We start from the raw sequence: 69,773 nt of genomic DNA, 5'->3' as shown, positions 1-69,773 counted from the left end.
TTTCCATTTACAGGACCTAAGATTCATTCAGAGTTCAACAGGTTTGGAATTCCAGAGCTCACTTCTGTTGTGGGGCTCTTTGGATCATATGTTGATTCTTTTTTTCCCCCCCCCCCCCCCCCCCCAGTTTGGTCAATGTTTGTGTTCTGGGCTTCTGTGGACTGTTGTCAGCAAAGGTCGTCACGATTTGAGATACTTTTACTTTGGCGCAATGGCACAAGCATGTACAGGAAACTGATTATACTGATGCACGGCCCTGTTCGCTTCTCTTATAATCCGTCTTTTTTAGCTTGTTTTTTTAGCCGGAATAATATTTTTCTCTCACAACAAATTAGCCGGAACAGTGTTTCGGCTTATTTTTGCAGCGAAGCGAACGGGGCCTATGAGATGCCTAATTTCACTTACATTTGCTTTAATAAATGAGAGTCCAGTTGCAGTTTTTTCCTACTTGTTTTTACCATACCAATACATTTTTAAGGTTTAGACAAACAAAGCTGCAATATTTTTTGGTTTGTTCTTGTCATGAACCTACTCCTCCGTCCCTAAATAATTATCATTTTCATTTCTCGATAAACAACTTTGACTAAATATATATGAAAAATATTAATATTTATGATACAAAATTAATATCATTAGATAATCATTGAATCTATTTTTATAATAATTTATTTAGATATACGAATGTTGCACACAGTTTTCTACAATCCTAGTAAAACCTACGGCACGGAAACTAAAGGCGACAGTTATTTAGGGACGAAGGAAGTAGATCAGAGCTACTGCACGGGTGCGGCGGCGCGCGCAAGGCGAGGATGCGTCGACCTCGTGTGCATGGCCGGTTCACAACAAGATGCTGCTAAGCCCATACGGGCGTTGGGAGTATACCTGCCACTAGCGAGGGTATGGATAAATCCTCGCTTATTCATTTATTTAGAGAACGTGCATAGCACGTGTTTCATTAAGAAGAAATTAGAAGTTTTACATGTCCAACATCACATCACGGCGAGGTGCCATGAGCGATGGTGTTAACACGAACACAAGGCACTGCTAGACAGTGGAACGCTCGCTATTGTAGCTAACTAAGAAACTAAATGTGCAACTGAAGAGCTTGCGACATTGAGCGAACCCTTGCTCAAGATGCCTGCGTCGCCACCCGCCTCCCGTGAGCACCAGCCATGGGGAAGAGCTTCCGCATTGCCGCGCGCTTGGACGACGACAACGGCTCTTGGAACGTCTTGTCCACGCTTATTCATGTTCAAATCCATATCATTATTATTATTCATTTCTCACCCTCTCCAATCTTATCCATACCCATTGGATAATAACCAAGTTTATCCATACTCATTGTTTTGAATTGAACTACTAGTTTGTATTAATATTTACACATATACTTATTATATATACATGTAGACTGCATATCAAAACTGGACCTCGCATTCACACCTTAAAATTTTAATGAAACTAACTGAAACTTGATGAAATAACTCGTTATAGTAGTCTACAACTTTGTGTAGACTGGTACAGCTAGATTTAATTGTGGGCCCCACATTAAAAGTTGGACTCTAAAGTTAAAAGCATCGCGTTCACACCTTAAATTTTTTACGAAATTGACTGAAATTAGTTGGAGATGATTTGCTATAACATGCATCAATTTTGTGTAGATTAATATTGCCCATTATATATGTGAGCCCCACGTCAAAAGTTGGACCCTAAAATTAAAAGTTCGTGTTCACATCTTAAATTTTTTGCGAAATTGACTGAAATTATTTGGGGATGACTCGTTATAGCAGGCAGCAAGCCAGCAACTTTGTGCAGATTAATATTGCCAAGCAAGCCCCACATCAAAAGCTAGACCATAAAATTAAAACCCAACTTAAAATTTTCACGAAATTGATTGGAATTAATTGGAGATGACTCGTTATAGCAAGCAGGAACATTGTGCAGATTATTGCAGTAATATCAACACGTGGGTCCCACATACTTTGTATTATTTAATCGATCAATTTATAGTAATAAATAATTAGTTGAGCTAAAGGCTTATCCATGGATAATCCACTTTCCATACTCTCCCCTCTTCATTTCTATTGGGTAAAAAAATACCCATACCCGGAGCCTGTTCGTTTGGCTGTGGCTTGTCGTAAACGATCGTAAATTTTCAGCCGGAACAGTATTTTTCTCTCACACAAATCAGCCAACAATATTTCTTCACGAACCAGCAACGATACGAACCAGCCAACCGAACAGGTTGAAGATGGGTAAGGGTTTGAATAAGGGTATTGGATACCCACCAACCGGTCTAGTCGAGAGGATTCTTTTAATATATAAGTAAAGAGATTGACAGATGGGTCTCACTAAACAATAGCTAACGGCATCAAATCCATCCGTCATCCTATCCCTATTTATCCCCTTAACCGAATAAAAAACAAAGATCGTCATGTCCCCTTGACCAAACAACAAACAGGAACCGTCCCATTTCTAAAATGTCTTCGACTTATCCCACTACGGCCGTGTTTAGTTGGAGGCCGATTCGGCGCCGCCGGGTTCGGCGGCACTGTTCATGCACTGTATCGTTTTGTTTTTATTTGGTAATAATTGTCCAATCGTTAACTAATTAGGCTCAAAACGTTCGTCTCGTAGAGTACAACCAAACTGTGCAATTAGTTTTTGATTTCGTCAACATTTAGTACTCCATGCATGTACCGCAAGTTTGATGTGACGGGGAATCTTTTTTTTTTTTGCATAGTGCCAAATTCTGGAAAATGGGGAACTAAACATGGCCTACGTCTCTGAACCAAACGCTACCTTGAGAAAGGTGCTGAGGAAGAACCCGGTACTAAGAGACGAACATCAACAATTGCGTTCATATTTTAGTGCGAAAGATTGCAAGTCTAGAGCCACCTCCCGCAAAGCAATAAGTCTCTCGAAAAAGAAGTTTCGGGCTTCAGTTTCAGGTACCACAGATGTGCTAATCTGTCGGGCAAGGGCACCAGTTTCACTCCTTATCGCCTCCACCATCTGATAGAGATGTTTAGGGTCTGCATCTGGGTAATAAGATGACATCATTGGTGCTTGTGAGGCTGCCAGCTGAGGCTTCATCTTCTTTGCGGGTGTACCAAGGCAAGGTGAGTTAGCAACACCAATGGGTTCTTTTCTTGTTTTTTTTTTATATTTTACAGAAGTTGAAGACGATGACTTTGGACCTGTTGCTGATAAAACTTCTCCATGAAGCAAAGACTCCAGCTGTATATCAGGGCCTCGTTTAGATTGCGAAAAAAAGTGAACCCGATGAATAGTACCACTTTCGTCTTATTTGGCAAATATTGTCTAATCATGGACCAACTAGGCTCAAAAGATTCATCTCGTGATTTTCAACTAAACTGTGTAATTAGTTATTTTTTTTACCTACATTTAATACTCCATGCAAGCGGTTAAAAATTGATGTGATGGAGAGAGAGTGAAAAAACTTGGAATTTGGATGGCATCTAAACAAGGCCCAGGTGTGGATGATACAGATTCTGACAATGTCTTCCTGTTTTTGGATAAATACTCAACGGTTTCCAAAGTTGGGACATCCTTTGTCTGATCTATAGCCTTCAGACAATCTAACATGTCCTCCGTTACTTTAGAACAGCCTTCGCAGTCTTGAGACTGCACGATGTGCGATCTCATATGTGAAATGCTGCGTGATCCAGGACAAATCCACCCACAGGCTAGGCACCTAAATGCATGCCGCCTAACCTGTTTATCCAGTTTAGGTAGTTTCATGGCAAACTGCCATAATCCTTCAACTTCGTCATTGTCCAGGCTGCAGGATTAATGTGCACAAACACAGCAATATACATTCAGATCATGAAATTGTCAGTTGTGGAACTAGAAAAACTACATGTGGACAATACACAATACACTGCAATAATTACAAGTAAAATTAATTAGAACATCACTTACCGGATGGCGCTTGGGAAGTATAGATGTATATAGTCTGATATAGAGGTTTCAATACACTCGGCGCTGCGTCTGATGGCAGGCATAGATCTTGTTTTGAGTATTGTGTTAAGATCATCAAGTTTGTGCATAAGGTTTAGAGCTACAAATCTTCTTCCTTGGCATCCTCGAAGTAACTCTACTGATTTCTGACAGAAAGAAGCAGCCTCTTCAAACTTTTGATCGGTTAGCATATCTAACAATCTTTCCTCACGCGGGATGCATCATGGCAACTTCATCAGGGATCTTCTTGAGGATGGTCGCAACCAACTTGCCCAGGTAATCATCCAAACCTTCCCACTCTTGCTTGACAATAAAGGCGTTCACCACTGAGGCATCAAAAGTCAGCAGCCTGCAGGCACAACCACAGTAACAATGTGTGGGTCAGATTTCCACGGTCAGAAAGCATGGCCACATACTCAAATCATACATGAAGTGGAAAACACATGTGACGGGATCTAGGATAGCAAGGTCTGGATCTGGTTTCCAGGATCCCGGTGGGATTGCTGCATACACAAATCATACAAAGAAGAAGAAAAAACAAGCGCGGCAAGGACTGAACCAGGATCCGGTGGGACTGACGCATACACAAATCATACCAGAAGAGGAAAAAAACAAGCGCGGTAGGACTGAACCGAGAACACATAGATCATGTACAGCAAGGAAAATGATTTGAAGACAGAGCGGTTCTTACTTAGGAGAACTGGACGGTGGGTCTGACATTTTCTGATCCATGAGGTTAGCCGCGGTTATCCTGCAAGCTAGCACCACAAAACAAAATGTGAGCACGACTGCAGTAACATTGTCCAGAAGTTATTTCCACAATATTATCGATGGCCACATAAACAAACCATACATGAGGCATGGCCTGAACTAAACACACAAATATCACGTAGAAATTAACGCACAACTGAAACTACAAAGACTACACTCAATATATCAGTCAGAACAGAAGATATGCTGTTTCACAGAACTGCAACGCAAACGGTAGAAATAGCGTGTCCAAGTTCACGTGACAGATATACCCTAAAAACAATCAACTCCGAGGTAACATGTGCGCGTCAGATTTATTGACGTCAACCCCTCCTCATCAACACCACGAACCACACATCTGCCTAACACCGAATCGCAGAAATCGCCCATCTGTCGTCCAACTCTAATCTCACGAATGCGAATGGAGAAGACATGCACAAACGAGCAACACCTCCCGAAGAACCGAGGCAACCGAAACTACGCACAAACCAAAACCAGGAGGCTGGCGCCTGGAACCGACTGGGGAGAGACTAGGGTTTCGACCTGGCACTTACGTTGTTAGACGAGAAGTCGCGAGTGGAGCGAGAGGTTTCAATCCTTTGCTGCGGGCGCAGCCGCGGACGCAGATCGGATCGGTGACGAGTGACGAGCCCGGAAATCTTCGTATGTGCCGTTCCTTCATATCGCGTGGGTTTTGCGTCGCGCGGCCGGCCGTTCCTTCATAGCGCGTGGGCTTTGCGTCCGTGCGCGGTTGGGTCTGCTGGAGCGGAAGGAAAAGTAGTTCGTGGTCCCACGGCGCCACGACGGTGTCTGCCACAACCATATGTGGGTCGGCAACTCGGCATGACCTTTTCTTTTACATTTTCCTTATTCTTTTATTTTTATCGATAATGATTCTACAAGGACGTCTGTCCTCAACTCACGTCAAGACGCGGGCCCTTATCCCATACCGTGACCCCTCCGCTTCCCCGCGCCCCCGGAACGAATGCCGAGCCCGCGCCCAGCCCCGGAATGAACGCCGAGCCCGCGCCCAGCCCACTTGCGCTCTCTCCCTCCCTCCCCCTTCCGCGACCTCCATTACGACCTCGCACTCCCCAGCGATCCGGCTCCCCCCCCCCCCCACCACCGTCGATGAGGACGACGGCGGCGGCTCCGACGAGTTAGGCCGGTCCTCCTCTAGATCTGAGCCCTTCTCCTTCTCCTCTGGATCTGAGGGACGCTACGGTGGCTAGGGTTCCGACGAGCACTGGGGTCATATTCCCTCCTCTCTCCGGCGAGCTCGAAGGTGATGGGTCATAGGCTAGAGCAGCTTGCACCTTCGAACCCATCCGCTTGCTGTTTGTACGCCTTTTTGTTGTTTCTCCGTGTTGCTGGGGAGATTTTTAGAATGGTGCAACAGATGATTATTGAATGTTACAATAGGGGTGATTCATGTCTTGCAGAAAGAAGTTCTAATGTTGGGATTGTTGCATTAGGGGATTTTAATTGTTGAAATTACCTTTTTTCAAATGTTGCAGCACTGAAAGGTGATTTTTGAGTTGTTTCCATTTCCATGTTTCATGGTTGCTTCTACGACATTGTAGTACTATTGTTTGAGATGTTGCAGTACATAATTTTTTATGTTGTAGTACAGAATTTTTTATGTTGCGGTACATAACTTTCGATATTGCACTATATAGTTTACATATTTTTTATGATGTTGCACTTTGAAGTATTTCGTGCTCTTTGGGACAAGGGCGTGGTGGGGGAACGGGGCGCGGTGGGGATCGGGCACAGGGGGCGCGGTGGGGAACGGGGCGCGGTGGGGGACAAGGGGCGTGGCGTGGATGGCGGCGCGGCGGGGGGATGGGCCGCCGCAACTAGCGTGGGCGGACGCTCCTGTCCGGATTAGTTCGTCGCACATATTGCTCCTGTCCGGATTGAATCGAATCATTATGTTGGCTTGGTCGGGCTCGGATGGTTCCTGTTATGACAATCGAGTGGTCCCGAGGTGCGTCCAAACACGCGCTCGCATCCGGGCGCTAGGTACGCCGTATTTTTATTTAATGTTCCTTGTCTATTTACATCATTTTGTATTTCATTTTTCTTCTTATTTTTATTTTTTACTTTTTCTTATTCATTCATTTTATTTTTCTTTTCATTTTTCTTTATTTTATTTTTGAAATTGTTTTTACTTTTATTTTCTTTTTTTTTTCTTATTATTTTCCTTTTCCTTAATATTTTATTCTTTTTTACTCCCATTTATATTTAAATCGTTGTTTACCTTTCATTTTTTTCTTTATTCTTTCCTCTAGTTTTCTCTTTTTACTTATTATTTTGCTTGCTCTCTTCATTACTTTTTATGTAATTTGCGATGTTGATATATAATATATACATGTGATGTTCATGTAGTATAAAGTACTATGATTACATTGTACTTTATGAGATGTTATATGATATATTTTAGGTTGTTCAAGTACTATCCATATGATGTTTTTTATTTTCCTATATTATATGTTTTTTGTTTTTATCATTCGTATTGTGCTTGTTCACGTAGTATACATAGTATAAGGGGATGATCTACAATTATCATTAAATATTCACCGGTACTTGTGACATGTTCTATAGTATATTTTAGGTTATTCTAGTAGCATTCATATTGGTTTATGCTGATGCTTATACTGATTTGTTGTGGAGAGAAAAACACTATTTATTTCGCTGAAAAATATTGCTGAAGTAGTTCAAGCGAACAGGGCAGCAAGTGCTGCCACTGAATAGGATGTGCAAAAAACTTTGGAATAATGAGATATGACTGAGCTGGCGTTAATTGGAGTCTCAAGCTGCAGGGACAAAATTACATAATCTACTACATGCATGGTGTGATCAGCAGGAATGAAGCCGGGGAGGAAAATTCTCAAGAAGGAAACATACATGTGGATCATGTTTCCAATATAAAGCCGGTTGGATGTGTCAAAAGGTACAGTTAACCTCGTAGACGGACCTGTACACAGGTCCAAGACCTGGTGCACCTTTCAAAGGGGGAAAAAGTCTACTTAACCCCCCACCTATCGTACTTGGTCTACTTCACCCCCAACTATGAAACCGTCTGTTTTACCCCCTGAACTATCTAAAACCGTCTGTTTTACCCCCTGGGCGGGTTTTTCAGCGGCGGTTGCTACAGTAACAGCGGTTTTGCTACAACAGCGGTGGGTTGCTAAAGCACACGTGGTTTTGAATTATCCTTTTTATACTGTACACAGGTCAAAGACCTGGTGCACCTTTCAAAGGGTGATTGGCCGATTGTTTTCTCCTCTAGCCAATTGATAATATTCATCTACTATTTTCCAGTCTCATGTTTCTTTCTTTTACTTTTTAGAGCACTAGTACATGTCAAACCTTTTTGCTAGTTTGTCTTAGAAACACTCGCTCGTCGTCGTGAAAGAATGATACTAGTTACTATGGTGTCACGTGATCACTTTTTCTTGGCAGCAACAGGCATCCTTCCAAGCCCACGGCTTTGTTCAGTTGTTCGTTGTGTGACGACTGACGAGTTAAGCTAGTGTAACATATTTGTCAAGAGATCACTGGAGAATAAGACAGAACTAACATCTTGTTTCGATCGGATCTAATCCAAATCCTAGAAAATCTCATGGTAGTAGGCTAGTAGCCTCTCATCCAGCCACGGGGCAAAGACGACATGCATAACCCGTTTTCACAACGCTTTCACTTGTCCATCGCACCGACCCGTTGTTTGTTTCTTGCGTATCCGTAAGGACCTTCGCAGCGTGAGCGGATAGAATAGTAGTCTAGTGTTTCTTCTTTTAGCCCAAAGCTTTGCCCGTTCCTTGCAACGGAGGGCGACCTCGTTAGTTTATTGCTGGTTGCCCATCCTCCAGTTCGTCCTGTGGTCAAGGCAATCTTCACTCAAAAAATGGACTAAACAGAATTATGTTTGTTTTTAAAAGAAAAAAAAAGAATCCTGTTTGTCTGACATAACGTCAATGCTGCTCCAACATTTTTTTTAGTATCACCCGAGGGATTACTCCCCACCTAAATATATATTGATATATAACCCTAAGTCGGATCGTTATATGATTTACAAACGTTGAGGAGGACAAAAAAAAACAACGCCTCATCACCAAGGCGAAAAGTGGCAGGACCACAAAAACAACCAACGAAATGCAAAGACTACCACACCAACGCATAGGAGCCCTTGGACGACGCCTCCAAGGAGGTGAATGCCGTCAGAACGTAATCATCGCCGGCCAAGCAGGAACTTGACAAAGCTTTCGCCTGAGCCTTGTTCCACGTCTAGACGGGGAGAGGGAGAGGGGGTGCTGGCCGTCGTCACACCTGCGCGGAGCCGTTCCCAGACTCGCTCGCGACGGAGGGAGGCGTGCACCGGCAAGCGCCCCGCACCTGGATGGAGGTAGGAGGGGTGCCGGCTGCCCGTCACACCGTGCTGAGCCGTTTCCGAGCTTGCCCGTGATGGAGGGAGGCGTGCACCGGCAAGCACCGGCCCTGGATGGAGATGGGAGGGGGGCCGGCCATCGCCACACCGCGCCATGCGGCTAGCGGCTTCTCTTTTGCTTTGCAAAGCGGCAAAAAGAAGTCGAGCCACAAGTCTACAGCGCTGCGGGATCTAGGGACTGTTGTGGACTACAACCAAACATACGGTTTCTTCTTCGTCGTTCCAAGGGCTTGTTGTTATCAACAAACAACCCTGAATTCTGAAAGCCAAATAAATAGAGGCAGTAGCAGCTACCAGTCACCCGGTACATACATACTAAGAATTCGACGGCCAGATGTCCCTGTGGAAACAGCATCCGTGTCAAACTTTAGCTGGATACCTAACCCTGACGGAAGGAGAGGACAGTGGACCGTGACACCAGCATGCGGCCGAAGGTTGGGTCGCGGTCGCCGGGCAATTCCTTCCACCCCTCGTGTGGCCATACGTACGTAACCACGCCGTTGGGCGGTGCGGGTCGCGCTCGGGTCAAATTCCATGTCCGAGCTGAGATCAAGAGGCACTCGCACGTACGCGCGCGCGCCCTGCTGCCCACAAGTGTTCGACTTCGACTGGCCTGCCGCCACGAGGCACGGACGCACGCGCCGCTTCGCTTCGTTTTGCCTGGTGGGGACAGCTTACCAGGCAGAGACGACGCAGGCAGAGTACCTGCACCTGCCTACCTCGCAAAAGGCACGGGATAAAAAGCAGAGCCCGCCCGCCCGCTCATCCAAAACGCAGGAAATTCTGAGCAGCAGCCGTCGGCGGCGGCCAGGCCAATAAAACTGCCGTAACGAACCAACACACGCAGCTCTGCCTCTGCGCGCGCGCTCTCTTTCTCCATAAACAGCAGCAGCGGCAGCAACGAACAGTTGCAGCCACACCTGACCTGGTCACCGGAGAGGGGAGCGCGCTCGATCATCAGAAGCAGAGGTGGGCAGGGGAAACTGACGGGGAGCGCGTCGGCGGGCGTCGAGGCTGGCCGCCGCGAGGATCCCGGCGCCCGTGCGCGCTGTCATGGCGTGGTGGCGGAAGAAGGTGGTCTCCCCGGCGCGCCGCGCGTGGGCCGCCGTCTCCACCCGCGTCCGCGCGCGCAACACAGGTACGCGCGGCACCGTTCCCCCCTAACGCCCTCGATCAGCTTCATCACGCGCCACGAATGGCTGTTATGAACTTGTGATCGTGTAGCGGTGTAGGTGCCTATAGGCTTGTAGCCGGTGGAGTACTCGCGTTTTGGCTTTCTTTGAGCCCGGGCCACGTCGGTCGCCGTTAGTTTGCACTTTGCAGGCCGTGTTCTTGCGCCGTTGCGCGTTGTGGTGGATCGATCTCCACCGGCTGACTCTGTTCACGGAGGAGTCCTTTCATTTCCTGGAGACACCATCTGAGATCTCGCGTTCGTTCTCGTTTTTCAAGTAGATCATTCACACACATAGCTGGCTGCTTCAGTACTGTCTTCTTGATCATACTAGAGTTCAGTATATGGATACTTCAGTGACTTTGTTGAGCTTTTTTTGTTGTTGAACGCAACACTTCGTTGAACTATAAATCCTGCAACTGCAACGAGGTAGTAGCAAGTAGCAGAGTGTCGGTGAGGTTTGCTGAACATCACTATATATCAGCTACCTAGTTGAAGAACAGAGAACTGTAGTCCAGGGACGCTAGAGCATCCTACATGTCTTCCTTCTGTCTCATTCAGGATTCCAGAAAATTCATCGTCGGTGAAAAAAAAGGCCAGATATACTTGGTCCTCTCATTTTCTCGCCATTTCCTTGGCGTCATACTGAAGAAAAAAAAGAATCGGTCATTCTGAAACTTCGCGATACAAACAATCTTCAGCCTCTAGGAACCATCCGTTCTAAACGTTATTTCATGGCGTCAGTAATTAAAGTCGATCTTGAGCAACTTGGTTGCGTAACCGACCTTTACCTTCCTGCATGAGTTGACTATTCCCCGATTTCATTCCCATCCGGCAAGCACTTATCCATGGTGGAATGTGATTCTTCTCCACCTCCACTAGGGAGACTAGAGTCCTGCTGAGTCAATTAGCTAGACCTTTTAGGTTACCGCTAGAAACAATCTTTCCTTTATCACTTCCACACAGCTCCCACTAACAAAAACGCCCTCTCCAAAGTTATAGTTCCCCTAAACTTTGTCACATGTGGGCCCAAGATCTTTTTAGAGAAAACATAACAGCCTCTACTCTCTAGAGTACTGTACGTATGTATGTGACATTGGTTAGTTGGTGATGCCCAAAAAGATCTTTGGATGTCCGGTCCAGGGTGTATTATTAGGCAGCGGTTTTTCCTCATGGGCAACTCAAATTTCCAATCTGCAGAGGTACACCAAACTTAATGTTGTCAGAGAAAGTCAACCTGGACATGTACGAGCGGACGACAGAGACCTTGCAACAACTTGGAAAAGAATTAGCATCACCAGACGGCGAGATCTTGTGCTACTGTTGGCAGCAGTACCTAGTACTAATACTAGCACAAGTGACAAGTCGTACACGGTACACACCCACCCACCACACGATAGACGCTGCCAAGTGTCACGGGGCAGATGGCGCGCGGTTGGGGCAGTAGGCTCGCCAACCAGTAACCGTCCCAGTACCGTGTACCGCTACTGGTGAGTGGTGACCATCAGTGCGAGCTGCACTGCATATCTCCCTCTGCCAAACCCCAATCATCTAGTAATACCCGTACAGTTAGTTAAGTCCTTATCCCAGATCTGCAGCCCACGTCCCTTTCAGCTCAGCCTCAGCGGCACGCAAATCTGAATCCTCAGTCAGAGAACAACGACAGCCATACCATAAGGCCAAGTGGTATGGGTGAGCGTGCAATACATGAGCTAGCAATAGTAGCCTCTGTGACTGGTGAGCGTGCAGAAACCAAACCGGCCGGTCCCTTCCGGAAAACAGTTCGTTTCACTCTCTCCGATTGGAACGTCACGAGCAGACGCTTCTTTTCGTCTTCGTGGAAGGCTGCTTTTCTTTTCAATCTCGGTTGGATGGAGGCTGAGGCAGCAATGTGACTACTGACTGATCGACAGCAGACGGACGGGTACCAGGCGACGGCCTTTTTGCCGTCGTGGAAGACTGGAAGCGTAGCCGGCTAGCCGCCCCGGGCGCCGTCCGTTGGATTTGCCCTGGGTGCGCGGGCCGTAAAGCCATGCCACTAGGGCGGGTAACCCGTGTGGCCCCGTGTGTGGTGCTCGTTCCCGGTCAGGATTTGACTTGCCGGCTGCCGATCGAAACGGAATAAAGCCAGCGTCTCCATCTCCATGCGGCAGGGACTAGCTGGTAGTGAGAACTCGTACTCCGGAAGGAAAATGTTCTTGGTTCTGGAAAAGTTGAAGGGAGGAACCTTTTCTTCTTCTTTTGCTCAGGTAGTTCCTTTACTTTGTGTCGTTTAGATTGTAGATAAGGATGAACCTTACGCTGCAGCACGAGTTGCTGTCGTGGTAGAATATGCGGGAAAAGACGGTGTCGGTCGATCCTCTTACCGTCCGTTTTGTGCTAGCTTTCTGTTGGAACAGATGCTTACTACCTCATCTTTCTGTTTCTCTTTCTTCGTTTGATTGGACTAGTTTCTTGGTTTCTAGCGCTTTGCCGCAAACCGTTCCAACGTCATTTTCGTTTTAGAGAACCGTACGAACCCTTCGCTTACCTTTTTCTAAAGGGAAGGTACTGCGAGATTCAAAAACAAGGAAGGTACTGCGAACATTTTAGCAAATATGGGCCTCCAGTTCCAGCGAAAGCCCACAGGGTTGGCGTTTTATGCATTTCAATTAGATTGACAAATTCCGGCCCATCCGTATCTAAGGGCCCTCGGTGTAACAGATCACACATGTACTACATGGGCCTATGGGCTTTTTGCATGCAAGCTAGGCCCACGATACTGAGACAACAAACACAAGAGACATTATTCATCCTACCTTCCTCTTCTAAAAAAAAGAGGCATTATTTATTATTGGAATATAAGGTTAAATAAAGCATACAAATTAACATAGTACGATTATTAATGGATTGGTCAAATTCAACGATGCGCTCAGCATGAATACTCCACAATTTTAGCAGCATAAACAGTGTCACAAATATCGTGAGTATCTGTACTTCATTCCTCTCCACCCAAAATCGGGAGGTCAAAAGGCGGCCAGCATTCTACACCCCTTTTCCCTCCACTAGCAAAGTGGACAAAAAAACAGACGCCTCTGGCACAATTCCCTTTGAATCTTTGATCCTCCTCTGTCCTCATCCCTTTTGGGGTGGGGGTGAATGGGTGATCCATGACCATGACAATGACAAGATCCTTATCCCCCCCTGCAGGCAGCGGCGGCAGCATACTGAAGCTTCACGAGGATGTGCAGACCTGTGGCTACAGGGACGTGCAGGTGATGTTCGACATCCTCCTGACCTCGGAGCTGGAGGCGTCCACACACCGCCCCGCCAAGCACCACCACCACCAACGCAAGCGGCCGCCGTCGCCGCCGTGGCCCAGCCACCGGTCATCCTCCATGATCGCGGCCGCGCAATAGAGGACCACGCACGACGACGCTGACTGACGGCGGCGTGGACATGGAGTCGAAAGCTAGCTGCGCGTCCTGGATGATGGCGCCGGTTAATTAATAAGCAAGCAGTTCAGTTAAGAACACCGGGTTAGCACTATACTCTAGTACGTGATGATAGCTATTAGTCCCCCTGCCCGTCTCTCCGGCGAAAGAGCGAAGAAATCCAGCAGCGTCAAGGTAGTAGTGTCATAAGCTGGCTGGTCTGAATGTGTCTGTACATACTGCATAGCACCCGTGCTGATTTTTTCGCAATACTCGGAGAAATAGATGGAGCAAGAGGGGTTTGTTTCCCCCCCACCCCCCTTCAAGTGTCTTATGTCTGGTTCTGTTGCCATTTGTATGGTTCATAAGCCCTTTACCAATTTCTGAAGACTTTTTCTAAGTGAGAGGATGTTGGCAGTAACATGCGAATGTTGGTTCCTTTGTTGATTTTTTATACAGAGACGGCCACGCGAAGGAGCCAATTGATTAGCAACAAAACTATACAGAAACGGCCACGCGAAGTGAGAGTATGTGTTTGGGTCATGTCTTGTTTGTATGGAAACGGTGACAGGTGCAACTTGCTGGGTATCTTTCACGTCAGACGTTGACATTTGACAGAACTGAGCCGCCCCGAAGAAGCAACACGCACGCACTGGCTGTATCGTGGGTCGTGGCGAGTTCCCTTGCCATCAGGTGAGGCGACCTGCTAGCGTATGCGTCCACTACAACTCCACTAGCCCCTCTAATGATGGGATTTTGATCTCAACATACGATGCCATTCAGCACCATGTTACATGTACAAGTACTTCTGCTTCGTCCCCCAATTTGAGGTTCAGAAAATCGTTTCTTTTTTGAACTAAAGGTCTACAAAATTGTTTTTTTTTTCGGCGTGTTCGTTGGTTGGTTTCTAGACTAGTTTGAGTTGGCTGGTGCTGGTTTGTTGTGAGAGAAAAACAATGTTGGCTGTTTGAATAAGTCTGACTAAAACCAACAAATGAATAGGATGATTGAACGAAAGTTACAGAAAACTGTCAAACTGAAGCATTCAGAGCAGTGGTCTCAAATCTGTACTAGTTGACAGATTGTCAGAAAGATAAGCTGAAGCATCCGTACTACCACAGCAAGTTTTCTAGCGTGATTTTTAAGTACTCGGGTCTGACCTAAAATAAGGGATGTTTTTTACTTTCAAACATCTTATTTGATCATTCGTTTTATTTAAATTTTTTTATAAATATTATCTATTTTGTTATAACTTATTTTATCATTAAGTATATTTTAATAATGATTTATTTATTTTATAATTTACACACAAAAAATTGAATAAGACAAACGTTTAAATAAGATGTCTAAAAATTAAAAACGTCATTTATTTTGGGATGGAGGGAGTACGTTTCAGACCGATCTGTATTTTTCGCAACTTCCTGACATTTCACGACGCGAAGCGGCGAAGGTGACACAGCGTGACAGGGATACGAAGCGTATATAAGAGGCGTATCAGTTTGGGCTAATAGCATTTGGTTGCTGCAATCTATCAGCTTACTCCCTCCGTCCAGAAGGGAGTAATAAGTAAGTAGATTCTGTACATCTCGACACGGCGTCAACTTGCACGTTGGGTGAAAGTGAAGTCGTGGCTCTTCAGACTTCAATTCAGGCAACCAGCTAACTGACACCTCTGTTCAAACACTACTACACAAAGCCAGATAAGCAAACAGCATCACCTTCCATTCCCTTCGCTTTCTCCGAAAGAAAACGACTTGTGAGAAGACCATGGGTGCAATGCAACTCATGTCTGTCGTGTTCATAAACCCGGGTCCTTAATGGACCCGCTTCCCTGCAATATTTGGGCAGGCGGCACAACAACAGCGCGTGTCTGAGCCGGCGCAGATACACAATGGCAGGCCGAGACCACGATCCGATCCCCGACCGGCACCTCCGACCGGAAGGCTTGGCCGTGGTGGGACCGCAGTCCGACTCTGATCCCGTTCCTCCGACCGAGGATATGCTGGACCTTTGCTCGCCTCTCTTTTCTGACCGACACGGTCGGGGCCGACTGAGAACGATCGACCAGGACGCCTGCTCGGTGTGGGTTCGGAGAGCAGGCGGGGCGGATAAGGTAAGGCGCTCAAGTCAATCGCAATACCGAGGACTGTACCCTGCCATGCCCTGCGCACCTGTAGAACGGTGCCGTCAGGCCATGTCGGACGGACATTATACAGCCTGCCAGACATGTCAGAGCACAAACAGTATTGTGGACGCCATCGTTTGCCGTCCCAGGCGAACACTGTGCAGCCTGCCATGTACAACAAGCCATGAACAGTAAGGTGGGCGATGACGGCGTAAACAGTATGGCGAGCGATGGCATGTCGTACCCACAGCGTGGACGACAAGACTATGTAGCACCCGTACACTCTCTCTCCATTTCCGTCTTTTACGCTCCAATACTTAGCGCACGTTTCAACATCCGTCACTCTCTTCCACTCGGATCAGAGTCCGACCGGACCGCTAACACCACTGTCTCATTCCTTACTCGTTTGTAACCCCAGAGCAAACTTCGAGCACCTGGACTCAGGAATAAAGTCACCGAACGACTGAAACCGGATGTAGGGCACGTTGCCTGAACCAGTATAAATCCTGTGTCATCGCGTGCTAGGCTATATCCGATCATAGTGCACGACAAAACTATAAATATTTATTTATCGCCCACATTTCGCACCGACGATGTCCATCCACGCAGCACTGGGAAGAATGATTTTGTTTGTGGAGCAGATCAAACCAGAGAACCCAACAAGGAGACATCACGTAGGAGTCTAGGAGAGGGTTATCAGCTTATTAGTGTCTGTCCTGCCCTGCCGTGCCGTGTTGAATTATCACACCAACACAGACACTGAAAGGCACCTGCATTATCAAATCAAACAAACCAAGAAGCATGAAACCTACTCCAAAAATAAATTGCGCTCCTGATTGCGGCATCATGCGATGCAGTTACAGACTACAGAGGGACGAGCACGCAGCTTAGTAGGCCACGGTTGCTGAATTATGGAGTATAAAAAAAACCCTGGACGGCCCTATGTTATGTATATTCATCATGGCAAGGATTGAGTAGAATCACGATAGCATGAAGTTGATACGGCACGAGGAGAATATATAAAGTCCCGAGTGGTCAGAAGACCCGGGGCGGCCATGAGGATTCAAAGGAAAGCAAAGACAAGGCGCTCCGGATGTGTGCGGCCCTGTCTGACGCCGAGCGGCGAGCGCATAAAAAAATGGGGGCTCCGACGAGTTTTATACTTGTATGGACATGATTGTGGGACGGCTTGCTTGGTCGTTTGATTCCCCCTGTAACTGTAATCATGCTGACGACGCAAAGGGGATGCAGCAAAGTGAGGCCTAAGCCTTCAGAGTCATGGCTGCTATGATGCACATGTGCAAGGAGGAGTGCGAGCGAAATTTCCGAAACTTTCAATCTAAATAAACGAAAGAGATAAAATATAGCGAAAATGACCGCCAGTTTACTAATTGAATTGAAACGAAGACCTGCATCAACACGTAGAAGTCGTCAAGGCCAAGTGAAACTTCTCCACCTGTGTCGTCGCAGTTGCAGAAAAGAAGAGGACACGCAGTTCTCCGTTGCGGCTTTGGATCATGCGCGTATCGTATGCATATCAATCAGCATCCGTTGCCGAACTCAACAAATGGAGACGACAAAAGGTCGTTTTGACGGAGCTAACTGCTCTTGGGACTGTTAGAGCCTCAGCCAACGGTGGATACCAAACAAAACTGCATGCCAGTGGCCGTCAGGCCATAACCATACCCCCAAGGGCCTCTTATGGTCATATGGACATGCTGCATAATCCCCATCCTCTCGCCGTATACATTTGGCATCAGTGTGTGTCATGCATGTTCACAAGCACCATGATTGTGTGCTTGTGGCATGTCAACCGGATGCCCAGAAGGCAAGCGGCCGTGCGTTAAATTAGAGTAGCGGCCAGCGACCCCCGTACGTCAACTGCCGGTTGCTTTTGGCCTGCCGCCGCCTGCCTTTCGTGTCGGCCGCCTCCGTCATCCGCCCTGTTCGCTTGTTACTGCTACTGCTAGTGGTAGTGGCGCTGCTACTGCTAGTGGTAGTGGCGCGGTTCAGTCCGTCCAACTCCAACTCCGACTCCGAGCCGACCAGACACGCACATACACACCACTTAGCCATTATTAAGTAACTTGCACCAAACAAAAGATAAAAGTGGAGGATCGGTTTTATGCCGTCGTGATGTGTACTCGCACGCTGAATCGGCTCACGTATTTATGTGTTGACCAGTTCCTGTGTACAGTACTACTACCATTTGTTTGTTCCAAAGAATCTTAAAAAAAAAGAATCTTCAAAAAAGTCGCCAGATCTTGCAATTCACCATAGAAGATCATAACTAACCCGGTTTATTAGAAAAAAAACTAGGTAAAATACAAAAGACACGTTTAAATTATACCGGTGTGTCTTGTAAATTTTTTTTTTTTGAGGAAACTGGAAGGGCTTGCGTCCTTACAGTGCAATTTTATTTTGAATAAAAAGAGAAAAACAAAGTACACTCGTTTTTGTTAATAAATGCTTTAGGGGTGCAAACCCCTCCAGTTCCTTTAAAAAAAAGTACAGAACAAAGTCGAGGAACCAGCTAGGGTTCAAGAAAATAAAAAGGAGACAAAAAAGATGCGGCTAATCCAGACACTTTTTTTTGACATTAATAATCCAGACACTTAGACTAGAGAGGAACTCCATTGATCAAAGGCTTGTGCTTTTTCTACTGTTTACTCTGTTGGAGAGAAGCTTAATCTCCCTCAGAAAAGTTCCTTTGCAGACTTGAAGTCTCGGCTGAATTCCTTTGAAAATGAGGTCATTCCTTGAAGTCCAGATGGCCCAGCAAAGAAGAATGATAGCCAGCATGAAGAACTGAGTTTGGAGGTTGTCTCTCATTTCATTAACAATGTCAGGAAACTCTGCATTATTAGGCAAGTGTAAATTGACGAATTCCCATCACCTTTTTGCAAACGGACAGTGAAGGAAGAGGTGCTGTAATGTTTCTTCAGTATCAAGATCACAAAGGACACAATTATAGAAAGGCAAGTGCATATTTCTTCGCCTTAGAATATTTCTTGTACTGAGCCTGTCCTTTATGAGCAGCCAAAAGAAGACTTTGTGTTTGGGTTGACAGAAGCAGTCCCAAGTCCACTTAAGAGAAGCATGTACCTGATGATGGCCAATCAGAGCTTTGTAGGCCCTTGATGACGAGAATTTCTATCCCCATAAATATGTTCAGCTATCCTTGTTTTCTTCCAACAGTCTGTCTGTCATCCTGAGGGAGAGACCCTGGAATTGGTCATAGGCTATATCTGTAAGAGGAAGCTGAAGGAGCTGATTTGCATTTTGATTCCAAGCCTTTGCCACTGAATGAACTTGTTTCTAGCAAAAGAGAAGAGCTCAGGTGACTGAACCCTTAGATTAACATTGTCCCATGCATCTTGCCAGAATAAACATGTTTTCCCATTTCTGATTTCCAACAAAGCCATTCCTTTGTATGTTTGCAAGTTTTTCAAGACATCCCTCTCCCGTCCAAAATTTGATGAACGTGGTAGCCGCCTAAAATTTGGCCATATGGCACATTGGCACAAAGTGAACTGTGCATGGGTATGGAAACCATTTTGCTACCCAAATTCTGCGAATGATCCAAACGTAGCAACTCATGGTCAACGGCCAAAATTTGGCCGGGCTGCTACGGTGTATAGCCATCCATCTACGTGCCCAAACAGCCACCATTGTGGTGTAAGAACGTCTAGCGACGTCTCTTGACAAAGACAATTTTTATTATTTTTTTTACTCCTGTGTGACATGATGAGATAATTTTTGTCACTATATACAGACAGTTACTAAAGTATGTTTTCCTCCTATATAAATTAAAGAATTTGTGACGCTGTATGAGATGGAAGTTGGTATTGATATTTTTTTTGTGCAATGACTGATGGAATCGCCTACACAGGCTCCTCCCTCTTGTCACGCTATGAAAATGATTTCTTGGGAGAATATGTGCCGTATAGGTCAGAGCAAGTCGTGAGCCAAGAACTACAGGACATAAAAGGAAGCCTACTTTTCCCCGTCCTCTTTCTGATTTTTTGAACAATTCCAGCGATCGCCGCCGTCTGGCAGAACGACGGGATGTCACAAAAATATATTGTCCGCCATTTCCCAGGAAGATTCTACCCCTATCCCTTGCGCGCCTAGAATCTATTTAGCAGATACGTAAATCCTTTGCGAGCTTGGAGTCAATCCCTAACACTGTACGTGCAACCCAACGGGAGCTCCGTATTATCATGTTTATTTATGTAATATAAAGTATATTATAAGCACAGCTACAATGATAGAAATTCCTTTGTGCAAATGCTAAATTATGAGCTATTGTATGGACCCGGAATGCTAGCTCTCTTATTATAACGCAAATCACAAGGTTTTAGAACTTAGGGTCTGTTCGCTTGAACTTATCAGTCGGCTTATTAGCTAGAATTTATAGTATTTTTCTCTCACAATAAAACGGCTTCAGTCAACTTATCGGCCGGCTTTAGTAGGAGCACACAGGAGACGCGAGGGAAAAATCAGTGCAAAAGCAAAGTACCGGTGTACAATTTTAGCAATCTAAAGTACTGATTTTTATGCATCATACACTTTACAGCCGCATCCAAGGTGGTGGTACTCCAACAGCTAGACAGGGTCGTCCTAAAAATAACCAATCACCCTGGTCACACTAAGAAAAAGGGGCTTTGTGCTAACTCAACGATTTTTCACTTTACACCACGGCACGCCAACAAAACTTGAACATCTGTACACATATCTCTATTACGTTCCACGTTTTTATGTTACTTGGTACAACATATTTTATCTTAGATTTTTCCCCCGAAAAGTGCACCCAAAAAACACTTTTTTGCTGCACTAATTATTACTGCTACTTTTTTTTATTTCTCAATAGCTGTTGACTGCTATGTGCTATCCTCCCTCGCTCCTACAAATACAAAACATGCATCCAACTTCCTTTGTTACTATAACTGAGGCGGAGAGTCGATTAAGGGCCTGTTTAGAATCCAAAAAATTTTGCGCAGTAACCGTCACATCGAATCTTACGGCACATGCATGGAGTACTAAATGTAGACGAAAAAAAAACTAATTACACAGTTGGTCGAGAAATCGCGAGACGAAACTTTTGAACCTAATTAGTCCATAATTAGACACTAATTACCAAATACAAACGAAATGCTACAATAAACCAAAATCCAAAAATTTTTGGATCTAAACGGGGCCTAAATAGATAGAAAAAATACAAAGTGGGAGGCATTTATTTGTGCACCGAAAAGACCAGAAAACACTGACACGGCTTCACGAAAAGCGGACAAAAAAATTGTCCCCCAAAAAATGCGCAGGCAACAGGATGGCCCAACGCCCCACCTGTCAGCCCCTCCGTGGGTCCACTTCACTCGACTACACGCATGCGCGGTTCCGGGCCTTCGTTCGAGCGGGCCCCGCGCCCGTCAGATCCCACGCTTGGCGCCTCATCCGACGGCTCCCACACGACCTGCCCCGCGGGCCCCGCCGCCGTCCCTTCCTGCCCGCCACGCCGGCCTCGTCTCCCTCGCCTCTCCTTTCCTTCTGTTCAAGCCTCCGCAGTCCGCACCCCCCGTCCCTCTGTCTCTGTGGTTTGGTTTCTTGGCCATGCGTATATAGCAACTACCATCACTTCCGATCTCTTCTTATCGCCCCCCTCGCTATTTCTCCCCTCGATTTTCCGGGTTGATCCCGTCGCTGTCCGGGCCTGTTCCATTGGAGGAGAATCACCTGGTTACTGGTTAGAAGGGAAGGCTTGGAAAGGAAGGTTGGTCATGGCCGCTCCTCCTCCTCTTCTTCTTCCTCGTGTAATGTTCAGATGTTGGCATGCTGTGTTTGGTTCATGTTTGGTTCGTTGTTTCTCTTACAACTTTTCATGTTTGGCCTGGTGTTGTTTTGTTGTTCGTGTCAACTGGTTGACGAGTCCGTAGTTCACCTCGTGAAATTCAGGGTGGCAGAGGTTTGTTGTATTCTCGTAGAAGGAATTCAGGGTGGCAGAGAAAGGTGGTCGCATGGTTCTTTCGCCCTTTCTCGTTGGGATCTTCACTTCTTCTGTTGCGGCTGCCTGTGAGAGTTATAGGCGCTGCAAGTTTAGGAACACATATCTGTTGCCATCGTGATTCGTGATCGATCGCTGGATTGATTTTGTTGGGACTTTGAAGGTTTGATGATCCACGAAAGTCCTGAATTCTTGGTCTCTGCAATCCAATTCCCTTTTATTTAGTAATATACTCTGCTTTTTTTTCGCAAAAGAAAGAAAGAAAGAGAAACTTCCTCTGTTTTCTTCCCCGGATGTTTTCCTCTGAAAGACGGAATCGTTTTCCGCTGCATGTTCCGGTTGCTTCGACTGTCTGAAACCAGCAACTTTCTTTCCCATCCTTTTTTTTTTCAGTTATACAAGACGTAGATAATATTTTTCTTATGCGATAAGATAGGTACTATCCCATGGAATCCGTATGTGTCAACCGTCGGGGTGCCTCTCCCTCTCCTGGTCTATCTGATTCCCGTAAAGCAAAATCAGTACACCTTTCGGTTTTGATACAGTACTGTGCTGTGCCGTGGTACTGCAGGCATGGCCAAACTGGCCTTTCAGGATAGGAAATAATTCCAGACAGGAAGGGGAAAAGGTTGCTACTACAGCAACTTCGTTTGGTCCAGAGAGAAAGATGCTTTGCTTGTACTATGAGTAGGCACATATATAACTAGACTGATTAGAATATAAATACGTTAAATTATACAAAGGATCACCTGACTAATTTCGTTTTAGTAAAATTAATGATTACGATCATGATCTTTGGGTCTGCTGAATCCATTTTAGTCATACTGTGACCACATGGCCCGTGGTGAAGAGTGATTACGTTTTTAATTAAAAATTGAAATCAGGCATGGTAGGACCTGAATCGGTAATGACCGTTAATGTCATGAACCCAGCACATTACCTGTTTACCAGGTCTGAATGATTTAACCTGTTCGTGAAATGTCAGAGTACCTGAATTCTTCCAACCATTTCTAATTTCAGGTAATTATCTGACATGGATGAGCACATGGGAAGACGAACAGTCGGCGGCCTCCTCTTCACCAAGGGAGGATCAATTCTTCTCTTCAGAGAAGACGGTTCGCGCCCCAAAGGCAAGAACTGCTGCTCGCGCCATGGCTGTAGTGGTCAGCATTCTACTGACAAAGCCAAAGGCAAGGAGGTGCACAGGGTGGCGGCGCCCAATGAATCAACACCGGCTACCCCTGGGAGATCACAGATTTTTAGGAAACCCAACAGAAAGCCTCCACATGAAAGCAGTGCTTCAGGCAGCATCAGCAGGGATGCAGGAGGTTCTTGCAGCGAAACCGGCAGCAGGTCAAGAGACACTCCTGGGCGTGATTTACTGGCTCGGCTTAAGGAGAGGGTCAACACATCAAGGAAACGATCGTTGAACAGGGAGAACAGCCTACAGTCGCCGAGTGGATTCAGTGCTAGTTCCCCGAGCAATAGTCGATCGGTCTCAAGGCCGTCGCATCGGGCAGCTTCGAGGATAAGAAAATCTGATGAAGGTGCAGCAAATGCAGGAGCTGACGGTGTGCAAAGAAATGGTGCTGGAGATGCTAGGAGGAGTTCAGAGAGGAGTGACGATGACTTGCTGCTAATTGAGCAGGTAACAAGAAACCATGTGCCTTCTGAAGGGTTTCTTTCTGGATTCATGGCGAGATACAGAAACGGTCTTCATGGAGAGCTTTCATCTCTGGACGACAGCATGGAGGACTCAAATGGATACTTGCGCTTTGATGTGGGTGGAATTGAAGAGGTAAGGCATTCTATTTCTATCACTGCACTATAGTCATGCTGTTGTCCATTCCAAATTATATAGAGAATGCAAATCATACGATTACATTTTGCATTGCAGCTTGAGAACTACTTCATATTCAATGATCGGCATAGAGGAATGAGGATGGATATCGACGGCATGTCCTACGAAGTATGTCTGGATGCCTGACCCCTTACTCTGACGACGCCGTTTTCTGATTTCCTTCATTGCTTCATCCTCTTCTCTCTCTTCAGTTAGCCACCATTTTTTGTTTGTCATGCTTTGTATCTCCAGTACTTATATAATTTGTGACACTCTGCTTCGAAGGAATTGCTTGCTTTGGGAGAGCGAATTGGTACTGTAAACACAGGTCTTTCAGACTGTGCATTGTCCACGTGCCTGAACAGGAGCCTCTACATGCCCACAGCTTCAGGTTCTCATGAAGATTGTGAAAGAAAATGCAGCATATGCCAGGCAAGTACATTTGTACCAGATTGTTCTGTACCAGGATATTAGTTGCAACCTCTAAATGTTTTCTTTCACTTGAAATATTTCTCAGGAGGAGTATTTAGCCGGCGAGGAGGTGGGCAAGATGGCATGTAAACACTACTACCACCTTTCCTGCGTACAGCACTGGCTTCGGCACAAGAACTGGTGTCCGATCTGCAAATCTGTTGCCATGAAAATCAACTAGCAACGCGTTTCATGTTTCTTCAGAAATGAAGTGTATAGATTCTTCATGTCTTGTATTCCCTCCCCACCCCCCTCCGTTTCCCTTTTGAAATTCTTTTCCTTTTTTTAACTCAAAACACTCAATTTTATTATCAATTTAAATCAGAAAAGGAAATCTCATGTCGTGTTAGGGCTTGCTGCGAGCCTGGACTCATGTTGGCCCAAGGCCCAGTAAGAGGAGCCCCAATTTAGGACGGGAAAAGTCCATTTGAATTCTCTCAACTATTAGTGTCGTCTGATTTCAGACAAAAAGCAAAATTGGTTACCATGATGCTTAGACCCGGGCGTCCGATTGGCCGCTCAGGTTGGCGTGGGCCCCGACACTCCGAAAGGACCAACAACTTTTCACCTATGCTCGTCTTCGTGTTTCTTTCGTTCGCCTACTATCTCCGCTCTGAAAAGTCGATCTCCGCTTGAAACAGCTTCCACACCGTCGCAGTGTGGTCCACGGCGGACCGCCTCACAGCGACGTTCTCCACCATGCCCGCCAGACCGGCGGCCTCATCCTCCATCTCCACCGCATCCGAGCACCGACCGCCGTGTGCGGCCAAGCGGCCAGAAGAGTGGGTCGTCGCTGGCTGGGCCCAAGCCAGGTCATGCCACCATCCTTCAGCCGCCCACTTGCCGGAACCTGCCGTTCCCGCTCTGCTTTGCGTCGTCCAGAAGAATGGTGAAAAACGCATCTTGGAAGCGTATGTTCCAAGTGTTTTAGATGTTTCATAGGGTTGTTGTAACTGTTTCATATGGATGTTGTAAAAGTAGATCAGGATGTTGCAATAGTTGTACGTATATGTTGCAAGCTTTTGTTCCCAATGTTTTATATGTTTTTTTTCAGACGCATGTTGCATATGTTTCATATATATGTTGCAAGTATTTTATTTAGATGTTGCGTATGTTTATCATGGTTATAAGTGTTTTTCAGGTGTTTTTGCAATTGTTTCAAATGCATGTTTCAATTATTTTGTCTGTCTTTAAACGTATGTCGCAAGTGTTGCATCTGAATGTTTTTAAAAGTAGATCAGTGCTGCACATGTTGCAATGCGCGTGAGAAACGGAGGGGCACACGAGCGGTCCCTGCGCGTGGTCTAACGTCCGGGCAGCGTGGGCCCCGTGTGGGCGCGTGAAACGCAGGTGAGAGCGGGGCGTTCTAGCGTGAGCGTGGGCGTGGAGTGCAGCACGCACGGGAAATGGAGTATAGCGCAGGCGTCCGTCCGGACGTCCTACCGAATTGGATATCATTGCTCCAAACTATCTATACCGAATAAAGCTGGTTTTGAAGAGAGTTTAGCTGACGCGGGGCATTGAAAGTTCAAAGGGGCAAACAAATTTTTTCTTCAAAATATTATCCATATTTCTTGAAAAAGTTATACAATTAAAAATCCTAAAATATGGTTTTATCATAGAAATTTTGTTTAAGGTCGAAAAAAATGAAACTATCTTTAGATTTTCTCTCTCCCTAAAATCACACTTTCTTTTAACGTCTCTCTTGGAGTTATTTGAATCTTATACGGTATCTTTTTGTGTGTTTTTTTGTTCGTGCATAGATGCTCGCATTATCTTCTATCATTAGTTAAAGTTGACAACCCAGACTACTTAGAACGAAAGCGACTTCGAGGACAACACAAGTGTCACTCGATCATGTGGCTTGGGTACCACTCGGCAGAGTAAGGGTTAATCCTTTGACCAATTTTCCAAATCACTTTACCCCCCAGAAATAAAAAAATAATGAAAAGATTTCAGTTCACCCTCTGAGTCATTCTTTGAATCGCTTTGGAGTGGGGGGTGTTATCTAAAATCGATGGGTGTATCCGGCACACTTCCACTAAACTTCAAAAAATAAGTAAACTTACCCGAAAAAATCAATCATCTTTCCATGGAGCCAACAGCTACCACAGTTGGCCCACAAATGAGTGCGAGGATCCTCCAATTAACCAGACTAAGTCGAGCTACTACCCTTGGTCCACACTCTACTTAGGTCCTGTTTAGATCCAAATTTTTTTGGATTTTGGCTACTGTAGCACTTTCGTTTGTATTTGGTAATTAGTGTCTAATTATGGACTAATTAGGTTTAAAAGTTTCGTCTCGCGATTTCTCACCCAACTGTGCAATTAGTTTTTTTTCGTCTATATTTAGTACTCCATGCATGTGCCGTAAGATTTGATATGACGGGTACTGCATAAAATTTTTTGGAATCTAAACAGGCCCTTAATCTAGTTAATCTGGTTCTCCCTGGCAGCACCATCCGTGCTAACCAACTATGTGGCCTTCATCTAGGACCATGTCACATGGGAGCATACATAATCGGCACATGTTCAATTCCTCATAAAAACATAGTTTGTCTTATCGGGCCACGTTCAAGGATTATATGAAAATCACTCCGCCCGTGGTTTTGAGGCTAAAACCGTCAAACCCTCCTCGGTGTAGCCAGTACACAACCCCTCCGGTGCCGACGGCCCGACAGTATACCAAGTGCTCACGACACCTTGCCTTGACTCGGTCTAGCCCCATCTCTCGCTCATCGCCATGTCAAGTGTTAGCCATACTTAGTACATCCTCCCGCCACTTGGTCCCTTAGTCCAAGCGTTCGTGTTCTATTTTCACCGCCCATGGTCTATCGATTCGAACTCCTCACTTGACCTTATTTGCTACAACGACCACCTTTATCCACCCAACACTTGCACATTCATAGTTAAAAAAAAACACTTGCACATTCATAAGCTAAGAAACATAAAATCACACTAACCCAACTCAACCAAAACTCCATCATGTCACCTTGACAATCACTCGTCGTTCATGACATGGGTACATTTCCATCACGTCATCTCAAACCTTCTTTTTAATGCTAAAACAATGTTTAACTAAGGTAGGAGCCCAGTTAGACCACCTGAGGCAGAAAATAAAGCTTAGCCCTACATTTATTAATTTAATTATATTATAATCATGCTCTCATGATACGATGATTGGCATGCTAATTACACTTAGGTCGTGACTGATAGTATTGTTTTGAATGACAATGGGGCTACAGATGATGATGGCCCAGAAGGAAACATGAATAGAAACAAAATAGTGCCAATATCGTTGATTTACATATCCCCATCCAGGAGCTGGTGAAATTACGAGCCCAAGACAACGTAGCAGGTGAATTCACGAGTCCAAGACAACGTCTCTACACTAATAGAAAAGGAAAGACATCTCCTAGCCCTAGATGTAAAGTAAGGCACCATCCATGTGTCCGGCGAACAATTCTGAACAATGATGATATTATTCACTAATTTGAGTCCACTGAGGACACAATCGGATATTCAAAAGCTACTAGCGCGGCTTATGGTTGCAGTGACTACCTGCTTCTATATACTAACAATAAAGACACATAAGTGGAGAAAATGGCGACGAACAAAGGCTAGTAAGTTGAAACAGCTTCAACACTAGGGCAGCCACCGAGTAATGTAAGCGACGCTGGCCATTCCTGCAGAAATGGAGAATTCATGAATTAGGAAAGAGAACTATGATTGACATTTCAAATTGAAATAACTGGAAGAGGTAGTTGTTGACATGACTATGCAATTAACCAGGCTTGAGAACTATCTTCAGTCATTGTGCTATCAATCACATGAACAGAGCTCAAAGACATATGCCCATTGTGCTGAAATCAAATTATGCATACAAACTGAATTCAGTCTGCAACTGGAGCAAACATACTATTTCTAAATCCACATTTTCAAGCATCTTTATAAATCAAATTGAGAAAATTGCTGAAGCTTAAGTTTTTACTGCATTGGACTTGTCTCTATCACTATGAGCTCTCAAATTGCAAAAAGCCAAAAAGCTTCGAAGCGAGATGGGCATTACCTATACAAGATATTTGTAAGTTAGAATTCTCAACCCTGAAGAACCTTATCTGGATCTAACTGTCCACTACAGTAACTGGAAGGAACAGCTGTGAGCTCCATCTTTCCTTTCCACTCTTCACCAGGTTTCAAGGTAATGGGTTTCTCAACAGTTGCAGGTTCCACGCACAACATGTGTTTATATTCTTCATCCCCGAAATCTTGCATGATTTTTGACCTCTTATCCCATGGGTTCCATAAAACTATAAGAGGGAAAAGGGTAATGGAAATAAGCATGCTATAACAAGCTAAACGAATGCTGATGAGAACAAAATCAATGATCGAGTAAACTTACCAGTATCCGGAAGCCCATCTTTTCTTAAGACATATGTTCTTTTCTTCTCATGATCAATTATTGCAACTTTTGATGGCACGTCTAAATAAATTTTGTCAATCTTCACCACAAGAAAAGGTTGACAAATCAGCAAAATTCATAGTTTCATTGTGATATTGAGTTGGTGTAGTTACCCCTGCTTCAAACACAATTGCATCTCCTTGCTCCGTGAATCGCTCTTTTGCATGAAGGTTGTCAAGGTAGTCCAAGGTCTCCAACCCTTCAACACGTACTTCACTGGGGACATTTGTGTCTTAAGTAAGCAAAAACAAGTTTGAATTCCTGATTGTTTGAACAGGTATACACTTGAATTGAGATAAAGTACATGTAAACATCTTCTAATGCATACTCTCTCCAACTTTCAGCTCCCTCCTTACCCACAAAACTAAAGTGCCTGACCCGTTTCCTGTGGTCTAAAAGTTTGGCATGTACCTGCATTAAAACTGCAGTATGAAACCATCATGCTTGCCAGCAGCTTCTAAAAATGGTGTTTCATTAGCCAAGCTTAGTTTAATACCAATGACATAAGCATAAATGCATAATACATCCTCCCTCCATGTTCCTTTATAAGGCGCGCACGCATACTAAGATTCAAAATTTTAAAACTTTGACCAATAATTTAGCTAACAATTTTTAACTATTATAATACAAACTTGATCTGATTAGATTTGTAATCAAATCTACTATCCAATTATCATAATTTATAACCCTAAATAATATAAAATAAACAAATGGTCAAAATATGATTTGGGAGACGTATCATGTTAAGCCGTGCTTTATTAAAAACTATGGAGGTAGTATTGGCCTATTGAAGGCATCAACAAGTAAACTGAACACATATAACTGGAAAGCCATGCAAGATAGGTCCACAATTCTAATTCCAGACTATCGGATAAGTTTCAGATTACAATATCTGAACCAAAATCTGAGAATAGAGGGGGAATGAACTGATTAAAAAATTATGCATACCTTATGTCAGATACCGAGAAGTACGTATGGTATGCAAAAGTAAATGAGAAAGGTCTTCCATCAATATTTGTATTTCTGATTCGAGAAGTGAGAATCAAATCTCCTCTAGGCGCAAGAGCAACTCTTAATCGAAATTCAAAGCTGCAAGTTGTAGTTTTATTTAAAGATAGATGAGGAGCAGAGTTAAGGATCGACATGATAACAACATGGTCTCTAACATGAACCTGTGAGGCCAAATCTTGAGATCTTCTTCAGAAGGCTTCAGAATGAGATCAGCAAAAGTTTTTATAGCAGTGTTTACTGGGAAAGGTGGAGGATTGTCATCAATAGCCCAGAAACGGTTCCTTGCAAATCCATGTTTCTCAAGATTTCCATGTGTTCCAAACTGCATATATGAATGATTGGAGCAGACATTTTTTGAGCTTATAAATTATGAAATAAGAAGGGCGGACCTGGTGCAAGCGGTAGAGTCTTACCGCCTGTGACCGGAAGGTCCCGGGTTCGAGTCGCGGTCTCCTCGCATTGCACAGGCGAGGGTAAGGCTTGCCACTAACACTCTTCCCCAGACCCCGCACAGAGCGGGAGCTCTCTGCACTGGGTACGCCCTTTTTTATAAATTATGAAATAAAAATGAAGTTGCCATACTTGGGGAAAACAAATAGGTATTCCACCACGGATTGCTTTTGGAGGCTTGAAAATGGCCTGAAAAAGGACTTCAAGTCAAAACCATGTTTAAGAGGTGTCATGATTGATGCGGCAACATGCACATAATAAATGAGGAGCCATGAGTGGCATACTTAGTTGAGTAGTTACTTGCATTTGTAGAAAAAAAAAACCAAGAAAATAAAAGGGCTATGGTCATGAGAAAATGAAACAACATTTTAGTGATATTTCAAAAGGACTCTGGAACTAAGAAATATGATGAAGTATTGACAAAGCATATTAGATATGTTCAGATCGAATCTAGTTTTAACGAATAAATTTGTTTTGGCATGGACAAGGATGACAGAGATGTATCGTCCATGCTTCTAATGCACTAATGGATTAAGAAGTTAACCAATGCCGTCATCCATGACATCTTGGATGTTTCTATATACCTTGCTGCTCACAAAAAGCAACTCCTCTCCATGGTCATTCTTCCAAGAGGTTACTTGACCTCCATATAGATGGACCTTGCAAAAGACAAGATAATTGATCAACTACAGGAGCTAAAACCTGATCTAACACAAGGACACATGATTACAATTTTCATGCAGGTACCAGGCCCTACATGCGTGAAGAATTTGCCTTTCGGCAAATTGATACGCTTCCAACTTGGATAAAAAATAAAGATGGGGAAGAAAAAAGAAGAAGAACACAGCAAATTTTAAAATAGGACATCTTATAGTCCTATTTGCATGCAAGAATGACATTGGACACCCACTGACAGAAGTTTTAGAGCCTGTTAGTTCTAACAGAGTTAACTAACTAGTGCGTAAGAGTCAAGAAGGATTGATCCAGACAATTGGATAACACTAAAAGTTTACCTAGTTATCATTTGTATGGTACAACTCAAGCACCTACTGCTAACATTAGCTTCTCTGCAACTACCACAGACCACAATAACTTTGAATTTTTGTTACGGAGGAGTATGCAGTTGCGCAACTCGTTAATACAAACATATATAACAAATAATCATATCCGTATTAGTTAGATATATAGTTTTATGGTATAAGGCTTCCTCAGCCAAACATGCTAGAACTAAAAACACAGATTCACTGTGGTTCCTCCATCTTATCAGAAAAAAGGTATCTATCCTATCCTCAGTACTCAAGGAGGCTAGCACCTATCCTACAGGTCATCAGATGTGTATCAGACCAAATTCCAAAACAACCTGATGATCATCCATCTTGACAGCGAAAGGCTATAACCTAGGCCCCTTTCCCTTTCAAGTGGCGACGCAAGACCAAAACTAATTGTACACTCTTTTTTTATTCTGTGGAGGAATAGATTGCAAAAAATAACTATGGAAAGAACTCCATAATGATCGAACCTCAACTAGATGGACAACACCACTAATTCATCCTTCTCGAAATAAAAAAGTGAGAAAAAGCAAAAAAAAAAAAAACCAACCAGAAAACAAAGCACCGGTCACTTTTCACGCAAGGATGGCAATGTTAAAATGTTATAAACGCCAAACGCCGGCTCGTCTCCGATTAACCGGACTAGTGAATTTGGTCGGCGAACCCCGAACGCTCAACCCCATCATATAAATCATAAAAGAAAATCGACACGCTATATGTAGATCGCACCCTCCGCTCCTCCGATCTCCCAACGGAATGCGCCCCCAAATCGTCCCGGAAAAGTAGTGGTGGGAGGCAATCGAGTTCGTTATTACCTCCGCGGACCAACCGCGTGACTCGCGAAGGACGAGCTTCTCGAGGCCGGTGGGGCCCTTCGTGCGCTCCACGGACGGCGGGTGCGACGTTGGCAGGGTCGAGGACGACGACGCAGTGTCCATGTTCCCACGGGCTGAAGTGATCGTAGAGGCGAGACTGCGAGGCAAGGCTGGACTGCTGGAGACTGGAGTGGAGCGAATGAAGAGAGGAAAGGTGTGACAGCTATTTATAAGCGAGCTCAGGAGTGAAGAAAAGTCTCTCTATTAAAAGAATGGATGGAAACCTTTATTTTTAAGAGTCAAACAACTTCGAATTGATTAAATATGTGATTGTAAACTTTGGCGTCGAGCAGACTGATATGAATAAGACGGGTGCACAAGCGCTTTTCGACCAAACCAAAGCCTCGCCAGTCTCCTGGTGTTGACTTCCGGAGGCCGATGCGTTTCTATTAGCACTTCAGCTTGATCACATTCCCGTCCAGATTGATCACATTCCCGTCCAGACTATAAAATTTCGACATGCCCGTCCAGACGAAAACACGCTGATTCCAAGTATAAGTATATATGCTTGATGCTTGACACCAGAGTACCGGACAAAGCTGTGTACATGTGTCAACAAATGCTTCGTCACAAGGAACCTCAGGCTAGTAGACATATTACCTTGAAACCATTCGGCTTTGAATGGCGTGCTGCCACAAGTTCAGCTGTTGGTGAACATCACTATGGGGGTGAAAAAAAAAAGGTTGAACTTTACATCAAAGGAGTAATGGCCAATGTAAAGCTGCCCAAATTTGCACAGATCAATGAGCTGATGAATAATTCATCTGCTTGACTAGAGACCATAAAATTTCTAACTTGTCTTGTATTGTATGCAATCCATCAAATGGCTCCTTTCTTTGTTATCTCTTGATTTCATATTGTTTGGTGCTTTACTTCGACATACCTACAACAAAATCAAACAGAGTATGAATATCCTATCTCCAGATGTGTGCTGTATCAAAAAAGAAAGAACAAGAACGTTCTGTTTCACTAGTAACCACAGTACACAGACTGCAAGATACGTTTATTGAAGTGTGGTCATGCCACATTGTTCAAGCTATAGTTTATTGGAAATCTTACTGGTGGATCCTAAAAATATTTTTTTCTTTCACAAAGTAGAAATAATGTAGCAAAATGATGTGAGCCACATTTGCTCACAATTCATGTGCAAGTAAAATGTGAGATGTCAAGCCACAAGGACATGTTAAATTATGAACCATACATACTTTCCAATATAGTGTAAAGAAAGCACTTTAAATGGGGAAAATAGTTGTGAGAAGTTATTGTGCACAAAATGGCTATAATTCTGGGCCAGGGATAAAATATTCAAACTACATGTGTTCCTATGAGAAAAGAAACAAAATTATGAGACTATTATTGTTCAATTTCTCTTTGTTTTATGAGAAAGCATGTATCCACCGGTTTTATTATAGCACTACCGCTGGGTTTGAAAATTAAAGAAAGCATGATAGAGCAGCTAGTTAAATCTTAAAGTTTGAGGCACATGGTATCAAATGGGAACTTAAAAGTCAAGGATTCAAGGGCATACTTTGCAAGTGCTATACTTTCATTTAATAAATGGTAATCCAGAGTGTACTCTCTGTGCGTATTCATCGTATTCTGAGCCAAAGAACTGCCTCAAGAAAAATTCTTCATACCTGCTCTGAGTGAAGGAATCACAAGAAAAACTAGTTTTACTCTTTTCACGAAGATGTTCATATTCAATGGGTAATGAAAACACATAAAGTGGTATGCTTCTGACAGTTCAATAATTGAGATGAAGAGTCTATAAAATATTTTTCAGGCAGGATACGGTATCCGTTTTGAAAAGAATTGCCACAAGACCCATGTGAATGCAACTGTTGATAATGGATTACACAGCATAACCTGGGTTCCTACTGCCCATATAAGAAAGCCAGAATACCCAGGATGGCGCATAAACCTGTATAATTAAGCAGAATAGAACAAATTAAACTTCTGAATTGTTGTAGTGCAAATGTAAAGTAGTAACTCAATAACTTTGAACTATTACAAAAAGTAAAGAATCATTTACCTATACAGTCCATGGGTGATCAACTGATGCTGATCTTCATAATAAGTTCTTATAACGTGCGTGAAGGCACGTCCAGCTGTCACTACAGCAAGTTTACGGATAATTTCACCGACAATAACCATTAGAAGGCCAGTATTACTGACAAACCAGTACTCCTTTACTTCTGGGAAAATAAGAATTTCTGTCAGGTGTTCCAGCATTGCAAAAACCATTGCCAACACATACTGCTTGCTAATAAGAAGTGCTGCAAGAGAAGCAACTTCATTACTAACAACACTGCCAAAAATAAAGATAGGATAATGCAAAGTATAATCTAAACTGTAAAAAATTAAGGAAAAAAAACTAATAATCAATAGAATCAACATACGCATGCCAAATGCTTCTTCAGGTGCTGTTTGATCAGTGTCCAGTTGCTAAAAAAAAAGTTTTGGGCTTTTGGCAGTGTTATTTGAATACTGAATATTGACCATCCTACAGTTTTGGCGGATTGGACTTCTTGTCCACAAAAGACCACCACAACTTTGAGAACTCTTGATATATTCACCATTGCCATCAGAGCGGATTTAAAGATTTAACAGTTTAAAACAAAAACCAGCATCACATTAGGCTATGTTTCAGAAATTATTTATGTAAGCATTAGTGTTCTGAAATGAGACCGTGAACGTTGGTGTAACCTAGTGCCTGCATTGGAAGGAACCCTGGTTTGATCGCATACTACATCAGCTAGCCAAATGCAAGCTGCAGTTGCACAAGCCTAGTTAAAAGTAACTAATCAATTCATACTCTATTTGCTTTGAGGGGAAGAGAGTAAAGGCTCCTACAGAGATTTTATGTTTGATTTGTTCTATGCTGGTATATTGGGCAGGGCTTCAGAAACAAGAGGTTGCAACTCAGATGGAACATGGGGCGGCGATTCTGAAGTCGGTGGCTTTGCAATTCCACCAGCAAGTCCAACAGAAGGGGGATGACTCTCAGGCGATCATCAAGACTTGAAGGCTTCAGTTCTTTGCTGCTTGGAAGTCAGTCTTCGCTGGCCTGCGTGCCGTGGCAGCCTCATCTGGCTTGTATTAAGTCGGGTCAGTTTTCAGTGTTAGCTTCTTATGTCGGTCTGAAACCTGTTGTTTGCTGGGTGTGGCGTAGCCGCCATCGCTTTTTTGGTTGCTTCTCTGGCTGAGCCCTTTGTGCTTGGGCTGGAGGGAAAGTAATGTCTCGGAAACTGGGCAGATGACTTGAAACCTGTGTAAATTCTTTACTATCCGTAATGAAATTCGGTTCGTCCAGTGTGGAAAAAAAAAACTAATGATTTATGAAGCAATTAATTAGTTATAAGTTTCATTTGTCAAAACCTGCTCCATTGATGAATTTTGATCATACTTTCCAATTTTGGAGCTTTTTAACTAAAAAATCCCATTACGATATGTTCCTTAATTTCTAAATTCATTAGGAGCAGCACTTGGCAGCTTGTTTCTGCTAAATGGAATAGATAGTTGCTAGCTGCTAAAGTTGACATAGATCAGACAGCAAAAGCGGTTTACAAAATATAGACTACAAAGTCTACTACAAATACTCTGGCTAGGTCAAATGACAGTTCAAACCCAAGCAAGAAATTGCCAAGACATAGTCCCATCTTTACTCAGCAGCAATTTGCTTCAACTACTCAGTGAAATTGCTAGAATCTAGCAACGAGACTGAGGTGCAATCTAGGAATAGCTCAATACCACTTTCAAATCTAGTAAACCTCACGAGCACAATTCAACTCACGCAGCGATTTGCTTCAACTTTTCAGTAGAGCGCTAGAATTTACTCCAGATTTAGGATTTGCACAGCACCAGTTTCAAATCCATCGAATTTCACGAACACAGTCCAAGCCGCACTCAAATCAGAAGAGACATGGAGTCATGGCGCACTCACAAGTAGCGGTGACGTTCTGGCGGCCGTGGAAAGCGGCAGCGAGGACGTACTCGGAGCCGTGGAAGAAGACCAGCACGGCCGCAAACTGCCACGCCTGTCTCCGGCCCGACATGGCCAGGGTGGGGATCTGGAGCCTGAGGCTTGCGCTGGGGCTCTGGTGTGCTGCCGTGCTAGGAGGAGATGCTTCGCCGCGAGGTGGGTCGAGGAGGGGATGCCGCATGCGGGCGCTTTTAGACCAAAGGCATGCCTAGGCTTTTTCGCCGCGCGCCTGTACGGAAAAAAGCGAAGCTTGTGCCGGCTTCTGTGCTCTACCGCCGCAGGTACGCCGCCGCGCGTGCCGGTGCTGCTGTGAGACGGCCGTGGCGGCGAGAGGTTTGCGGCGCTGCTGGAGATGGGCCCACTGCGATGGAGAAGGAGAGGGGAGGGATCGGGCTCGGCCGAGCAGGAGGCCCGGGGCCAGTTGGGCCCGGCTGGTGCCCAAACATCAAACATGGCTGGACCGGACCCGATAGCAATATTATCAGATACAAAGTATCCTTAAAAAAAAGAGGGGGAATGACGTTTTTGCCCTTATACAGTACTTCAATTGTGATTTTACCATTTTTTAACTTTATGATTTTACTCTCACTTTTTCCAAACGAAGCTTCTGTCTATCTCTGCTTTGTAACACCGTCTAAAATGCTTGTATTAAATGGTAAAAAAAAAAGAAAAAGAAAAGACACCCACATGAAAAAGACAATGATACCCCTCAGTCCTTTCTCACCCGTTCGCTCGACCCGTTCCCGACGAGAAATCGTGCCTCGCAGATGGTTTCGCGGCCTGGCAGCGGCGCAGCTCCTCCTCCCTCCTTCCCACTCCCCCCTCCGGCGTGGCTCATCCTCCCTCCTTCCCGTTCCCCCCCCCCCCCCCCCCGTGCGTCTCCTCCTCCTCCCTCTGCCACACTCCGACGGCGCGGCTTGCGTGTTAGGGTTTGGGGAGTACCGGCGGCGCGCGCGAGTACTGGTGGCGGCGCAGCTCATCCTCACTCCGCCCCGCTCCTCCCCAGGCTTGCGCCCGCAGTGGCTGGGGCGTCGCGTGGCCTACGGCGGGCTCTGCCCCGACCCCTCCCCCTGGCTCCTGACCGCTGCGTTGGGGCCTCACGGGTGCGCGCCGCCCACCTTCCTCGTCTTCTTCCTCCTACTGGTCGTCGCTGCTTCGGCGACGGACATCATCCTCCCTGGCGCGGGCATCTCCGGCAACCAGACACTAGTGTCCAAGAACGGCGACTTTGAGCTGGGATTCTTCGCCCCGGGCGCCGGCATCCACCACTTCCTGGGCCTTTGCTTCAAGAGGATGCCGAGCACCAGCCCCACGTTCTGGGTCGGGGACAGGGTCGTCATCTCCGACCTCTCCGCCGCCGCGCTAGAGGTCTTCGCCGGCAGCGTGTGCATCACGGAGGCCGGGTCTACCCTCTAGTGTTCGCCCGTGGCTGGGGACACGCCGGGCGCCCTGCCGCCCGCCGCCGCCCGCCGCCGCCGCGGTGCTCCTCGGCAACGGCAACCTAGTGGTGAGGGACTAGACCAACGCCTCGCGGGTCCTGTGGCAGAGCTTTGATTCCCCCGGCGACTCGCTGCTCCCCGGCGCTAGGCTCGGGCTCGCTGGCGACACGGGGGCCAACGTCTTGTTGACGTACAAGGATTACTCGCACAATGGCAGCGTCAGCGTCGACCGGAGTAGGAGGAACGGGTTCGTGCTCACCACCGATGGGCATCCTAGCCTGGGCACCTTCTCGGATTGGATGGTGACATGACCAGACAATGGCAGCTCACTAGTGCTGAATCCTCCGGACAATCCTAGTCTGACCGAGTTCTTGCAGTTCCACCTGGGGCAAGTCAGCTTGATGCGGTGGTCAGAGGATTCTGCAGTGGAAAATAGCATTGGCTGGGTAGCTCGTTGGACCTTCCCTTCAGATTGCAAATCCAGTGGCTTCTTCTGCGGTAATTTCGGTGCTTGCACGAGCAATGGCAGATGCAATTGCATCGATGGATTTGAGCCTTCCTATCCAACTGAGTGGAGCCTCGGATCCTTTGCTACTGGTTGCTCGAGACCGAGATCTCTTCCATTGAGCTGTGAGACGAATGGCTAGACTGAACATGATGACTCTTTTATCCTGCTGGACAAGCTGTAGGGGCTCCCTTATGATTCTCAGAATGATTTAGCAGGAAGTGATGAAGATTGTAAGCAAGCCTGTCTCAGCAAATGCTACTGTGTAGCGTATGTGTATGACTCCGGATGCAAGCTGTGGTACTACAACCTGTACAACCTGAGTTTTGCTTCTAGACCTCCATACAGCAAGGTTTATGTTCGTTGGGGCTCCAAACTCAGGGCCAAAAATATAGCAAAGGTGCTGCCAAAATTTTGAATATTTATCAATATTAAATCTGAGTTCAAATAATTACAAGTTGTGTCAAATATGTTTGACCAAATTTAATCAATTGTCAGCATACAATAAAAAAAAGTCTAATTCCAAATCAGGGTAAAATCACAATTAGGCATAACAAACAGGGGCAAAATCGCATGGACATTCATGTTCTTTTGTACAAAGTTTAACACCATTAGAGGTGGATGACACTGGTGCTTCGTGAATGGCACAATAGGGGTAAATTCACAAAGTCAAAAAAAAAATAGGGACAAAATTACAATTTCGATACAAAACAAAGGTACAAATGCAAGAGCCCCTAAAAAACAGATGTAAAGTTGATGGAAAAATCAGGCTCAAGAGTCTATATCCTTCCGTACTCTTAGTATAGAGATTTTGTTAATGACTAAGTTCGTGCGCGTGCGTTGCTACGGAACAACTAAATTTTTATACTAAAAATACACAGATCGTATGATAAGATAATAATACTGTAAAATTAAATATCGATGTTAAAGTGACATTTAATCGAAAAAGCAAAGTTCGAGAAATTAACATAGTCACGGAGAGCGCGGTGTTGCAGGCTCACAAACTTTACTGTATATACCTTTCGGCTGGAAGAGATATCCGATATTCATTTTTTTCCGTGCATCAATAAATCCATGAATAAGTTCCGCCATATCTCCACGCTATCCTGTACAAAGGTTTGAGTATATATATATATTAATGCATGTCACATAAGTAATACTACGTGTCTTGAAAAATCTCTCACAAAACATTAAAACAAAGTATGTTATACTCACCGTATAAATATGTGACTTTATGCCTATTCCACACAGACATATACTATAGAATAGCAAATGTGTCCGTGAGTTGCAACGGGAGAAGAAACTTATTTTTTTATAAATCCATTATTATGTAAACCACTTTAGTCAAAATTCAATCATAAATTATTAAATTGATTTTATGTAAAAAGGGCTATAATTCCTAATAAAGATTCATAGTGATTCATGACACAATTTTATAGGTTAGAATTAACTAAAATTGAAGTACTATTATAATAATGATAGTTAACGCATTGTTAGGCAACGACCACTTAAACAAACTATGTATCACAGTAGTTTTTTTTTGTCTTTATCTCTCTAGGTCAGGGACGGACCTACAGGGTATGCAGGGTGGACCACCGCATATTCTGGGGTCCGACAGTCATAAAGATAGGTAGAAATTTTCAATATAAAAAAATAAAAAAAAATTCATCGAATTACATAAGAAATTTTTTTTTGCTGCGTATATCCAGAGATAAAAACCTAGGTCCATCACTACTTGGGTCCCATATCTCAGTTTGGAGCAGACTTCATCTCACATCACGCATACTTTTCGTATACACGTCTAGCCTAAGTTGCTGTCTCCTCTCTACCCGCTCGATCGCCTCATTCTCTCTCCTTCCATGAGATCTCTGCATAATAAACTAATTCTTTTGGAAGGTTTATTGTTGATAGGGATCTATGCGGTATTAACTATAGATTTTTGGAGAAAGCAGATCAGTTCTCCGTGACTAAGCAAACATTGATTTTATTTGGCAGAAGTAGAGGCTAGATTGCAAAGTGTGCGTGCACATGCTGCGGACTCGGTCCATGGGTCGTGGACCGGCGGTGGGATGTGTGTGTGGTTCACCGTGGACCAAGTCCATGACGAAGGGGTATTGAAACGATTAAATTTCAGGTGATGGACGGCTAATGTATTCAGATGGTATATCTGGATTTACTTTTCTAAAGAAAAACGGTCGTATATCGCATAGGCATGATGTCATGGTGATGCCATCAAGCTAATAACGGATCGAGGAGCTAGGCATATGACGTCGTCCCTTGGCAAAGCAAAACACTGGATGACGGCGTCGATTGGGTGGCCGCCGCCGCCGAGGTGCTGCACCTGGAGGCCCTCAACGCGGGCGACGAAGGGGAGCGTAGCGACGGCTGGGAGCGGCCTGGATGCCAAGCCTCGCGCCATGGCGACGACGACGACGAACAGAGACGACGACGAAGATGAACAGAAGCAGGGGACTGAGGGAGGATGATGAACCGCACGGTTTCGCCGGAGGAAGGGAGGGAACACCTGGATTGCAGTGCCCTGGGGCGCCTGAGGACGATCGTCTACGTGCGGCGACGACGAGAGAAGCATGTATCGCATGCGGGGAAGGCTTTGGAGATTGATGGCGTTGCGGTCTTTTTGGGCAACAACGGATCGTGTTTCCAGCGGATATGGCGTGGATCCAGCGGAGGAGTCAATCGCGTGTGAGGAGTCCATCGCACTGGTGCTGGGTTTGTTTGCGTGGAGGGGGCTTGATCGTGCGCGCTGTCGTAGGCGCAGAACGGGGTTCGCAGGCACGCGGGGAAACCACTGGGGCGCCCCATGAAACCGCTAGGGCGCATAGATCGCAGGCACGTGGTGAAGATCGCCCGGTGGACGAAAACGCTGGCTGTTTTTTTTTTAAGGCCCATTTGGCAGGGCTTTACTTCATTAGTGAAGTTATTTTTTTTTCAGCTTCATGAATAGTTTCACTGGTAGAGCTGAAGCGGTTTTGATAAACCGTTTGACAAAATGACTTCCATGTGAGAGTATGTTTTTAGGGGCCTGGAGGAGGAGCCGAGAGAAGCCACTTTTTTGGCTCCATCCCACCCCAAATCACTGTGAGAGCATGTTTTTAGGAGCTTCATAAGTGAAGCTATTTTACTTTACCCCGTTTGGTAGAAAACGACTCCAAATGGCTCCTGAAGTCGGTGGAGAAGCCCTACCAAATGGGTCCTTAGTCGTAAAGGTAAAAGATAAATCATCCAAGAAATTTTTATATTAGATCTTTAAAATATTGTTGTTCTCGATTTCTGATTTATCATTAACTAAAGATATAGAGCCGGCTGATTCTTCAAAGCGCACATAATAAGATATAAAAAATATCAAAGGATAGAGAGATATAGATTTTTTTTTCCACACCGGTAAAACCGAATTTTATTACCGCAGCAACGAAATTACATAAGTTTTAGTTCATGTCCCACCTAACGACATAAGGGCATGTACAACGGTCGTCTTTTTTGCCGTCTGGGAGATGTCATTTTTTTAAAAAAAAAACTCCTCGACTCAGCTAACAGACGGGTGTGCCATCTCTTCGCAGCACCGTTGTACGACGGGGGCTCGTGCTCCCAAGCTATTTTTTATCACATTAATTTATGAGTCTGTACAAGAATTAATTATCTTGCAGATAGCCTAAAAGACAATACATTGTATAATTTGTTTGTATTGCTGTCTCTATGTGACATGACCCGTGTTTGCAGACGGCAGCCGTCTAAACTGTTGAAGGTGCCCTAAGCCACAGGAAATAACCGCATTCAGACACGCCATCACCAAGGGAACACATGGCTGAACGCTCCACCACTACTACAAGATAACTAGAAGCGCCTGCCAACAATCAAAGTCCCACGCAGAATCAACAGACTAAAAAGGCGATACATGTCCTAAATAAGAGCACTCAGGAGCTACGACTTCGCGCTTTTCTGCCAACAATCAAAGTCCCACGCAGAATCAACAGACTAAAAAGGCGATACATGTCCTAAATAACAGCACTCAGGAGCTACGACTTCGCGCTTTTCTCTGTGGATCATCCGACATATGGCACCAGTTGGTGTTCCTCCCTTGCACGGGCTTGCTGACTCTGTTTGTGGAAGAAAAGAGCCGCCGTCTTCACTGCATCAGCGCCCTGGATCACGGTCCTTCAGGCCTTCCTTCAGTAAACCTGCCCAATACGTCAGGAACGAACATATCATACAAACAATCTCAGTCGGAGATTTAATGTTCTTCCCTTCAAAGCACGCAGAGTTTCTAGCTCTCCAGATCGCCCAGCAAACAGCTGCAAGCCCAACAGCATGCATTTGCGGGCTCTGGGGTAAGAACTTGTTTACCCACACTCACTACTGCTCCATATTACTCGGTCTACAGTCAGCGCCCATCGAGTAGGCCAAAAGGCTCCAGATATATTTTGTAGTCAAGCACTCAAAGAAGATGTGCTGACCACTTTCTTCCTCTGTGCAAAAGGCACAAGTTTTTTCTCCTTTCCATTTTCGCTTGATTAAGTTGTCTTTGGTCAGAATTGCATTCAGTGATAGCAACCACATAAAAATTTTGATTTTTAAAGGAAGTTTCGCTTTCCAAATTCCCTTGAAGTTAGGGCCATATTCATATTTACACAAATATTTGTAAGTTGATTTAACAGAAAAAAAACAACCTACTTCTCCCAATCCCAAATTGCTCTGTCCTTGTTATTATTTGTACAACAACGATGCACAATATCCTGCGATCTACCCTATTGAGTATGCAGATCTTCATGAAGCCAACGCCTGAACTTCAGTTTCCATCTTCTTTGTTTCATGGTTTCAACACAACATTCCCGGTCTTCACTTATCTCATATGAGCTTGGAAACTTGTCTGGCAAGGAGACAAGTCCACACCAGCGATCATGCCAGAAGCTGGTGTTTTTACCATCACCTACCCTCATGGATCTGCCCTTTAGATAGATGTGTTTAACTTTTAACAAATCATTCCACACAGGGTGTCAAGTGCGTCGGCGTCCAAGGTAGCTGGACCGCAGCTACGGAGTTCGTAGCCTCGTTCCGTCGTCGCCGGCGAGGTTTTGCCCCTCAGCCGTCGGCTTGTTGTTTGGAGAAGAGGGAGGAAATTAGATTGATAATACTTCCTTCCCTTCCTCAAGTGTTCCGTTACAGCATATATGGCCTAAGGCCTTCACACGGATGGAAACTAATTGATCCTATAATTAAGGACTGTAAATAGAAAGTAACAAACTAGACTACGTTTCCATCCTAGCCACTCGTCGATGCCGAGCCGCCCGCGACGCCGTGCGCGCCCATCGCGCGTTCCGCGGCCCTCCGCACGTCTCTGGCCCTCCTGCGCCGGGTGTAGGTGTGTCCCCACATGACATCTCTCCCGCCCTCGAGAGCCAGCTCGTCCTCGAGCTGGAATGCCGGAAACTTGCCGCGGAACGTGTCGACGTCCTCCCAAGTCGCTGAAGTCGCGGACTCGCCCTTCCAGTGAACCAAGACTTGGCGCACACCCCGAGCCAGCCAGAAACGAACAGCACGCTCCGGTTCTGGAGCCACCACGCCGTGATGAATGATTGGCAATGGCGGAGGGGCTTCCGGAGGTGGCCCGTGGAACTTCTTCAGGAGGCCGATATGGAAGACATCGTGAAGCCGAGCGCCCACCGGCAGAGCGAGGCGAACTGCAACCTCGTTGATCAGCTCGGTGACCTTGTACGGCCCGTAGAAACGCGGCTTGAGCTTGCCGGTCGTGGCGTGAGGAAGAGACGACACCACCCGCTGCTGGAGTCGCAGGAGCGCCCAGTCACCGACGTGGTACGCAACCTGGCGATGGTTCTTGTCGTAGTGGAGCTTGTGGACCGCCTGAGCCTGCTCGAGCCTGTAACAAATGTCAGCAAGGAACTCTTCACGTTCTTCCATGTTTCTAGCCACGGCAGCGACCCGTGTGTCGCCCGGTTCGTAGGACCGGATCGACGGCGGTTCCCGGCCATAGACAACGTGGAACGACGTGTCCCAAAGCGAGGACTAGTAGGCGGTGTTGAAGACAAACTCCGCCCAAGGCAGCCAGCGCAGCCACTGCCGCGGTCGATCTCCAGTGAGGCATCGTAGGTACATGATGATGACACGGTTGGTGGCCTCGGACTGTCCATCCGATTGCGGATGAAATGCGGTGGTCATGTGGAGCTTCGTCCCCATGAGGCGCATGAGCTCGCGCCAGAACGTGGAGGTGAACACGGGGTCGTGGTCCAACACCATGGACTGCGGAACGCCGTGCAGCCTGACGATGTCGGCGAAGAAAGCTTGGGCGACAGACTCGGCGGAGTACGGGTGCGCTAGAGGAATGAAGTGGTAGTACTTGCTGAACCGGTCCACCACGGTCAGGATGACGGACTTGCCCCAAACGTGCGGTAGCGCTTCGACGAAGTCAAGGGCGATGTCCGTCCAAACTCCCTGTGGCACCGGCAGTGGGAGCAGAAGTCCCGCCGGATGCAAATGCTCCGACTTGTAGCGCTGACAAATGACGTAGCCCCGCACGTAATTCTGCACAACTTGTTTCATGTTAGGAAAATGGAAGTCGCGCGCGGAGCCGATGTAGTGTGCACTAGACTCCTTCATGCCCCTCCTCATGAGTGGCGGCCAGAATCTCCTGGACGAGGGGGGACGCGGGTGGGATGTACAGGCGCCCAGCGTACTGCACCATGTCGTCGACGATCGCCCATGGCGCCCCGCGGGAGCCTACGCGCACGTCGTCCTGGATGGCGACGAGGGCCGGATCGGTGAGCTGGGCCTGGCGGAGACGCACGACGAAGTCGAAACGGGGGGGCGATAGGGCCAGCACAACCCCCTCCCCCGTCATATCACGGTGAGACAATGCATCAGCCACTGCGTTCGTCGTCCTGGGCTTGTACTCGACGGAGAAATCGAAGCCAAGGAGCTTGCCGACCCAGTGATGTTGGGGGATCGTCGCAAGCCTCTGATCAAGCAGGTACTTGAGGCTATAGTGGTCCATCTTGACGATGAATCACCGCCCCCACAAGTACGGCCTCCAGTGTCGAACAGCGTGGACAAGGCCGATGAGCTCCCGCTCATAGGCGGCGAGGGACTGGTGGCGTGGCGCGATGGGTCAGCTGAAGAAAGCGATCGGGTGGCCCTCCTGGACGAGCATGGTGCCAAACCCGTGTGAAGACGCGTCGCACTCGACGACGAACGGCTTGGCAAAGTCTGGCATGGTGAGCACCGATGCTGAAGTGACCGCGGCCTTGAGGGCGTCGAAAGCCGCGGTTGCCATAGCAGTCTAGGAGAACATGTCCTTCTTGAGGAGGGCTATCAGCAGGGCGGCGACCATGCCGTAGTTGTGGACAAACTTGCGATAGTACCCCGCCAAGCCAAGGAAGCCATGGACCGTCCGCGCCGAGCGAGGCACCGGCCAGTCATGGATGGCCTGCACCTTGGCTGGATCCATGGCAACACCCCCCGCGGAGATGACGTGGCCGAGGTAGGCGATAGAGGTGACGCCGAAGGCGCACTTGGCGCGCTTGATGAAGAGCTGGTGCTGCTGTAGCTCAGAGAGGACAGCGCGGAGGTGACGCAGGTGGTCGGCCCAAGTCGTGCTATAGATCAAAATATCATCAAAAAAGACAAGGACGAAATGATGTAAGAATGGTCGAAGCACATCATTCATGAGCGCCTAGAATGTCACTGGGGCATTGCACAGCCCGAACGGCATCACCAAGAACTCGTAGAGGCCATCGTGGGTGCAGAACGCGGTCTTGTGGACGTCCTTCGGCCGCATCCGGACTTGGTGATAGCCGAAACGCAGATCCAGCTTGGTGAAGAAATGCGCGCCATGGAGCTCGTCGAGCAGCTCGTCGACGACAGGGATGGGAAAAGCGTCCTTGACGGTGAGCGTGTTCAGCGCCCTGTAGTCGACGCAGAAGCGCCATGAGCCATCTGCCTTCTTGATGAGGAGCACCGGCGAGGAGAACGCCGAGTCGCTACGGCGGACAATGCCCTGCTGGATCATAGCGGCGCATTGTCGCTCAAGTTCGTCCTTGTGCGCCGCCGGGTACTGGTACGGTTGGACCGCCACGGGCTATGCGTCTGGCTTGAGGATGATGCTATGGTCGCAGCCCTATTTGGGTGGCAGCCCCGTCGGCTCAGCGAAGACGTCCTCGAAGGCTGCCAGGAGCACGTCGAGGAGGGGCGCAAGCGCCGCGCTGGTCACCGTGGCGTGCAGAGCAGTCGTGCTAGATGTGGCCACGCCTGCCCACATGATGGTGTGGTCGTGTCGCTGGAACGACATGGAACGCTCGGTGAAGTCCCAAATGATCTTCCCCAGTGTGGCCATCCACTGAGTCCCCAGCACCATGTCATACCCTGCAAGTGGCATGACAAAAAGATCGATGTGGAACGGTGTATTATCAATGGAGATCGGCGCGCGGTGAATGACGCCGGGACAGGCGACCCTCTCGCCGTTGGCGACTATGGCCGTGAGGCGAGGCCGGGGCTGGATGGGCAGCCCTGTTCGCAGTGCGGCATCCTCGGCAATGAAGTTATGCGTGGAACCAGAGTCGAGGAGCACGATGAGGGAGGTGGCGCCCAGCGACACCATGATCTGCATCGTATCGCAAGTCGGGACGCCTACGACCGCATGCAGGGAGAAGACCGGCGCCTCCGTGCTCGAGTTCTCGTCCCCTGCAGCGACGTCATCGTCGGCGTCGTCCTCCAGCATGCAGTCGAGGAGGAAGAGGCGCTTGCAGATGCGGTTGTGCCCCCAGCTATACTTTTCATCGTAGTTACAGCACAGCCCGAGGCGACGACGTTCCTCCTGTTCCGCCTGGGTGAGGTGCTTGACGGGGTGGCCCTCCACTGTGACTGTTGGAGCGGCAGCCCTGGTGGCCGGCTGGAACGCTAGGGTGGGCTACGGCGCCAGGGCGGGCAGGATGCGGCCTTCAGCGGCGCGACGGAGTACTATTCCATCAACTCCATCTGCCGGGCAAGGCTCATGGCCGTGGCGAGTGACTGCGGGTTCTGCACTTGGACGGCGAGGCTGAGCAACGGGAGGAGACCTCCCGTGAATAGCTGGACCCTCTAGGTTTCGTCCAGGTGACCACCGCGGGGAAGAAGCGCCTGGAAGCGTGCCTGGTACTCCGCGACAGTGCTGGTACGCCGATAATCGGTGAGCTCAAAGAGTGGGGCAGAGCGCAGGGGCGGTCCAAACCTTAGATCGAGGAGTTCCGTGAAGCAACGCCACGACGGCGTGCCCTCATCTGTCTGCACCTACATGTACCAGAGTTGTGCCTCATTGTCGAGGTTGTAAGATGCCATCCATACCTTCTCCTCCTCCATGATCCGCTGCTGGTGGAAGTAGGACTCGCAACAGTTGATGAAGCTGAGGGGATCCTTTGTGCCATCGTACTTTAGAAAGTCCATCTTCTGAAACTTCGGCGGCTGATCATTATGGTGCTCGTCGGAGCCCAGCCTGGCGGCGGAGGACGATGCGCGATCCGCAGTGAGGGCGGCGATGGCCTTGGCATTGGCTGTGACCGTGGCCTGCAGCTCCTTCATGGCATCGGTGAGGGACTTGATTTGATCGGTGTCACCCATGGCGGCGGTGGATGATGAGGTGGAACGGAAGGGAGAGGATCGTCTAGAACGTGATACCAGGTTGTCAAGTGCGTCGGCGTCCAAGGTAGTTGGACCGTGGCTACGGAGTTCGTAGCCTCGTTCCGTCGTCGCCGGCGAGGTTTTGCCCCTCAGCCGTCGGCTTGTTGTTTGGAGAAGAGGGAGGAAATTAGATTGATAATACTTCCTTCCCTTCCTCAAGTGTTTCGTTACAGCATATATGGCCTAAGGCCTTCACACGGATGAAAACTAATTGATCCTATAATTAAGGACTGTAAATAGAAAGTAACAAACTAGACTATGTTTCCATCCTAGCCACTCGTCGATGCCGAGCTGCTCGCGACGCCGTGAGCGCCCATCGCGTGTTCCGCGGCCCTCCGCACGTCTCTGGCCCTCCTGCGCCAGGTGTAGGTGTGTCCCCACATGCCACAGGGGAATTTTTTAACATTTCTTCAACAAGCGCAGGCTCCCTTTTTGGAGATATTTCTTCCTGATAATATCATGCCAGATGCCTCTTCTCCATTTTCAGCTTTCCACCACCATTTGCATAAAAGACTAATGTTCATTTTCCTTAAATCTTTGATACCAAGCCCCCTTTATCTTTTGGTTTTGTAATTCTAATCCACCTGACAAGGTGATATTTCTTCTTCAAGCCTCCCCCTTGCCAGAAGAATCTTTTTCTGATGGTGTCCATTTTATCAAGGGTTGAAACAGGCAACCAGTACATAGACATGGTGTATATAGGTAGATTACTCAAGCAGGAGTTAATAAGGGTTAATCTTCCCCCTAAACTCAAAGCACTACCCTTCCACCCATCCTATCTTTTCATCTGTTTTTCAATAATGGGTAACCAATCAGCTACATGAAGCCTGGAGCCGGCCACAGGAACTCCTAAATACTTGATAGGCCATTTGCCAATAGCACAATTGAACATTTTAGAGAATTCAATACTCTTTGAGTCATCCTGACTTATCATAACCCCTTCACTCTTGTTAAAATTGATCTTAGGACCAAACATTGATTCATAAATGTAAAGCAAAAGTTTAAGATTGGTAGCCTACTCTCTATCATCTTGAAGGCACATAATTGTGTCATTTGCATATTGCAGAATAACAACCCCATTTTCAATGTATTCAGGCACAAGGCCTTGAATCAAGTAATTCTTCTGTGCAAGAGAAATCATTTTTGCTAAAGAATCAATAGCAATGTTAGAGAGGAAGGGTGACAAAGGATCACCTTGTCTAACCCCTCTACCAGATTTAAAGTAAACCCCCTTAGTATTGTTGATTTTAACACTCACAGTGCCAGTCATCATAACAAGCTTGATCCAATCACACCATTTTTCACAAAATCCCCTTTGCCTAAGACAGTCAAACAAAAACTCCCAATTCAGCTTGTCATAGGCTTTTTCAAAATCAAGTTTAAGCACTAATCCATCCTTCTTCTTAATCCTAGTGTCATGAAGAATCTCATGCAAAGCCAAGATACCATACAATGTTTCCATCTTTCACGAAGCCAGACTGACTTCTATTGATAGTTTTACCCATGACTTTCTCCGGTCTTAACATTAGGGTTTCAGTGAAAATTTTGTAACTGACATTTAACAGACAAATAGGTTTTGTACTGCTTTGTGTTATTGGCCTCTTTCACTTTAGGTAAAAGGGTAATAACCCCATAGTTGAATCTACCAATGTCCAGTTTCATATTATGAAAATTAGCAAAAAGGGCAATAAGATCATTTTTAATGATATCCCGATAGAGAGATATAGATAGTGATTTTGTTCCAACGACTTTCTAAATGATGATTTAAAAGATAAATTTAAGATAAGATGGTTAGATAGTCTCCCAATGAAGTCAAAATCAAAAATGGTCATTCAGGCCCAGTTTGCAACGCAGGAATGGAAAACAGAGGAATAGAAGAAAAAAACACAGGAATAGGATGTAGTATAAAGTGAAAAACCGTAGGGATCTAAAACAGGGGAATACTTGAAGTTTGCTATTTGGATTGTAGGAAAAATTTGAACATTCATGTTTTCCTTGAGTCACGGAAGATGTTTTATTTCCCGTGAAACACACATAGCTGGTTGCCTTTCCTCCGGAAGGGAAACTATAGATCCTATGTTCCAAACGCAGTCACGGGCTTTCTTTCCATAGGAATGAAAAACTCCAAAATTCCTATGAAAAAATTGTGTTCCAAACAAGCCCTCACTTAGATAATTGACCTATGAACTTGCACCTCTGCACACTTACCTTAATTTGTTGATTTTGATTATGTTGACGAGAAAACTCACTCACATACATAAATGACACCTCTCATACACCTATTTATTAACTCACGTACATGTCAATGTCATGCACTGAATGTGTACTGTGGGCATGTTTGGATTTCCTCTGATCCTCTAAATTTTAGAGCTAAAACTCCAAACAAGTGGTCTAAAAGTTAGCTCTAAACTTTAACCCAACTCACGTTAGATCTTTAGAGGTAAAAAGTGAGCTAAAGTGCTCTAAAACTTTTAGAAGCTCTAAAGTTTAGAAGAGGGGATTCAAATAGGCCCATATATGAAGTAGGAGTGTCCGTGCAGAAAGTGACCAACACGTAAATATTTGTAAGTTTGTCGTATGTTGTGATCGGAGGTGGCATAGCACTCAATGACATAGGGTTTATACTGGTTCAGGCAACATGCCCTACGTCTAGTTTGAGTCGGTCAGTGACTTTATTCCTAAGCCCAGGTGCTCGAAGTTTACAGTGGGGTTACAAACAAGAAGGAGGAAGATGAGGGTACAAGAGGTCTGATTGGACTCTGGCTAGAGGGGCCGAAAGCGATGGGAGCCCCGCTATGAGCTAAGTGTTCGAGCATGTGCTCGTGGTTTGAACCTGGTGGTTCTGCTGTTGTGTGCTAGTGAACTTGACCGATCTAATGAATTTAGAATCACTTAACGAACCTGAATGTTGGAAGAGAGCGCATCCCCTTTTATAGATAAAGGGGATGGCCTTACAAGTGAGAGGAAGAGAGTACGTATGCTTCTAGGCCTTGTTGCCCACGCCGGTGGGTACGGGATGATGGTAGATGCCCACAACACTGCTGGATGTCAGATGCATGTGGGAGGTTACGTCGTCTTGTTCAGGTATGGCAGATGTCGGTACCTGCTGAAGGGACCGTGACACCTAAGAGCGGGGGGGGGGGAATTAGGCAACTTAAAATTCTAACTCTAAACTATGGCCTCTTTTTGTAACCCTAGCAAAACCTATGCAATAGATAAACTATCTAGATGTGTAACTATGGTTTTGCTAGTGTGTTGCTATCTCTACCACAAACGAAGTAAAGTAATAAATGTAAATGCGGAAGCTAAAAAGCAAGGTAGAGATATGCAAACTCCCGTCGTCGACTCCGGTATTTTTACCGAGGTGTCGAGAAACGCGCAAGCTTCCCCCTAGTCCTCGTTGGAGCCCCTCGCAAGGGCCAAGCTCCTGGTCAGGTAACTCCGTGGATAGCCTCGAGCCTTCCCCACGCGCAAGTGGGTCTTCGATGTGCCTCTCGGTAAGCCTCTCCCAGATGCTTCCCGCCGTCTTCACTATCAAGCTTCCGACCGAAACGCCGCAGGCTTTGTCCCCTCCAGTACACGGTGGCGGCCACACCATAAACATGGTTGGTGTGATCTCGCAAGACTTCAAGCCCCTTCGATGTACAACACTTGTGCTCACAAGCACGGGGTGACAAGAGGTATGCAAACCTCACTAAACACTAGGCAAACACCTAGAGCAAGCACATAAGCGGTGGTCTAATCAACCTAAGCACTTCGCAAAGCACTTATGCTAATCACCTAATAAAACACTAAGCACTATGCATGTGGAGATGACTAAAATGGTGTATCAACACCCTTGGTATGTTTCCTCAACTCCACATCTCTCAAATGGCCAGTTGGGGGTTGTATTTATAAGCCCCACTGAGAAAGTAGCCATTGGGGTCGAATTTTTGTGAAACTGCTACTAACCGGATGCTGAATCGTCCTGACCGGACGCATTCGGTCGTCTCGACCATTGAGTTGGCAAAATACTGATCGGATACTGGCCAGCGTCCGGTCGCCTACCACTAGACGCGTCCGGTCGCAGATTTGCCGCTCTGGAACCTCTCTGTACTCGATCGGACGTTGTTGTCCTGCGTCCGGTCGGTTGCCGCCAGCGTCCGGTCTAGTGTCCGGTCACCTGTCTACCAAGCCACTTGGCCAGCGTCTGGTCGCAGCGTCTGGTTGCTTGTCCAGCGTTCGGTCCTGCATTCGGTCACCACAGTGAGCTCATTGCTTCATGATCTTGCGTACGACTTGGTTTCAATCTTCATGCTTGGACTTTGCTTGATCTCTTGGGTCTTTTCTTGTGCTCTTAAGGTCTTGCTTGAGGTGTTGATCATTGGATCATCACGTCACCTTCGTCCAAGTTACGTCTTGCACCCTATTGAACTACAAAACAAACACTTGCAAATTCATTAGTCCAATTTAGTTGTGTTGGTCATCAAACACCGAAATCCAAAGTAAATGGGCCAAGGGTCCATTTTCCTTACAATCTCCCCCTTTTTGGTGATTGATGCCAACACGACCAAAGCAAGCAAATAATAAGAATTTAGAAATTAAAAACTACCTACCTGCTAGTGTAACAGAACCGACCAATTATACGAGATTAAGTAAGAAAATCTTCTACCGAAACAGATAATTTAGCAAACTTAAGCCCGTATAACCCAGTAGTCCGTGAAACCACGAAGGATTTCAAACCACTCGACATACAAACCAAGATCATATAAGTTTAGCAAGTACCGTCACATGTTACATAAAGTTTGCAATGACAGTTAGATACATCAGAGTTTAGAATATAAAGTTATTACAGACCAGATTCAATCTGAAATAGCAGAAGCAAATAGTTTTAAAGACACACACACACACTTTTTGTTTAGATACAGTGCCAGTAGGTAGTCATCTCCAACAAAAGCATCAGATGAGAGATACAGAGTGACCATTGCCCTTGGTCCTAGTTATCCCCCATCATCGGGTACAGGCAGTTAATGCAATAGCCATAGTACATTTGACCATCTGCAACAACAATAGGAACAACGCCCTGAGTACGAGAAGGTACTCAGCTAGACTTACCCATCTTAAACCAAAATAAAATGATACCAAAGATTATGCAAGGCTTTCTTTAGTGGGCTAGCTGACTTGTTTACGAAAAGCATAAGCTATCATGAAGAAACCATTTTAAGTACTTTGCATCATCTCTATTATGACCTATCCATCTAGGTAAGCACATGTACTATAGCAATCACTTGATTAACCAATAACATCTAGTTACCAATTTAGATTTAGCATATCCCATACCATCTAGATAACCATCATTGTTCCATAATTATTACTATGATGCCGTAGCTTGAGTCAAGTGCTCACTATCCAGGAGCGATGGCGATTCGAATCGATTCCTAACCAGCTGGTGATTTAATCCTCACACAAACCACACTCACCAATCAAGTGAGCTACAGATCACCAATGACACTTTCCAAGTAGCCGTGGGATAACAGCTGGGACCGCACTACCCAGGGACCGCCCGACTACCAGGACGCACCTTGGGCTCACTCTTCGTGTCCCCATCATACCCCCTTCAGCACCAGTCTGCCAATCTGAGTTTATCCCAGCTCAAATAGTGTCACTAGCTTCGTGGTCGAAAGGTACTTTATTCGGCCAGCTAAATGTGAGGCATGCGTTCAACATGACAAGAGGGACGAGCAATGATTAGTCCTTAATTGACACAGACGGAAACTAACAGCACCCCAGAACCCTGTCTGGTTGCCTCCAACTTTTTCCGTCCGGTCTCCAATTATCCATCACACATGGTTAATTCTAGGATATCATTCTTTCCATAGCTAAATTCTTCTAGAACCACCTATAATGTAGGTGACCGGATATCACCGATCGCTACCGGTCTAAGCAAGGCTAAGCAGTTATTCGATCCTAACCTAACAGGGTAAAAGGTAATAAGGTAGGCAAGGATAGTAATAAATGCATCAACGGTTTCAATCAACTCCTATAACTTAATGCAACAATATATAAACTCATATATATAGAAAGAATTGTTTTTATAAATTAGGAGACTTATAATGCTCCGGGGCTTGCCTCGTTCGAACGAACTAGGGTGATGATCCACGCACTCGGGCAAGTCCTCTCCTTGCTCCTCTTCCTCTAGCACCTCCTGTGCCTGGACTTCTTATGGATCTGTCCCGGTCTGCTCTTCCTGAACTACTACTAGCAACTCCTACAATCCTGTATGATGTAGATGCATAAGTGCTTAGGCATAGGTGTATCGAAGAGATAACATGTAATGATCATGATGCATGGAATGTAGATGAACATGTTTAACTTCATTGAACATAGTAGAAGTAAAGCTCTTCTACAAGGTAGCAACATCATCCAAGAACATGTACTACTATACTACTACTACAACCACTGTACTAACATGCCAAGTCACCACAGCAATCTAGGATGCTTTAAAGATACACCAAAGCAAACATTATTAACTAATCATGCATTAAAGATTAGTTTATTTCATTTTAAACTAGGGCTACAACAGCAACATATATTTTTGGTGCTCATAAAAATCTGAGAAAATCACAGTAGCATAGTACTACTCTAAGTAGACTACCATAAAATTTTCATGGCATTTGGATATGTACAATAGCCTACACAAAAATGACAAACTATGGCATAATTATGAGCATGAAAATACTTTGTACTATGAAAAGTGTCAACCAATAGATTTGGTATTTTTCCTATGTTCTACACAGTAAACAATCACTGCACAAAATTTATCATACACATGTTTTATACAATTTTTGCTCTCTATTAAAATAACAAAAATCATCAATTAAAGGCGCTTGAACTACACCTCAATATTTCTCTATAGAACATGCATGGCATATATTTTTCTCCGAAAGTACATCTCACGGATAGATCAACCAAATTGGAATCATATTTTTCTGATACATATAGGATTTACTAAACATTTTATAAGATATCAGCAATATCAAGAATTAAATAAAGCTCTACATTAAAGTACCTCAAAAATGACATGCAATATTTTTATCATGTAGATCTAGTGACAAGGAACACTACAAAATTTGTTTCATCAATTTTGGAGCAATATAACTCAAGATATACATTTTATAAGCCTTTTAATCAATTTTTGAAATTATTTTCTTTAAAACTGAAATTCCACCGAACCCTAATCTGCTAGGTGCACCCGATGCAGTGCACCCAGAGGTGCTACCACGCGGGACCCACGATCAAGCCGAGCCCACGCGTCAGCCAGAGCCGAGGCAGGGGTCGTCGTTGACCGGCCGGCTTTCACCGCCGGTGAGCTCACTAGCGGTGAGGTCACCACCAGCGGCTTTTCGCTACGAGGCGGACCCGATGCGCCAAGAACGGGCACTGGAGGAGCTTGGAAGCGAGCTCGCCGGCGCGCATGGCGACACAGTGGCGTGGCATGCCCACGTGCGGGCACTTCCCGGCCACAGCAAGGCATGGGGAGGCGCGCACGAGGTTCGCAAGGGCAAGGCGGTGCTAACGCGCATGAAATCGGAAGGAGAAAGGGAGCGAAGTGGAGCAGAGAAGGGCTGTCTGCGTGGAGCCAAGCTCTGGCAAGGAGAAGCTCACTCCGACGAGGAATTCCTGGCTAGTGAAGGCTTACCACGGCGAAGCGACGCAAGCACGGGGTGCGCGAGGTGGAGGCGGAGCTGCTAGCGAGACAGAGTGGTCAACGGTGAACTGGAGGGGCTGGAACGGCCAACTCCGGTGAGGAAGCTTGTGCGGGTGGTGGCGGGCGCGTGCGCTGCTACTGCTGTCTGAGCGAGAGAGGCAGTGGGGAGTGCGGCACCAGGGTGCGTCTGGCCGAGCCTTAAAGGCAGTGCGGCGACGGTCGGGACGCGGCAGGCCGGTGGTGCCACGCGGCGAGTTTGCCGGCGCATGGCCACCACGCGGCGGTCGTGACCTAACACGGTCAGGGCACTGGCATGGGCGAGCAGACGGTGGCGCAGAGGTAGGCCGGGCCGGCTCTGCGAGCTGGGCCAAAGGGGAGGCGGCGGCCCATTCAAGGTAAAAATGATTTTTTTCAATTTCTTTTCTCTCCCAATTTCATTCAAACAAATTTTTGAACTTTTTCAAAGTAGTTTCAAACTTTGGCCCAAAAATAAAAGTTGCTCTAAAATTTATTCTCTACAACTTTGCTTTTATGACCAAAGTCAAATTCTAAATAGATTTTGAATTACAAAATTAAAATCAATTAAATTTCAAAACCCTATTTTGGAAGATTATTTTTAAAAGAAAAATTTGGCAACAATTTAAATATAAACTTTGCTCCAAATTGTATCCTAAATATTTATAAGCTATCTTAGTGATCAAACCAAGAAATCTTATCACCCAAACATGAGCATGGCATTTCAAATAGTTTAAACATGATGAATTTCAATTTAATTTCAGCACCACATGAAATGACACTTCCTTTCTTTAGAATGGAATGCATAGATGCTGCTTATGCATAATGAAATGATGATTATGCTCATGAGATGGAATGTTAATGCATGCTTAACACCAAGGTGTTACAGCCCTCTCCACTTATAAGAATCTCATCCCGAGATTTTGAGTTACGAACCATTTGTTATAAAAATCCTTATAAGCGTTTTGCATATATTCTCCTGTTTCTCATGTCGCATCACCATCATCGTGATGACTCCACTATATCTTATATGTTCTCACCACTTTATTCTGAGTGACTCAGTCCTTAGTGTCCAAAACTCGAACCGGTTGCTCACGGTATTCCAAGTCTGATTTGAGCTGAATGCTCTGAGGTTCTATTCTCTCTTTCGGAACACGCAAGCACTTCTTCAACTGTGATACATGGAAGACTAGGAAGATTGAACCCATCACTTCTGGTAACTGTAACTTATAAGCCACAGGACCCTTCTTCTCTATGATCTTGTACGGTCCTACAAATCTAGGAGCAAGTTTTCTCTTTACTCCAAACCATTGTACTTTCTTCATTGGAGTAACCTTCAGATAAACGTAGTCACCTACCTCAAACTCAAGCGGTCTCCTTCTCTTATTGGCATAACTCTTCTGGCGTGGCTGTGCTGCTTTCATGTTTTGTTGGATAATACGGACCTTTTTCTTAGCCTCGTCAACAAAATCGATTCCATAAAACCTTCTTTCTCTAGGCTCAACCCAATTCAATGGTGTCCTACATTTCCTGCCATACAATGCTTCAAATGGAGCCATCTTGATACTCTCTTGGTAACTATTGTTGTAAGCAAACTCTGCCAAAGGTAACCATGATTCCCATGAACCCTTAGACGATAACACACAAGCTCTAAGCATATTTTCTAGAACAACATTAACTCGCTCTATCTGCCCATCTGTCTGTGGGTGGTAAGTTGTACTACGAATCAAGCTAGTACCCAAACCTTCATGAAGATGTTCCCAAAAATGAGCGGTAAACTGTGACCCATGTTCAGACACGATAGTCTTTGGTATACCATGTAATCGGACAATCTCTGCAATGTACTTCTCAGCATACTGAGGTGGTCAAAAAGTGTTCTTGACTGGTAAGAAGTGAGCTGATTTGGTAAGGCGATCTACAATTACCCAAATCGAATCATTCCCTTTTGGTGTGGTGGGAAGACCGGTGATAAAATCCATACTTATATCATCCCATTTCCAATCTGGTACTGACAAAGGTTGCAACATTCCTACGGGTCTCATGTGAAGAGCTTTCACTCTACAACACATGTCGCAACGAGCAACATACACTGCAATCTCCTTCTTCATCTTCGTCCACCAATAACGAGGTCTCAATTCTTGGTACATTTTATTACTTCTAGGATGGATAGACAGCTTAGAGTGATGAGCTTCATCCATCAATTTGTTCTTGAGCTCTCGATCTTTAGGTACAACCAGACGGTCCTTAAACCATAGCACTCCTTGTTCATCCACTCTAAAGTGCTTGGTCGGTTCTTTCTCCATTTTCTCCTTGATATAGAATATTTCCTTATCTGTTTTCTGACCCTCAATGATCTTGCTTTCCAAGGTACAACTAACCTGGATATTATGCAACACAGCAGGATGCAACAAATTGAAGCCATCTTCAAACAATGGTTGCACAGCAAGAGAATGTGACTTCCTACTTAAGGCATCTGCCACTACATTTGCCTTTCTAGGATGATAGTGCACATTCAGATTATAATCCTTTATCAGCTCTAACTATCTTCTTTGTCGCATATTCAACTCAAACTGAGTAAATATGTACTTGAGACTCTTATGATCTATAAAGATATTGCACACATTCCCAAGCAACTAGTGTCTCCAAATCTTTAGAGCATGCACAACAGTCGCAAGCTCTAAATCGTGCATAGGATAGTTAACCTCATGCTTCCTCAACTGACATGAGGCATAAGCAATGACCCTTCCATCTTGCATCAGAACACATCCTAAACCATTCTTTGATGCATCGCAAAACACATCAAACGGCTTCTCTACACCCGATTACGCTAGAATAGGAGCAGTGGTTAGCAAATTCCGCAAGGTGCAGAAAGCTACCTCACACTCCTCTATCCAAATGAACTTATGATCCTTTTGTAGCAAACTTGTCATTGGCTTGGCAATCTTCGAGAAGTCCGGTATAAAACGACGATAGTAACCAGCTAATCCAAGAAAACTCCGAACCTCATGAACTATGATGGGTGCCTTCCAGTCCATAACCTCTTGTACCTTACTAGGATCCACTGAGATTCCATTCTCAGATAACACATGACCGAGAAAAGGAACTATCTTCAGCCAGAACTCACATTTACTAAACTTAGCATACAACTGGTGATCTTTGAGTCTAGTCAAGACAATTCTTAGATGCTCTGCATGATCCTATTCGTTCTTTGAGTATACCAGAATGTCATCAATGAACACAATCACGAACTTATCCAACTCTAGCATAAAGACCGAATTCATCAAATACATAAAGTATGTAGGAGCATTTGTCAAACCAAAGGACATGACAAGATACTCGTATAAACCATATCTGGTGGAGAACGCGGTTTTGGGTATATCTTGTGGTCTAATCTTGATCTGATGGTACCCTGATCTCAAATCTATCTTAGAGAACACCTTGGCTTTTGATAATTGATAAACAAGATATCAATCCGAGGTAGAGGATACTTGTTTTTAATTGTCACCGCATTCAGTGGCTGGTAGTCCACGCACATCCGTAAGGAGTTATCCTTCTTCTTCTTCACGAACAGTGCAGGACATCCCCATTCTGATGAACTTGGATGAATTAAACCCTTAGTCAATAGATCTTGGTGTTGTTTCTTCAACTAGGCTAATTCATTTGGATGCATCCAATAAGGCCTTCTTGAGATCGGTGGTGTTCTAGGGATTAACTCAATGGCAAACTCAACATCTCTGTCCGGTGGAAGACCGGGTAACTCCTCTAGAAACACATCCGAAAACTCGCACACTACTGGAATCCTGGCTAGAAGAGTAGTTTGGACTGCACAAGTTGTACTGGTTAGATCTATTCTCCGAGGTAAGGTCACTTGAAATGTACCTTCTCCAACAGGTTCCTTGAGAGAAATGCTTCTTCCTCCAACATCAATTACTACTCCCATCTTAGTCATCCAGTTCATTCCTATAATCACATCCAGAACTTGCCTTGGCATAACTATTAAGTTAAGCTTATACTGCCTGTCTGCTATACTTAGGGTTACCCCCTGGATTATCTGATTAGTTAATAGATCAGCCCCAGCTGAACTTATCCGATAAGCACATTCCAATTCAACTATCTTTTGCTCATACTTTCTTGCAAATGCTTGACTTATGAATGAATGCGATGATCCAGAATCAAACAAAACAACTACAGGATGATCGTTGATAGAAAATATACTAGCTGTCATGGGCTCTCCTTCTGGGATGTCATCAATGGTGGTGTGGTGCACATGAGCTTGGTATTGATTCTGCTGCCTCTTGGGATATGGGCAAAACTTCACAAAGTGCCTAGGTTGATTGCAGTTGAAACACAGTCCTCTTACTTGAGTAGCAACTCTAGATGAACTGCCTTGTCTGGTCTTGGCTTGTGGCACCACCATCTTGAATGGCTTCTAATTCCTCTAAGGTTGTTGGGCATTCTGATTCCTCCGCTGGAGTGGTCTAAACCTTGCACCAGGGGCAGGCAAACGATACGCAGAACAATTTGCCATCGGGGCCCTTGGCTAGGATGGACCTGATTCAAAAGCCCTCTTATGAGTCTTAGATGTAGCATATACATTATTGTTCTTTTCTTGCTTTAAGCAGTCACTAACAAAGTCATTGAAACCAGTTCTAGTGTTAGTACCCACGTGCTTCACCATGTCAGAGGCATAGCGACTTAGATTGTTGAATGCATGTAGATACTGGGTCACAGTCTTGGTGCCTTGGTTCAGTGCTAGAAATTCTCCAAACTTCATTTTGGTCAAACTAGGTGGAATGTGAACTCCACGAAAAGCCTCAATGAATTCCCTCCAAGTAATGTGGGCATTGTAGGGAAAAGTGGTGCGGTGGTGCTTCCACCACATTCCTACAGGGCCTTACAGCTGATGAGCTGCATACTCAGTCTTCAATACTTCTGTCATCCTTAGAACATGAAACTTATCTTCCATGGTGTTTATCCACTCTTCTGCATCCAATGGCTCTGCCGCTTCCTTGAAAATTGGTGGTCTGGTGTCTATAAAGTCCTTAAAACTGCTATGCTGATTCGCTTCATGCCCTCCTGGGTTTAACCCATAGTGGGTGTTGTCAGCAATATGGCGCAATGCAGCTTCCATGTTCTGCTGCATGCCCTCCATGTTGCGTTGACTTCCAAGGAACTGTGCGAAGAACTGTTCCATGGTGTACGGTGGAGGAGGAGGTGGTGGTGGTGGATCACGGTTCTCATTCCCGGCGGCACTGCCACCTGCCTTAGTGGCATCATACACGGTACGGCAAGTGTTCGGCATCTACATATTTTAGCAACAGTAATTATTAGGCGATGTTATAGAAAATTGCAGGTGAATGAAAAATTATGCCGTACTGAATTCACTGGAGAGAATAAATTCATACAATAAAATAGGGGCACAGTAAGTCATTCCAATTCACACAGCATCACTAATTAGATTACTTAAGCGCACACATCGCGTCCATTACAACTAAATTGCCAGCATACATACACTGGACTTTTGACGTTCAGATATCGCCACAAACACATCCAAGTTTTTTGACATTACCTCAAGGTCTTAGTCTTTCTACTCATGATTACATGCCAGACATGTCAACCATGCAAAAGGTCATCCAAAACGAAACCCTAGTAGCTAGCGCAACAACTACTAGCCTACTCATCGTGGTCGCTGTCTAAGTCGGAGATGTCGACATTGTCACTATCCACATCATCGTCGTCATCATCAGCTACTGCCTTCAGCTCTTTGGGATCCTCGTCCTCATCTAGATCCATCTCTGCTGCTCCAGGCGGAATGTAAGGGTGGAGCTGGTTATTCAGCTAATGAACCTCCTCATGTAGGTTGCCATTGTACTCTTCTGCATTGGCCAGCTACTGCTCTAGCTCAACCTATCAAGCTCTCAGAACATCTTCTGTGGACCAGGCTTCATTCCTCTGGTGGAGCACATGGATCAACATGCGCTCAGCGTTCCTATTGGCGGTGGTCAGACGCTCAACCTGCTCTCTTAGTGCACGTACGTCTGCCTCATAGGCTCCTGTCCTCTGAGTCGCCTAATCCCTCTGACGAGTCAACTGAGTATATTTTTCTTAGAAAGTACATCTCAAGAATAGATCACCAAATTGGAATCATATTTTTCTGATACATATAGGATTTACTAAACATTTTACAAGATATCAGCAATATCAAGAATTAAACAAAGCTCTACATTAAAGTACCTCAAAAATGACATGCAATATTTTTATCATGTAGATCTAGTGACAAGGAACACTACAAAATTTGTTTCATCAATTTTGGAGCAATATAACTCGAGATATACAATTTACAAGCTTTTTAATCAATTTTTGAAATCATTTTCTTTAAAACTGAAATTCCACCGAACCCTAATCTGCTAGGTGCACCCGGTGCAGTGCACCCAGAGGTACTGCCACGCGGGACCCGCGGTCAAGCCAGGCCCACGCGTCAGTCGGAGCTGAGGCAGGGGTCGTCGTTGACCGGCTGGCTTTCGTCGCTGGTGAGCTCACTGGCGGTGAGGTCACCACTAGCGGCTTTCCGCTACGAGGCGGACCCGATGCGCCAAGAACGGGCATTGGAGGAGCTCGGAAGCGAGCTCGCCAGTGCGCATGGCGACACGGTGGCGTGGCATGCCTGCGTGCGGGCACTTCCCGACCACAGCAAGGCACGGGGAGGCACGCATGAGGTTCGCAAGGGCAAGGCGGTGCTAACGCGCGCGAAATCGGAAGGAGAAAGGGAGCGAAGTGGAGCGGAGAGGGGCTGTCCACGTGGAGCCAAGCTCTAGCGAGGAGAAGCTCACTCCAATGAGGAATTCCCGACCAGTGAAGGCTTACCATGGCGAAGCGACGCGAGAACGGGGGTGCACGAGGTGGAGGCAGAGCTGCTGGCGAGATGGAGTGGTCGACGGTGAACTAGAGCGGCCGGAACGGCCAACTCCGGCGAGGAAGCTTGTGCGGGTGGTGGCGGGCGCGTGCGCTGCTACTGCTATCCGAGCGAGAGAGGTAGGGGGGAGTGTGGCACCAGGGTGCGTCTGGCCAAGCCTTGAAGGCAGCGCAAAGGATGGTCGGGACGCGGCAGGCCGGTGGTGCCGCGTGGCGAGTTCGCCGGCGCATGGCCGCCACGCGGCGGTCGCGGCCTAACGCGGTCGGGGCGCTGGCGCGGGCGAGCGGACGGCGGCGTGGAGGCAGGCCAGGCCGGCTCTGCGAGCTGGGCCGAAAGGGAGGCGGCGGCCCATTCAAGGTAAAAATGATTTTTTTTTTCAATTTCTTTTCTCTCCCAATTTCATTCAAACGAATTTTTGAACTTTTTCAAAGCAGTTTCAAACTTTGGCCCAAAAATAAAAGTTGCTCTAAAATTTATTCTCTACAACTTTGCTTTTATGATCAAAGTCAAATTCCAAATAGATTTTGAATTACAAAATTAAAATCAATTAAATTTCAAAACCCTATTTTGGAAGATTATTTTTAAAAGAAAAATCTGGCAACAATTTAAATATAAACTTTGCTCCAAATTGTATCCTAAATATTTATAAGCTATCTTAGTGATCAAACCAAGAAATCTTATCACCCAAACATGAGCATGGCATTTCAAATAGTTTAAACATGATAAATTTCAATTTAATTTCAGCACCACATGAAATGACACTTCCTTTCTTTAGAATGGAATGCATAGATGCTGCTTATGCATAATGAAATGATGATTATGCTCATGAGATGGAATGTTAATGCATGCTTAACACCGAGGTGTTACAGCTAGGATGCAATGCAAAGGGCAAGGTTATATGATGCTAATTGACATATACCAATTGTAACTTTACTTAAAAGCTTGTCTTGCCCTTACAAATGTTCCCATGTGTTATTATGGATTAAAGCCTAGCTTTCTAAAAAAATTCTCCCATTACTTAGACTAATCCATAATTCGCTTTTCTCCTTTTCTCGGACCATTACCACTTGTAGACATCAACTTGATGTTTGCCTTTGGTCCTTCAAATTCTCCCCCTTTGGCACCAAACACCAAAAATGAAGACATTAGTAGCACAAGGGAGGGTCAAATTTCATGATCCTTTGTGTATAGAGTGAAATGGATCACAAAATTTGACTCTCACATTATATAGACTAAGCTCCCCCTAAAAATATACATACATACAGTAGAAAACAAAGCATATGCATAATTAGCAAATTATTTGTACAAGAGAATTTAATCTATATAATGCATGGAGAAAGCATATAAATATGAAATGAAATTAACAAGATGATGCCAATTAAAGAATGATGCTTAACTCCGGGGACTCCAATTTCCTTATAATGAGACTACTACACATGTGATAGGTTAGAAATATTGATACCATTTGAAAAAGTGTTAGTCTCAAGGCATCCAATTTATAGAATTACTCCCCCTAAATATGTGCACACAAATATTGAATACTTGTAAAATTTGTGCACATTGATTTAAGTATCAAAATACCATTTGAAATATGACTTTTCATGAATGTGAGAATCATTTTCAAAAAAGATATTCAGGAGAGATTATCTACAATTTGGACTTTGGCACATATTAGATAAACAAAAGTAGGACAAGCTATGTGTCGTGCTCCTAAACAATTTTAAACCATGTAGGTTTGCTCCAAGGGTTGACAATGAAACCGAGCAAGCCTACCATATAATATACCTATTGAATGCATGACAAAAGAATTAAGCATGTAAATGCAAACATAGGCATGAAAGATAACTAGATGCTTTAAGAGTATATCAATTGAAAAATAATGCAAATTGAAATGAATACTAATTGAAAGTAATGACATCTAGTTATCTAACATGGGAAAGGGAAATTTGAGTCCATAGTATTTACTAACCTACTTGACAATGACTTTGTCCATCATGATGCACCCCATGAAATGCACCCAAACTTTGCCAAGTCTCCAAATTCCCCGACGTTCGACGGACTTCTTACTTCCCTTTCGGGATCCAAACCTTCTTGGTGCACTTCATATTTGAAATGATTTCCTTTAGCACCCAAAAGTGTTTGACCCCATTGAATGGAGCTCATTGATAATTAGATTCAATCAAGAATACATATCATGAACAAGCTCATCATCATTCATAGCAAAGGAATCATAATTTTGCATGGCTAGACAGTGTTTTTGCTCACGGACATTACTTGTGCTGTCATAGAGCTCTTGGAGTTTTAACCAAATTTCATGTGTCGTATTTAAAGTGAATACTTGGTTAAAAACATCCATACTAAGTGATTCAAACAAGCAATTTTTAGCTCTAGTATTGAAGTGCATTTCTTTTTCATCACTCTTTGTGGGTTTTTCAGGATTCTTGATGGGTTTCATCCTATCACGAGTGACTCTCTATACATCCAAATCAACCACCTCAAGGTGACAAGCCATTCTAGCTTTATAGTACGGGAAGTTAGTGCTGTCAAAGTGCGGAGGCCTAGCGGTATCCATCCCAACCACTCTAAATAGCGTCGGCTCAATGACGGTTAAGCCAAAGGTCTAAATTGAGTCAACCGGCTCTGATACCAATTGAAGGGACCATGACGTCTAAGAGGGGGGTGAATTAGGCAACTTAAAATTCTAACTTTAAACTATGGCCTCTTTTTGTAACCCTAGCAAAACCTATGCAATAGATAAACTATCTAGATGTGCAACTATAGTTTTGCTAGTGTGTTGCTATCTCTACCGCAAATGAAGTAAAGTAATCAATGTAAATGCAGAAGCTAAAGAGTAAGATAGAGATATGTAAACTCCCATCGTCGACTCTGGTATTTTTATCGAGGTGTCAGGAAGCGTGCAAGCTTCCCCCTAGTCCTCATTGGAGCCCCTCGCAAGGAATCCCTCGCAAGGGCCAAGCTCCCAGTCGGATAACTCTGTGGATAGCCTCGGGTCTTCCCCACATGCAAGTGGGTCTCTGATGTGCCTCTCGGCAAGCCTCTCCTGGATGCTTCCTGCCATCTTCACTATCAAGCTTCCGGCCGAAACACCGCGGGCCTTGTCCCCTCCGGTACACGGTGGTGGCCACACCACAAACGCGGTTGGTGTGATCTCACAAGACTTTAAGCCCCTCTGATGTACAACACTTGTGCTCACAAGCACGGGGTGGCAAGAGGTATGCAAACCTCACTAAACACTAGGCAAACACCTAGAGCAAGCGCATAAGCGGTGGTCTAATCAACCTAAGCACTTCGCAAAGCACTTATGCTAATCACCTAATAAAACACTAAGCACTGTGCATGTGGAGATGACTAAAATGGTGTACCAACATCCTTGGTATGTTTCCTCAACTCCACATCTCTCAAATGGCCAGTTGGGGGTTGTATTTATAAGCCCCACTGAGAAAGTAGCCGTTGGGGTCGAATTTCCGCAAAACTGCTACTGACCGGACGCTGAATCATCCTGACCAGACATGTCCGGTCGTCCCGACCGTTGAGTCGGCAAAATACTAATCGGACACTAGCCAGCGTCCGGTCGCCTGCCACCGGACACGTCCGATCGTAGATTTGCCGCTCTAGAACCTCTCTATACTCGATCGGACGCTGTTGTCCTACGTCCGGTCGATTGCCGCCAGTGTCCAGTCTAGTGTCCAATCACCTGTCTACTGAGCCACTTGTCCAGCGTCCGGTCATAGCATCCGGTTGCTTGTCTAGCATCCGGTCCTCTATTCGGTCACCACAGTGAGCTCATTTCTTCACGATCTTGTGTACGGTTAGTTCCAATCTTTATGCTTGAACTTTGCTTGATCTCTTGGGTCTTTTCTTGTGCTCCTAAGGTCTTGCTTGAGGTGTTGATCATTGGATCATCACATCGCCTTTGTCCAAGTTACATCTTGCACTCTATTGAACTACAAAACAAACACTTGCAAATTCATTAGTCCAATTTGGTTGTGTTGGTCATCAAACATCGAAATCCAAAGTAAATGGGCTAAGAGTCCATTTTCCTTACACCTGCTATACTATTGATGCCTAGAGGCATGTGAGGAGTTTCACCATGTTCACCCGATATGGTAAATGCCGGCGCCCATAATACTGTCGATGCCTAGAGGCATGTGGGGGAGGCTTATTGTATGGGAGTTAACGATGCCCATAATACTATAGGGGAAAATGTCGGTGCATACAACACTGCTTGGGTTCTGTCATGCTAGGGAGGTCGTAGAGCACTGTTCCTATAGGTGTATATTGTACGGTCCACAGTATTATGGTTTTGACTTGTGTGCCCTACCTTACTTTCTCCATTCATTTCCTAGTCCTTATTGAGCGAGCGTCCCGGTCGATTGGTTCCAGTCAGCTCTGATCGCGCTAGTCAGAGAAGAGCGGTGTGTAGGGTCTGGTGCACCCCCGGTCGAAGATGCGGGTCAGAGTTGGAAGTAGTGCCTTGGCTAGGCCTTCTAGTTGGAAAGGCTATCCAAAGGCGGGCTAGAGACCGAAGCGAGTGCTCTGGTCAGAGAGGCGGGCTAGAGTCGGAAAGTGGGCGTTGTTCCTCCTCAGCCAAGCCTCCTGGTCAGAGATTCAATCGCCCCTCTAGCCTGTCATTTAGGTAGTTGGGCCGACCCATGAGTTGTGCATTTGTCTACTTGGGTGGAGCCTTTGTTGGAGGCGGGTCCACGAGGGACCCTAGGTTTATGAACCTAATAGGAGCCCCTGAACCCCCAAGCGATTAGGGTAGAATTATCTCAGAGATTTTTATCTTTGCGGCGTGCGCGAGCGCTCCTCGTGGATGTAGCCCCCGAGCCCTCGGGCGATTCAGGCAGAATCGTCTGGGGGGTTTTTCATGTTACCAGCGGGGGAAGTTTTGTCTTGGTGGCGGGTGCGTGCGAGCGCACCCGCGGGTGTAGCCCCGGGTGATTCGGGTAGAATCGTCTGGGGTTTTTTTAGCGGGCATGCGTGCGTGTTTTTTAGTCGAGACGGAGTCGTCAACCAAGGCGTTGTTGCGTAGCCATGGCATTTTAGTTTTGAGATCGGGTGAGGTAGAGCTCGTGGATCCTGGCACCGGTGCACGTCGTGTGATCGGGCGAGACAATTAGTTTAGGGATTGGACGAGACGGAGTTTGTGGGTCCTAGCATCGGTGCGCGCCGTGGGACCAGATGAGTCGGAGTCATGGATCCTGGCCTCAGTGTAGCCCACGCAGCCGAGGTAGTTAGTTAGTTAGTTTAGGGATCGGGCGAGCCAGAGCTCATGGATCCTGATGGGGCGAGTTCGAGGTTGTAGACCCAGGTGTTTGGTGTGCAGTCAAAGTGTAGCCGAGTGGATGGGGCGAGTTCGGGGCCACAGACCTAAGCATTTAGTGTGCAGTCGAAGCGTAGCCGAGTGGATGGGGTGAGTTTGGGGTTGTAGACCAAGGCGTTTTGTGTGTAGTCGAAGCATAGCCGAGTGAATGGGCCAAGTTTAGGGTCATAGACCTAGGCTTTTGGTGTGCCTTGAGCCCTCGAGCCCTATTGGGCTTTTGGTATGGGTTGGTTTGAGTTGTGTGCGTTACCCCATCCTTAGTTTCTCACAACCGAAGGGGTTGAGTTTTGTCACTTGTCCCGATCGCTCAGGCTCGAGTGACTCGCTCGGTGAGCTCACTAACGGGTATGATCGAGTAGAATCCAGGTCCATCATTCGTGATAGGGTTGGCATAGCCCTCTTGTGACATTCCACTACTCCTTTACCTACAACCCGACAGATGCTTGGGTCATTTCGGAGACCGACCCGAGTGGCCTGACGGCCTCCCCTCGATGGAGATTCTATGGGCTTGGTAGAGGTTTAGGATCAAACGAGAAGGTTGAGATGACCCTGTCTGCTTTGGGGTAGACTAGATGAGGGTCGCATGGGGCTCATCTGTGTTTTCTCTCCTGGCTCTATTTGACGTGGGGCGGCCTTGAGCCCTTCGTGGGCCGGCCTGTGAACCATGGTCGGTCATTGCTCATGTCGAATGAGGCAACTGCCGCTTCGTGACGCAACACGGAGCGTTATGATGCATTTCGCTGCATGTGCGATGCTTAGTTCCTAAGCCCCCGGGTGGTTCAGGGCCTGAATCATCCGAGGGATAGGGGCGTATGGAATGAATACGTGTATGGATGTATGAAATGATTATAAAGAAATAGTGGGGGTCGGTAGTGGTACCTTGATGGCTCGAGTGACTGGGTTTGAAGAGCTCGAGTTAGAAATGTCTAACCGGGACCCATGCTCGTCGTTCATGACGAAGTCGGCATGCCTACATAGAGCATCCCTTTGCTCCTTACCTGTCTCTCGGTATTTTTCCTGAGCCGTTGGATCGACTTAGGAAGCCCGATGGGCTCTCCTGGTGGAGATCCATTTTGGGTTTTTCCAAGTCCCACCTGGGGATGCGGAGAGTTGCCTATGTGCGATGGCACTTTGGTTCTTGCGCTCGGCGTGCGATAGTGGTGGGCCATACCCAGGCCACGTCCTATCTGATCAGGCACCGTTTCATCTAGCAGGGCACGTCTCATCGATTAGGGAACATCCCATCGTATCCCATCTGCATTAAATGGGAAAGAGAGAGGGTTTTTCGCTCCATCATTTTGACTTTCCCGATCAGCATGCCTTTCCCAACTGCTGCACCCTTTTCCTTAAGTAGAAGGGAGAAGGTTTTCACCCTATTTCTTCGCCTATTCCTCAGCTGTCGCCTCCTCTCATTTTCCTTCTTGCTGAGAGCATTCTTGAGAGCCGTGGCGGTTTCTAGGAAAGAAAAGGGAGAGAGTGAGAGAGAAGAGAAAACTCACAAATCCTTTTGTGATCCCGGAGCGAAATGTCGGACTGGAGGTCATCCACTGTGAGGGAGTCGGTGCTAAAGTCCTTCGTTGTGAAGGGGTTTCTACCATCGAAGGAGGTGGCGCACTGGAGGGCCCCTAGGAGGGAGGAGTTCCCACAACCTCAGCCCATGAGGTGGTTTCCTTTCTCGCCTTCCATGAGCACGGGTTAGGATACCCCATGCACTGGTTCCTGTGTGGGCTCCTTAATGAGTGGGGTCTGGAGCTGCAGCACCTCAATCCGATGGGGGTGCTACATATCGCCAGCTTCATCATCGTCTGCGAGGCCTTCCTCGGGATGGAGCCACATGTGGACTTCTTCTGGCGGCTATTCTCTAGGCGAGCTTTGCTAGTGGGGAATCCACTCGAGGTTGCGCCGATGGGGGGACTTTGCCCTACAGAGACAACCGAGCGCGGGAGGCATGTATCCCGCATACATCCCCTGTGACTCCAATAGGGGGTGGCACAGAGAGTGGTTTTATATTAGGAACTCGGTGGAGGCATTGTTCTCGGCGTTCACCGGCGGGAGGTCGGAGAAGCAGGATAGTTGGTCGTGGGGCCCTTCCTATCGGGAGAAGAAGAAGGTAGAGATCATTGGGGAGGAGCTCCAGAAGCTCGTGTGGCGTGGCC

At 45.9% G+C, this 69,773-nt stretch overlaps 7 protein-coding genes and 1 pseudogene across 8 annotated transcripts in view; 4 read left to right on the top strand and 4 right to left on the bottom strand.

Annotated features, from left to right (window-relative positions):
* LOC136496986 (villin-4-like) overlaps positions 1-6 on the top strand; it is a 12,339-nt gene extending 12,333 nt beyond the window's left edge. The window contains 1 exon segment of the mRNA XM_066492769.1: positions 1-6. This exon segment is cut by the window's left edge and continues 170 nt beyond it. The gene's annotated coding sequence lies outside the window, so the exon portion shown is untranslated.
* Positions 7-2,907: 2,901 nt separating this feature from the next.
* Positions 2,908-5,435, bottom strand: LOC136498612 (uncharacterized). Of its 2 annotated transcripts, none has more exons than XR_010769668.1 (4): positions 5,286-5,425; positions 4,673-4,739; positions 3,943-4,330; positions 2,908-3,802 (listed from the first exon to the last, which is right to left on the bottom strand). XR_010769668.1 is itself a non-coding variant. In XM_066494502.1 (4 exons), exons 1-3 carry the CDS (start codon positions 5,411-5,413, stop codon positions 4,189-4,191), a joined length of 330 nt encoding a protein of 109 aa, XP_066350599.1. In that variant the 5' UTR covers positions 5,414-5,435; the 3' UTR covers positions 2,908-3,802; positions 3,943-4,188. The 2 variants fall into 2 exon arrangements, 1 of the variants encoding a protein (XP_066350599.1); XM_066494502.1 differs by having other exon boundaries at positions 4,673-4,732; positions 5,286-5,435.
* Positions 5,436-9,948: 4,513 nt separating this feature from the next.
* On the top strand, positions 9,949-14,165 carry LOC136497326 (uncharacterized). Its single transcript, XM_066493117.1, has 2 exons — positions 9,949-10,319; positions 13,542-14,165. Exons 1-2 carry the CDS (start codon positions 10,235-10,237, stop codon positions 13,748-13,750), a joined length of 294 nt encoding a protein of 97 aa, XP_066349214.1. The 5' UTR covers positions 9,949-10,234; the 3' UTR covers positions 13,751-14,165.
* Positions 14,166-21,439: 7,274 nt separating this feature from the next.
* Positions 21,440-24,536, top strand: LOC136497325 (probable E3 ubiquitin-protein ligase RHG1A). The gene is made up of 5 exons (XM_066493116.1): positions 21,440-21,660; positions 22,912-23,689; positions 23,789-23,860; positions 24,017-24,163; positions 24,249-24,536. The coding sequence occupies exons 2-5, from the start codon at positions 22,925-22,927 to the stop codon at positions 24,381-24,383; spliced, it is 1,119 nt and encodes a 372-aa protein (XP_066349213.1). The 5' UTR covers positions 21,440-21,660; positions 22,912-22,924; the 3' UTR covers positions 24,384-24,536.
* A 2,095-nt stretch (positions 24,537-26,631) lies between these two features.
* LOC136497324 (putative glucose-6-phosphate 1-epimerase) lies at positions 26,632-33,968 on the bottom strand. Its single transcript, XM_066493115.1, has 11 exons — positions 33,577-33,968; positions 32,273-32,931; positions 31,989-32,173; positions 30,709-30,783; positions 30,257-30,313; positions 29,836-29,996; positions 29,612-29,752; positions 28,777-28,879; positions 28,604-28,703; positions 28,271-28,511; positions 26,632-27,887 (listed from the first exon to the last, which is right to left on the bottom strand). Exons 3-10 carry the CDS (start codon positions 32,109-32,111, stop codon positions 28,300-28,302), a joined length of 972 nt encoding a protein of 323 aa, XP_066349212.1. The 5' UTR covers positions 32,112-32,173; positions 32,273-32,931; positions 33,577-33,968; the 3' UTR covers positions 26,632-27,887; positions 28,271-28,299.
* A 2,234-nt stretch (positions 33,969-36,202) lies between these two features.
* On the top strand, positions 36,203-38,429 carry LOC136496088 (S-locus-specific glycoprotein S13-like; annotated as a pseudogene).
* Positions 38,430-44,590: 6,161 nt separating this feature from the next.
* LOC136496087 (uncharacterized) lies at positions 44,591-44,998 on the bottom strand. The gene has a single exon (XM_066491805.1). It carries the CDS (start codon positions 44,996-44,998, stop codon positions 44,591-44,593), a length of 408 nt encoding a protein of 135 aa, XP_066347902.1.
* Positions 44,999-46,120: 1,122 nt separating this feature from the next.
* LOC136496085 (uncharacterized) lies at positions 46,121-46,609 on the bottom strand. The gene has a single exon (XM_066491804.1). It carries the CDS (start codon positions 46,607-46,609, stop codon positions 46,121-46,123), a length of 489 nt encoding a protein of 162 aa, XP_066347901.1.
* Positions 46,610-69,773: the final 23,164 nt, after the last annotated feature.

The sequence above is a fragment of the Miscanthus floridulus genome, chromosome 12, assembly GCF_019320115.1.
Source record: "Miscanthus floridulus cultivar M001 chromosome 12, ASM1932011v1, whole genome shotgun sequence".
NCBI classification, from domain to species: Eukaryota; Viridiplantae; Streptophyta; class Magnoliopsida; order Poales; family Poaceae; genus Miscanthus; species Miscanthus floridulus.
Note: the sequence above shows the minus strand (reverse complement) of the source record. Positions and strands in the feature narration are given on the sequence as shown.

What these genes read in the sequence shown, in the direction of transcription:
- LOC136498612 (XM_066494502.1), bottom strand. Translation starts at nt 5,413, where the DNA reads ATGAAGGAACGGCACATACGAAGATTTCCGGGCTCGTCACTCGTCACC. An exon ending in GCGACTTCTCGTCTAACAAC is followed by an intron (nt 4,733 to 5,285) that starts GTAAGTGCCAGG and finishes GCTAGCTTGCAG; the next exon opens with GATAACCGCGGCTAACCTCA. An exon ending in CCACCGTCCAGTTCTCCTAA is followed by an intron (nt 4,331 to 4,672) that starts GTAAGAACCGCT and finishes TTGTGCCTGCAG; the next exon opens with GCTGCTGACTTTTGATGCCT.
- LOC136497326 (XM_066493117.1), top strand. Translation starts at nt 10,235, where the DNA reads ATGGCGTGGTGGCGGAAGAAGGTGGTCTCCCCGGCGCGCCGCGCGTGG. An exon ending in CGTCCGCGCGCGCAACACAG is followed by an intron (nt 10,320 to 13,541) that starts GTACGCGCGGCA and finishes CCCCCCCTGCAG; the next exon opens with GCAGCGGCGGCAGCATACTG.
- LOC136497325 (XM_066493116.1), top strand. Translation starts at nt 22,925, where the DNA reads ATGGATGAGCACATGGGAAGACGAACAGTCGGCGGCCTCCTCTTCACC. An exon ending in ATGTGGGTGGAATTGAAGAG is followed by an intron (nt 23,690 to 23,788) that starts GTAAGGCATTCT and finishes TTTGCATTGCAG; the next exon opens with CTTGAGAACTACTTCATATT. An exon ending in GAAAATGCAGCATATGCCAG is followed by an intron (nt 24,164 to 24,248) that starts GCAAGTACATTT and finishes AATATTTCTCAG; the next exon opens with GAGGAGTATTTAGCCGGCGA.
- LOC136497324 (XM_066493115.1), bottom strand. Translation starts at nt 32,111, where the DNA reads ATGGACACTGCGTCGTCGTCCTCGACCCTGCCAACGTCGCACCCGCCG. An exon ending in TGCTTTTTGTGAGCAGCAAG is followed by an intron (nt 30,314 to 30,708) that starts GTATATAGAAAC and finishes GTCCTTTTTCAG; the next exon opens with GCCATTTTCAAGCCTCCAAA. An exon ending in AGATGGGCTTCCGGATACTG is followed by an intron (nt 28,512 to 28,603) that starts GTAAGTTTACTC and finishes TCCCTCTTATAG; the next exon opens with TTTTATGGAACCCATGGGAT.
- LOC136496087 (XM_066491805.1), bottom strand. Translation starts at nt 44,998, where the DNA reads ATGGACCACTATAGCCTCAAGTACCTGCTTGATCAGAGGCTTGCGACG.
- LOC136496085 (XM_066491804.1), bottom strand. Translation starts at nt 46,609, where the DNA reads ATGCAGATCATGGTGTCGCTGGGCGCCACCTCCCTCATCGTGCTCCTC.